Raw genomic sequence first — 72,089 nt, forward strand, 5'->3', positions numbered from 1 at the left:
CAAATACATATGTATTTAATATTTTAACCAATAATTGTATTAAAATCATGTCCATGAAAGAGGATATGCACATGATACCCTATCGGATGAGCACATAGTTCAAAAATACATAATCCGTACTCTCGGATCTAATATTTACCTGATTACCTAATCCATATTCCTAGATCTAAAACAAACCTCTTGATATAATCCATACTCCCGGATCTATAACAAGTTTATCTCTTTACCTTTTTATCTCATGATCCAACTCATCTTTTATGACATACGAACAATCTCATCTACCCATGTTCTACCAAATATATTTGTAGATACAAAATACATATATACAGTTTAACTCATTAATACCTATATAATTTATCCATTCCATAAACATCTTATATAAACAACAATATATACACACATAGCATGTATTTCATAGCAAATACTTAATATTTATGTGTTAGAAGAAATTAACCACACACTTATTCAAAACATATACTTAATACATTCAAACAATACTTGTATTAAAATCGTGATTATGAAAGGGACTATACACTCACTTGATAAGATGATTATCGGACAACGCTACGACTCTCCAAGTAGAAATTCTTCGGTGAAACCGGGATATCTTCACACACCGGGTTTCTCGCGAGCAGAGTTTCGGCTCGGAAACTCTTTTCTTCTCGGGATCTTCGGAGCTTCGGGACTTGCTTCAGGTCTCGGGATGATAACTTGCATGTAAAACGAGGTAATACGGGAGAGAGGAAAGAAATTGAGCAACCAAACTTGGTTGGCCTCGCTTTCTATTTATAGAACGCTGAAATCCTATGCTCACATCGTGAGCTCGATATATGTCATCACGTTCGTCATGGCCACTTGCCCTGGAAAACATCCACCATCTGCTCACATCGTGAGCTCTGACACAGACTTGGGGTTAGCACCCTGAACTTCAGCAATTCATATCTCTCTCATACGAGCTCCGTTTTCGACATTATCTATATGCACGCGTAGGTGAGATTATGCTCGACAACTCTCGTTTAGACCCCATCGGCTAATCTTGACTTTATTTTTATTATATTATTTTTAGTAGGCCGGTACAGGAAAACTCCATTAGAAATTCATAACCTCTTCATCTGACGTCCGTTTTCGCCTATCTTTTCACCATTGCACCACTAATGAGATCTTCGATTCTCGTTTAGATTGTTTCGGCTAGAAATCACTTGATCTCATAATCGAACTTCGGGCTGCATACTACTAAGCTGGAACTTAGAAAAATCATAATTTCCTCATACAAAGTCAGATTTGGACGTTCTTTTTATGTACGCTCTAGGTTTAACATATTCTACGCCTTTTGTTTAGATTACTAGGGCTAAATATCGCTCTATCATAAATTCACATTTTACGTTACTCAGCGTCATAACTTCTTCGTTATAACTCGGATTTCGGCATTCTTTATATATCCGGAATCCTTGTAACATATACTACAACTTAGTTAAGATTATTCATTCTAAATAATATTCTATCAAAAAGTCATTTTGGATGCTTATCGTCTCTAAATTGACTAGCCTCATCTATGGGGGTTACATTCTATCTCATGTTTCTGTTCATGCAAGAAACAACAAAGTTTGCTTTGCAACATGTTTTGATCCAAATATTTTGAATGATCTTCGGGAAAAATAAGGGAAATTGTTAAAACTAAAACCTACTCCAGCTGATATAACTTACAAGTAACATCATTTCCTTTTATAAATCTTGAATTTTCATCTTATATTTCAACAAATTACTCTCTTTGTGTTTGGATGATCTTAGGTGCTATTTTTTTTCATAAAAAAAACTTATTCAAACCACTTATGGCTGCGCGGTGCAGCACACGCACAACACTTTTGTAATACCCCAAAAATACGAGCCAAAAATTTCATTTTGAAAACATATATTTAGCAAAACATTCGAATTAAAACGTTTACTGATCATAACATTTTATAACGATATCGCATGTCTGGAAAACATTTCATAAAACATAATAATGTCATAGTACAAATCCCCAGGAAGATCTCATGATGCGGAATACGAAGCATGTGTGTGATGCGCCGCTACCGCGCCAGCTCTTTCCCCTTCGAAGAAGAGGTACCTGAAACCAAAACTGAAAACTGTAAGCACAAAGCTTAGTGAGTTCCCCCATCATACTGCATACCATACAATCACATATCATACATATTGCCAGGCATTTCTGGGGCGCCCGACCTACCCGGTACGGCCATACTAGGGTGACGACCTACCCGTGTCGAGCCATTCTGGGGTGCTGACTACCCATGTCAAGCCATTCTAGGGTGCTGACTACCCTTCGGTCCTGACGATCGAACCTCGGGGACTATTTCACCCCCTACTGCTACTATCACATATATCATAACATAACATATTATCAGACATATCTGGGGTGCCTGAACTACCCTTCGGTCCTAGCAACCGAACTCGGGGACTAGTCCCCTCCTACTACCTCTATCGCATATAACGTAAAAATCCATCATGCAAACATATCATCATATACTGTCAGACGTATCTGGGGTGTCTGACTACCCTTCGGTCCTAACAACCGAACTCTACTACTTATCACATACAACATATCATGCTAGCATATAACATATAAGGTAGTAGCAAACCTAGATGATATCACATGGACAATCATCTATCATACGTCTCTTACTGGTGGGCCGGCATTGTGCCCTTAGACCCACCACTACTGGAAGGTAACTCACCTCGTAGTAGCTGCTGATCTGTGTGGGAATGGTCTGTCTGCTGCTGCTGCTCCAGAAATCCTCCGGCTATAATTCCCACCAAACACTTAGTCAAATACTGCTAACCACCCTCAGGGTAAATTGTCCATTTACCCTTAACAAGTCATGAGTCAAGTCACAGTCAACTGCCAGTTGACCAGACTCGCCGAGTTGGCTTGCAAACTCGCCGAGTCCCTTTCTCTATACCTAAGTCCAATAGTCCTTCATCCTACTCGCCGAGTTATATAAACAACTCACCGAGTTCGCCTTCATCTTTAGAACACTCTATGTTGTGACTCGCTGAGTTGTATGAACAACTCGTCGAGTTGTTCTTGAGACAAGAAGATTGCCATCAACTCACCGAGTCATGGCACTGACTCGCCGAGTGACTTTATGAGTGAGTCTGTCTTCCAACCCATTGAGTCATACCCTATGACTCACTACTCGAACTCGCAAACACAAAAGGGAACAACCCTGGGACTCGCGACACGACTCGCCGAGTCCGATGAACGACTCGCCGAGTCTGCCTCATGCAAAAACTATACACGCGATTTTGCTTGAATCCAGTCCATGCCATTCATAGATCTAGGTTCCTAGGGCCTGGTTTACACGTAAAGTTTCCAACTTTACGTGTAGATAATCACCAATGAAGGTTTTAGGGCTCAAAGTGCACCAAAAGGGGTAGATCTAGGACTTTCATGCAATATGACTCCATAAAGGCAGTAGATCCAAGCTTTAGGGACTAAATCATGCCTAATCCTAAAGGCTAACAACTTATTACAACCCACAAAGCACAAACAAGCTTGGAGAATGGCTCAAGAAGGAATTTCATGAAGCTATTAGGGACTACAAGCTTGAAAACAGAGGGGAAACGAGCTATACCTCAAGGAAAACGTTGAGATGTCACAAAAATGCTTGGCCTCCTTCTCCTCTTCTTGATCTACTCTTCTTTCTCCTCAAAAACTTCAAGAACACACCCAAAACACTTGAATCTCACAAGGAAAAGGGCAAAAACGATGTATGGGGCTCTGAGGGTGAATGGTGGCGAGCTTGGGGCGGAAATGAGGGTTTAAATAGGGTGCAAACCCTTGAAATTCAGGGTTTCATCAAACAGCGGTGACTCGACGAGTCCAGAATATGGACTCGCCGAGTCGCCAACTTAAACGTGCCCACGGACCGCATCCCTACTCGGCGAGTCGGACCTACAACTCGCCGAGTCCAAGGCTAAAATGACAAATACTTAGATAAATTTTACGTACCAGGAACCAGGTGCTACAAATCTCCCCTACTTATTTTAGACTTCGTCCTCGAAGTCTGTCGCTCGATCCTGAAACAGCTCGGGGTACTGCTCCATCATTTCTTCCACCAGCTCCCAAGTCCATTCCGAACCCTTGTGGTGCTGCCATTGCACTTTCACTAGCTCCACCATCTTGTTCCTTAGATCCTTCGACTTCCGGTCGAGGATTGCGAATGGGCGCTCAATGTAATTCAGGTTGTCATCAACCTGTATATCCTTTAATGGCACCACCGCTGAATTATCCACGAGACACTTCCGCAGCTGGGAGACATGGAAGGTGTTGTGGATCTGGCTGAGCTCAGCTGGCAGATCCAGCCTATATGCCACCTTGCCCACCCAGGCTACAATCCTGAACGGTCCAATGAATCTCGGTGCCAACTTGCCCCGCTTCCTGAATCGAATGACGCCTTTCCAAGGCGACACCTTCAGGAGAACCATATCCCTGACCTGGAACTCCAGGTCTGATCGATGCTTGTCGGCGTAACGTTTCTGCTGCCTCTGCGCAGTCTGAAGCCTGCTCCAAACCAGTTGGATTCTCTTGGTCGTCTTGAGCACCACCTCGGTGCTCCCCATGACCATCTGGCCAACTTCACCCCAACATATTGTGGTCCTGCACCTCCGACCGTTCAACATCTCGAATGGGGGATGGTTAATACTCGCGTGGTAGCTGTTGTTGTACGAGAACTCAGCCAAGGGAAGATAGGTATCCCAGCTACCACCGAAATCTAACATGCATGCCCGCAACATATCCTCCAAATTCTGGATGGTCCGCTCACTCTGACCATCCATCTGCGGGTGAAAGGCCGTGCTAAAATGCAGACGAGTGCCCAACTCATCATGAAACCTCTTCCAAAACCTGGAAGTGAAGCGCACATCTCGATCTGATATCACTGACACTGGCACCCCGTGCCGCGTCACTATCTCCCTGATATAGATATCGGCCAACTTTTCGGCCGAGATACTCTCCGGAATCGGAATAAAATAGGCGCTCTTGATCAACCGATCCACGATGAACCAAATCGAATCTACTTCTCACGTCGTTCGTGGAAGCTTTGTGATAAAATCCATCGTAATATCCTCCCATTTCCACAATAGGATATCCAACGGCTGCATCTTTCCGTGTGGTCTCTGATGCTTGGCCTTGACCTTCCTGCAGGTCAAACACCGCTCGACGTACCATGCCACATCCCGCTTCATGCAGGGCCACCAATAGTCCAGGCGAAGATCCAGATACATCTTAGTCGCCCCTGGATGAATAGAGAATCGGGATTTGTGAGCCTCCTCCATCAAGATCTGGCGTACGCCTCCATGATAAGACACCCACACCCTACGGTGTAGTGTCAATAACCCCCGTCTATCATAATCGAAGGAGGTGACTTGTCCCACTATACGCTCTCTCTTCCGATGCTCCTCCTTCATAGCCACCTATTGAGCCTCCCGAATCTGCTCCAACAGGGGAGTCACCACAGTCATCCTCATGCAAACATCCCTGATCGGTGCCGCCTTGCGGCTAAGTGCATCGGACACCACATTGGCCTTCCCCGGGTGGTAAATGATCTCGCAATCATAATCCTTCACCACGTCCAACCACCGACGCTGCCTCATGTTCAGATTCGGCTGATCCATGAGGTACCTCAAACTCTTGTGGTCTGTGTAAATGGTACAACGAACCCCGTAAAGGTAATGCCTCCATATCTTGAGAACGAATACCACCGCCCCCAACTCTAAATCGTGTGTCGGGTAGTTCGCCTCATGAGGCTTCAGTTTCCTCGAGGCATAAGCAATGACATGCCCCCTCTACATCAACACTGTGCCTAAGCCTACGAAATCATATTACTTAATTAGTATTGATCAAGAATTAATTTGGAATTTAATTATGTGATTAAAAGACAGTAATTAAATATATGGGGATTGATTGTGTAAATCATTCATTCTTATATATGTGGGCTTTTGATCCATAGTTCTTCATGTTGGGCTAAACCCATGGAGTAACCCATGGATACTCCATGGAGGTTTTAACCCATGGAGCATGAAGAATATGTAAAGACATGAGTTACATGGTATAACCATAATAGCCACAATATATAAAGACCCCATAGCTCAAGAAATCGGCCCTAAGGATTCATATGAGAGGGCTAGCCGATTTTGAGCATAAGAACTTTTCTCTAAACTTATTCCAAGTTCTTTTTGGTGTCGTATGAACCATTTGAGGTGTCACACTTGGGGCACCTGACTCTAAAGCTCCATGGAATCAAGCTACAACAAAGAGTTATGTTATCCTAACTAGCATCTTCTATTGTTTATGTTAAAATGCATGCTAGTTATAGATTTAATGTCTTGGAAACCATTTGCATGTATAATTAGTGAAAACATACATCCAAGGTATTTATGGTTGTATGTGCACCATATAGATGTTGTAGTATACTAAAACCCATCAGGTTGTGGGTGGTCGTGGTGATGGTGAAGGGTGGTACGGGTGACATGTGAGGTGGTGGATGGTGGTTATAGTGGGTGATGGGTGTCACACCTCGCTAAAGCGGAAATACAGGGTGTGACAGTACAAAGGGTTTCATAGCAAAAGACAAAGACAACACCAACCATAGTATTAAAAAGCATTACAAATTTACAATGGGTTTGAACAACTATTAAAAGAAATTACAATGTAAATTGAAATACAACACATGCGCATACTCCTAAAACTGATGTGTCCCTAAGTGCCACTTACTTGATGATTACTGAAAAAACATGTAAAATGAGTGTCAACTATAAAAATAGTTGGTGAGTACTCACATGTGTATAACATAATATAGTTTGAAATCATGATAATCAGAATATTGATAACAGTTTCCATAAACAATGTTCATTTTTAAAATAAGTAAATAAGTTTTCATGAATAGAAGTCCGTTGCTAAAGCGAGTAATAAAGTTTCCATAGATAGAAATATATTGCAAAATTGAGTAAATAAGTTTGCATAAATAAAGTTCGTTGTCATCATGAGAGATAAAGTATATTGCCCAAATGAGATGCAACATTCATATTCTCATGGGAAATAGAGTTTTCATAAATAGAAATATATTGCAAAAATGAGTAAATAAGTTTGCATAAACAAAGTTCATTGTCATCATGAGAGATAAAGTATGTTGCTCAAATAAGATGCAACGTTTATATTCTCATGGGAAATAAAGTTTGTTGCTAAAATGAGATACAAGGTTCGTTGTCATCATGAGAGATAAAGTATGTTGCCCAAATGAGATGCAACATTCATATTCTCATGGGAAATAATTGTTTTTGCTAAAATGAGATACAAGGTTCGTTGTCATCATGAGAGATATGTATGTTGCCCAAATGAGATGCAACATTCATATTTTAATGGGAAATAAAGTTTGTTGCTAAAATGAGATACAAGGTTTGTATGTGTGTAATGATTATACCATGAGTTAACAACCCAAGCCTAATGACCGAGGGTGCGCTAATCTATGTCTATCGCTAACATAGGGAAATATGGTCAAATGCACTCAAGCGAATCGTGCGAGCGAGGAGTTATCTACCTTCTAATAGCGCTATCCATAATGACCATGGGCTTAAATGAGTTAATGAGTTGTGTGAACTGATTCTAGGGACTTAAACGCGATATGGCTTCATGAATTAACAATAACATATACATACATAACAACATATAGCAACCAACTTTGATACAAGTCAAATAAAATAAACGAATAATACACAGTTTTTCGGACATGCTTTTCCACCCCAAAACATAAAAACCGAAAATAAGGGGAGTCGTGAATACTCACAATGCATTGAGATGATACAAATGATTCCTTGATCTAAGTCTCTGTTGTATAAGGTGTCTAAGTCCATAACTTATTTGGTATATACTTGACCCGACCCGGCATGGTCCATTTGGGTTGCATTTCATCCAAACTATTTATGGATAATTTTATGAGAGTTATACACATATGATTATTAATAGATTATAAGTTATAATATATTAATATGAAGTCATGTTATTTAATTAGTCTTAGTCTTAAATTAATTATGAATTAATTTAGAGATTAAAAGGAAGACTAATTAAATTGTGGGCTATTGTTTATATGGTGTGGGCTAACACTCATTAGTTAATGGGCTAGGCTTATATGGAAGTCCATGGATAATCCATGGAGCTTTTAACCCATGGATCCTTGGAAAAGGAAAGGTCATGGATTATTAGGGTTTCACCCTAATCATGTACACTATATAAGCATGCTTTTGTTGCATGAAATAGACACTAGTATGTGTGTTTGTGTGTGGCTGAAATTATAGTTTGTATACACTCTCTCAAAGTTTTCCAAGAGTTTGCGGTGATTTGTGATTCCATTTGAGGCATTCACACTATTGGTGCTTAGCCCTCAAACTCCTTAGGAATCAAACTCATCATCAAAAGGTATGTAATCTCATCTAATTCTTTTATGTTTAAAAGTACACCATGCCATGTTAGATAGGTTATGAACCTTGGAAAAATTATTATTTTTCACGTATTTAGACAAACATAGATCCAAGGTTTATTAGGGTTGCATGCACACTTAGGAAGTGTTAGATTGCTCAAAACCCAACAGTGGTATCAGAGCCTAGGCTTGCTTGTTTGATACTTGATGCAGAATAGTGAAAAAAGTCGAAATTTTTGCTGTCTGCATGATGGACTCGCCGAGTCCATGGGGGGACTCGCCGAGTCCAAGGCAAAATTCATCCTACTCGCCGAGTAGGTTCGTGCACTCGGCGAGTAGAAGGTTCAGAATGCAGATTTTCGACTTTTGCTGCTGGAAATGGACTAGAAACTTTACCCCAAACTGTTTTGATGTTTTAAAACTTATTTTAGTTGGTGTAATGGTTGTTCTAATCCATTTAAAATAACATATATCAAAATGTCATGCTTTGTATGTGTTCATATAATTTATGAAACTTTGATAATCATGTTCATGTTCTTATGAATTTAGAAGATGATAGGAATTATTTGCTGAATTGTTTAGGATTAATTCTTGATCATTTATGTGTTTTAATGGAGTCCATAATTTTTCCTCAAGTTATGGATATCCAAAGGTCACTTTTCTTTAACACACATTAAAAACACATAAGTTACATAAAATGAAGAGTCTTCGTTTTATGAACCTTTAATTCATAAGTTATGAAATGAAAAGTTTTCAAGAGTTACAAAACTTTCCCTCAAGTTTTGGAATTTGGAAAAGTTTCACACACTTTAATAAACCTTAATTCCAACACTTAGAATTTTAAAAGTTAAAATTCAACACTTATACTATTTATAACATTAATGGTTAATTATGTGTGTGTGTGTGTATATATATATATATATATATATATATATGTATGTATAAGAACAAGTCCTTTTACCGTTAGTAGGCCTCATTCACGAAGCCGGTCTATAAGGTGGGTATAAGGTTGTTGCCTATAAAATGGCAACTTAATGGGTGTCCACTCTTACCCACCGCTTGCTTGACTGGTGGAGGGTCGTTAGCCCAATGGGTAAGACAAGGACTTATAAATTATCATTAAGTATGATGAATATTATAAAGTAACTAAATATTTTTTTATTTATTCCCAATCTTAGTTACTTTAGGAAAAATGTGAATTTGGTGCTAGCCCATGGAATTCACACTTTGTACCTTACCAAGTCGTTGGTGGAGCGTGTGTGGTTAACCGGCACACTAACTTGGACTAGTAAGGATCACAAAGGGTGACTTAGTGTTTTTCATAGATCAATGGAGTGTGTGTGGTTAACTGGCACATTGATTAGGTGATAATATTAAGGGTACCAAGTGAATTGGTATGGTTATTCACACCTTGTTTCGTGATCCTCGGCGTCCCAGTCATAAAATTTGAGAGGGCACACTCGATATTGAAACATGCCATTGAAAAGTTCAATGAATCTCAAAAGATCTAGGAATTTCAAATCCAATTAAAACCTAATAAATTATTTCGTTTTTCATGGTGGAAATTGGTGAATCGTCATTCGCCTACCTTCAAATATTTTATAGCTTAGATTACGACATCCCTCTTCCAAATTATAAAATATTGTGTTGGTTCGTAGCTTTAATATTTCATATTGGGTGTTGTATTAAGGACTTTGAATCAACTAACTTGATTTTCTCCTATTATAGATGTCTGGTTCAGACAACTATGATCTTCCCAAATCTCTTGAAGATGGTGTCCCTCAACATCATGCTTCACTTCCTCCACCTCCTCCAATTATTCTCCCTCACCTACGAGTTCTTGAAAAGTTTAAAGTCACTCAATCCCTATTGGCAAGCATAGTCTATGTGTGCTCACATCTTGGAGATAAAGTCACATATTGACAAGCCGGGAGAGTTGGGTGTCAAAGTCTCGTGAAAGTTGGATGTTCAATCACTTTCTTAGTAACATAGTGAGTCTCTTTGGGACTACTATGAGACAGACTATGACATGACCCTTAATGATGTTATCTATTTGCTTGGTGTTGTGGAATCAGTAATAATTTGGAACACCAGTAAAGCAAATTTGATTAAAAGAACAACTTCCCAAGTCTTAAATGGACATTGACAATGGTAGCATTGGATATCTAGAAAAGCATTTCTCATCCCAATGGAAAGGGATAGGCCATAGTCAACTCGGTTTACCAAATGGTAAAGAGAAAGTCTAAGTCTTAGATAGTCTCATGTGCCATTACCAAAGGGTCTATATGTTTTATTGCCAAAGGGAGGGACACTGATTGCGAAGCTGCCATATTTACCTGAAAGATCATAAGATTGATCAAGTCAAAAAGTTTGACTCTACTTCAGTTAAAGTCCACTGACTAACTCTATTAAGTTCCTATTTGGAGATTCTTATTACATAATGCGAATGGGTCACATGTTGATGTTTTTAAGAATCAAAGAAAAGATAGGAAGCTTAAAGTAAGTATATGTTGATTCTGATTGCGAAGGTGGGTTTCAATCGCATGGTTTGGTAATCAGAATTTTGAGCTGTTGCTTAAGAGTTATAATATATTGCTTACGAATAGATAACAACAAGGTTTTCATGTGGATTGTAAGGATAAGTTTTTCCGCAAAGTTTTAAAATAAAAGAAAAAAGGGTTTTAATTTTATTTATTTTAAAAGTATCCTTACAATGGCATCTGTGGAAAATTGTTTCATTTGATTCTTTCATTTGTGGATTTGATTCTTTCATTTGTGGTAGTGTTTGAATTTACCAAATGAAGAAAGTTTTTCATCACCCAAGTTTCAATTGGACAGAAACTTGGAATCATACAAGTTGTATTGTATGATGAATGAAAATTTTCATCTTTGAAAATTAAGACTAATTCTTTGATCACATGTATATGTGAGTCAATTGAAGGACTAAGGAATTAGGTACACTGGGTGTGCGCTGGTCAAGGTCCACCACAAAGATTGATTTGTCATGATTTACTAAAGATTAGTAAATATGATTATACTTATAAGGTTAAGTATAATTCTGTAACATTGGAAAGGATACAATGTATGACAAAACAAATGAGAAGAATCAACTTAGGCAGAAAGATAAAAGTTTCTCAAATCTGAAAGGATGGGAGAGTACTTTAGTATCGTATTTCATGATCATCTTAATGATTATGAAACCATATCACAAATTCATACTCTAAGGACGTCTTAGTGCATTGTTATGGCTAAGAAGAGAGGTCATGAATTGTTTTTAACAGCCCGAATTATTAGGTATCTTTTATTCGCATATTTTTGGTGTTTTGTGAGGGGACTCGGCGAGTTGGAGCTCGAACTCGCCGAGTAGGGTCGCGGTTCTGGACGCGGGTTCACACCTGGACTAGGCGAGTCCGCGCTGTTTGATGAAACCCTAATTTTCCGGTCCTAAGCTTTATTTAAAGGACCTTATGGCCCTTCATTGCGGCCACCTTGATCCTTGAGAGCACCAAAGTAGCTAAGGGTTCCTGTGAGTGTGATAAGAGGCTATTGTTCACCAAATTTGTGTGTTTTTGCAAGAAAGGAAGGGGGAAAGTCAAGCTAGAAGAGTTTGGAGCTTGGATCTACTTCCATTTCGCCAAGGGAAGCTTCTTGAGGTATCTTTCAGAGCTTGTTTCCGTGTTTATGTTGATATGGTCAAATCTAGGGTTTCTTCTTGCCTTATTTTCTTTGTAATTGAAGTGTGAGAGGTCCCATGGAGATATGGTACCTAGATCTGGACCTTAGCAGGTCCAGAAAGTCCCAAATGCTATGATTTATGTCCTTCCTTTTGGGTTGGAGGCTAGGGTTGCTATATTAGTGGTCATTTCTCCAAAAGAACCTTGTAAGTGTTGCATGGTGGCCAAGACTGTGACTTTACGTGATAAATGAGCTTAGGAGGGCCAAATCTATGAGTTTATGGAGCGGATCTGACCTCAGAAGCAAGTTTGAGTCGATGCATGGCATGGACTCGCCGAGTCTGAAGAACAGACTCGACGAGTAGCATGAAGATTGTCCTTAACCACTTAGTGAGTAGTCCTGCCGAGTTATGGTTGACTCAGTGAGTCACAGAGAGTTAGAGAGGGATTGACAGGTGGACTGAGTCGTGCTGGAACTCGCCGAGTTGTCCTTGCGACTCGGCGAGTTGAGTCGCGGCGGCCCTACGATTCATGACCAAGTGGAACTCGTCGAGTCAGGGGAGTACTCGACGTGTCAAAGGGAAATCCTTGCGAATTGGTGAAAATGCTTAGACTCGCCGAGTCGCTCTAGTGCACTCGCCGAGTCCGGTCAAATTGACCATTGACTATTGACCAGAGTTGACCAGTGTTGACTTGATAGGGATAGTCAACCTTAGTGGTAAAAGTATTAATTAGAGATATATTATGTTATAGGAGGATTATAGCTCGGGGGTTCGAGCACGAGTGATTTCCAGGGTTCGCGAGTTATCGAGATATACGAGGTGACTCTTCTCACTATACTGTACCCTGAAGGGTTTGACTGTGTGACCGGAAGGTCGAATATGAAATGAGATATATGCATTATGTTTGATAAGTTAATCGTTATATGTGCCATGTATAATATGCTTGATATGGGCCGGAAGGCATTGTGTTATGGGCCGGAAGGCGAATATGTTATGGGCCGGAAGGCGTTGTGATGTGGACCGTAAGGTTGACATGGGTAGGACCGAAAGGTTCACCCAGTCGGGATGGAAGTCCCCTGAGACACATGGACCGGAAGGTTAGGGCCTGGAAAGGCGTATGTGCGTAGGCTGTATTTTGGGTAACTCACTAAGCATTTATCCTTACAGTTGTTGTGTTATGTGTTTCAGGTACTAGCGAGGACCGTGGGAAGGCACCGGCGTGATCGTACACACACTCGGGGAAAACTATTTTTGTGATCTTTGTTATGTAATCGGTCGTGACAATATTGTTTACATTGGAATCTAAATTATTACTCGATGTTTTTGATGTTTGTAAAAATGAAAAATTGTTGTTACATTGTTGGATTGGTTAAGATCAAGAAGATGAGTCATACTTCGTTCCAAAACAATTCTTAGAGTCATACTCCAAGATTGTAACCTTGAGTGACATAAAGGAAGATTTATTAAAACTAGTCAAATGTAAGAGTAAAATGTTTTCTACTCTTGACATTTTAGATTGGTAAGTTGTGATGTCTTGGATGAGACACAGACCAACTAAGACCAATTGTGTAAAGTGTTAGTCTTGATAAGAATCCGCACTATCCCTTGAATATTTGTTTTGTCAAGGAATGGTTCTTGACTGGGGAAACTTATATGTCAAGGGGACAGTGGGAGCCTTAAAGATCCTGAAAGAGTTTCAATATTTAATCAAGAGTAAAACCTGTAATTTATCACTAGCACACGACTTAAGGTTTGCAACCTATCGTGTTGACATAATTCTTATTTGTGTACCTACTTCAAATAAGTTGAATTTGCATGTGAGTTATCAGAGTTCAACTTGGAAGCATTGGTGGGCCTTGTGCTACCAAGGTGACAAGAAACTAAGATTGAACAAGTTTAATCCATGTAAGGCTGAATTTGTCACTAACCTTATCTTGTGATTATGGTTTTGAAAAATTCACATGGATAGGAACTCATACACTATAAAATCTAAGTGTCATAAGGTTTCTCTCCAATTCATGAAAATGATGGTGAGGAAACGCTTTCATTACGTAGATTTTACATAGATATCAATTGTGTTATTTGCATTTTCAAAAGTCGTTAGTGGAGCGCGTGTGGTTCACCGGCACACTAACATGGACTTGTTAGAAATGGCAACGGTCTAAACAATTAAGACTATGATTACAGCATCCTTTTTCATAGTTCTGAAAATTGTTTAGACACACATGTGAGCTATCTAAGAAAGGGTGTATGAATCTAAATTTCAGAAATCCAGCAGATTTTTGGAAATATATCAGAGCTAGTGGGAGCATAAGTGTTATGCTGATAATAATCATGTTAGTGGGAGCATGATTATTACGTTTAGTGTTGCAAGTTAGCAATGTTAATTATAGAAAACAAAGTTTCAATTCGTGAAGTTGCAGGGGTTGAAAAGTTGTTTTGCTATAATTAAGGGAGAGGAAATTATACTTCATTTCAATTCTAAAGCTTAGATTGAGATTTTAATCATCTTTAGTAAAGAATATATATATATATATATATATATATATATATATATATATATATATATATATATATATATATATATATATATATATATAGGGTAAAGTGAATATACCTAACAACCTTATATAAGCTTAGGTACCTAACCTCATCAAACTAGGTCATTTTGCATTAAATTTTCATTGCAATCATGAAAGGTTCTTAAACTTTATCCATAAACTTTATTTACTTCAAAAAAAAATTGGAAATTCATGATTATATTTCTCCTACATCATTTCATTTGTAGCGGTAGGATATGAAGCCTATCAGGCGGTATTCGATACAAATACGTGATGTAAAAGAAAGATATTGGTGAAAGTCCAAAGATTTTGGAAGTAATAAAGTTATGAGGTTGAAGTTTAAGAACCTTAGGCAATTACAATGTAAATATGATACAAACCGATGTGGTATTATGGAGTTAGGTACTTAAGCTTATATAAGGTTGTTAGGTATATTCACTTTTCCCATATATATATATATATATATATATATATATATATATATATATATATATATATATATATATATATATATATATATATATATATATATATATATATATATGAATTTTATGTTGGAATGGTTCAACCTTGAAGAAATTCTATATATATTGCGTTTTCAAAATTCGATTATGATTACAACATCCCTCTTCATAGTTAAATTTTGAAAACATGGCAAATAAAAAATATTGTAGCAAAAGACTGGTCTAGTATCATGTCTTTATGTCAAACATCATGAATCGTGTCCCATATGCTTCGGATATAGGATCGATTGCATGTGCTATAATATTCATCTTTTCTAAATTTTCCAAATGCTTAAGGCATTGAGAAGGGAAAAGTTTAGAATTGGATATGACTAAAGTGATTAAGCAATTGTCGAGGACAATCTGAGATTTTCCAAAGATTGGTCGCTCAGGGACATTTGGAAGTATAGTGTTAATTTTGGCAGGACCATATTGACATATTCTGAAAAGAAATAACTCTTGTTCGGAAGTGATACTCAAAATGGGACTATGGAAATGTCTCCATAGGTGGAAGTTATTCAATCTATGTAAGATTAGAAAACCTTAATGCAAGAAGGATGCTCAAAGCAATGTACTTTGAATATGAGACTTCCGTTCCATAGAAGTTGACCTTCTTTGGAATACTTAGTAATGACTGGTGACAAGGTTTTGGTGAATTTGTGCATAATCATTACAAGAGGAACATTGCATAATAGTTTAAAATCTAACCGTTTTTTTGGTAAATGATAGGAATCGGGGATTCTCACATTTACAATAAGGATTTGGGATTGTGAAATGAGTATCATTGGAATCATGTTCAATTGATCTACGTCACAATGTAAGGATCATAGGCAAATATAGTGTGCATACTTGGAGTATGGCATAACTATTGTTTACAAAAACAAAGTGTACATGCCAGGAGCATGGGACGACTGTTGTTTTTATTCAAGTCTTAAGTTGATTGTTTGAAACATTATACAATGAATAATGTGTAATCAATATGGTGATAAATAAAAGGTGGTTCTATTTATATTCGAAAGGGTTCTGAGACCATATTAGATTCGATTATTATTGTGTTTCACTTTGCATGTTTTGACTTCCAAAATAGCTAGGTTATTCTTTCCGAATGACTAAGTTATTTAAACACTCCACATTCGTTCATATGTTGGAAGTAGGTATGAATCAAGACTGTCATGAATCGAGTTTGTAGATGGCTAAATGGGTTTAGTCATAGCAATGGTTGCTACAACATTCATGAATGCTCATAAGTTATGAGTATTGGAATAAACCCACGCTCACTTGTATCACTTCATGGAATTTATCTCGAGTGATCGTGAGACGGTAATATCATCTAAATCTTCAAACCTAGAGATATGAGTTGTTACCTATGAGTTGGTTGTGCATTGATTGCACATAAACTCATCAATAACTTGATGTTATAAAACGTGCCTTTGTGTACAATTCAACAAGTAGTAGAACAAGCATATGAGTCGAAGTTTATCTGTTCCTTCTAGAAATAGAAGCGATATCTGGGCCCCTCGATGATTTTGTTGTGACCTATGTACCGGCCGGTCAGAACTAAATTGATGTGTTCGATTAAGTTCTTTGTCAAAAAAATCAAAAATCGGGAAACAAACTGCTGGACAATAAGTATGACATTGTTCCATGTAATTGTCCGGCTGATATCATGAGAACAGAGGATTATATGATCACTTATCTAAAATGGCGCATCATAGTTCAACAGAGTTTTCGAGTGCTACGATTGCTTGTTGGTTCATGAAGTAACATACGCAAATATAGTTATTAGACTTATCCAAGTGGGAGTCTGTTGGATAAGGGGTCTAAGTCCATAACTTATTTGGTATATACTTGACCCGACCCGACATGGTCCATTTGGGTTGCATTTCATCCAAACTATTTATGGATAATTTTATGAGAGTTATACACATATGATTATTAATATATTATAAGTTATAATATATTAATATGAAGTCATGTTATTTAATATTATGAATTAATTTAGAGACTAAAAGGAAGACTAATTAAATTGTGGGCTATTGTTTATATGGTGTGGGCTAACACTCATTAGTTAATGGGCTAGGCTTATATGGAAGTTCATGGATGATCCATAGAGCTTTTAACCCATGGATCCTTGGAAAAGGAAAGGTCATGGGTTATTAGGGTTTCACCCTAATCATGTACACTATATAAGCATGTTTTTGTTGCATGAAATAGACACTAGTATGTGTGTTTGTGTGTGGCCGAAATTATAGTGTGTATACACTCTCTCAAAGTTTTCCAAGAGTTTGTGGTGATTTGTGATTCCATTTGAGGCATTCACACTATTGGTGCTTAGCCCTCAAACTCCTTAGGAATCAAACTCATCATCAAAAGCTATGTAATCTCATCTAATTCTTTTATGTTTAAAAGTACCCCATGCCATGTTAGATAGGTTATGAACCTTGGAAAAATTATTATTTTGCATGTATTTAGACAAACATAGATCCAAGGTTTATTAGGGTTCCATGCATACTTAGGAAGTGTTAGATTGCTCAAAACCCAACAGTTTCTAGTTGTACCACTACCAAATCCTACAATAATGGTATACGCTAGTGAGTCTCTAATCGAAATCTAATGCTAATATACTAACTTCTACATATAGAGAAATGCCAAATTTTTGTTCTAATATTGGTTTTATATTAAATGGGTATCAATTTTTTCTAAAATGGTGACATTCTATAACTCATGTGATTAAGATAATTTTGGATATTATTTTCCAGATTTTTCTAATATTAATTGAGGGTATTTCAATACATTTAAAGGTGTTTTAAACTCCTAAAAATACAAGATATTATCAAACAGTTTCCAAAAATTCTCAAACTTTGCATTTTCAATCTAAATACAGTAGAGGTCTTTCAGAAATTTTCCCTTGAATTTTTGATGTGACTAACTATTTTTCCAAAATTTTAAGCCTTCATAACAATATAAATTCATGAAAAATAGTATCCGGATGATAACAATTCCCAAATTTTTTATAATACTGCTATTAAGCATTCTTAAGCTGGGAAAATACAAAAATGAGTTTCTAAACAGTTTAACCCGATGTTATTATTTTGTGCATTTATTCTAACAAAAATGGAAACAAATAAAAGACCGTGTCCAAAAGTGCCCAAACCTTTTGTAAAACTGTTATTATACATATACAAACTGTGAAAAATATAAAAGATATTTTTCAAATCGTTTTGCTATTTTTCTTTGTTTTATTCTCTTGAATAATCATTAATTGGTGAATAATTATCAAACAGTTAAAGTAAATTACCAAAATTTTTGTAAACTTTATTTACAGTGTACATAATCTGGTAAAACTACCAATGGTGATTTTTATATACTGTAATCTGTTTTTGTAGATTTAAGTGTATTTATCTTAGAAAATAGAAGAAAAATAGCATACTGAATAGAAAAACTATCCAAATATTTATTTAGATTTCTAAGATATTATAAGGTCTTCTAGTAAGTTTTCATAAATTTTGGATGAGTAGAACTATTTTTCCCTTTATTTGTCCATTATACATACAAAAATCGAGGAAAAAAAGGTATGCATTATGAAAATTTCTTAAAATATTTTTCTAAGTATACCACATGAGTTAGGATCTGCAAAAAATCTTAGATAGCCTTTTCACATTCCTTAAAGTGGTTTTATGATTTATTTTAATTAAAAAAAAAATTCAAAACCATACCAAAAAGTAACCAAAATCGATGAAACTCACTGAAATGTCATCATTTACTTTAGGGGTCATCCACGAATTTCTCTAGGATTTATAGACCACATAAAGTATTTTATATGAATCATTGTCCGATTTTCTTGCAATAATTATCATAATTCTAGAAAAATGAATTAGTTTCTGCAAATTTACAAATCATCTTATTTTCTTGGTTGGATTATGGGAAAAATTTCATTTGAATAGAAAAGAAGTTTTAGGTATTTATTTGAGAATAAATCCTTCATGAACATATTTGAAAACTTTTAACAACAAACTTTGGTCATCAAGCATCTAAGCTTGAAGATCATCACATGCATGTTGTTTTGAAGGCCATTCATGAGTTTGGAATGGTCAAAAATCATTTTGGAATGAAAACTTAGGGTGCATGTGGTGATTTTCCTCCCAAAACTTGTAGAAAAGTGCATTATGCTGATTTTGACTAATGTTTTGGTCCTTGAATTTCACCCTTTACAACATGCATGTTGTTTTTGGGTGAAATCCTACCACCATCATCATCAAAACCGTGAGTGTGAGCAAGTGTTCATGATTTTACCATAGAATGGAGTAGAAGAAGGAGAAAAAGAAAGAAAATAGCAAAAGTTGAAGGAAAAGTGAGGGATACTGAATGATTTTCGAGTTTTACCTTTAAGAACACTCCTAGATGATGAAGATTTATAGTTTAGGTGTGTTCTTCGACTCATTTTTTGGAATAAAATTTGTGGTTGATGGAGAGAGCAAGAGAGAATAGAGACAAAATGAAGTGGAGGTGTTGGAAAAATGAAAGAGAATGAGGGAGATGGAGTGTAAGGTTTGTGTAAATGTTTTGGGAAGGAAAATATTAAAGGATGAGAGAGGGTGGCTGAAGTTTGAGGGTATAATGCCCTCCCTCTCTTTTAATTTTATAGAAATTTCAATTTTTTTTATAAAAGTTTTAAAGTTTTTATAAAATATACACCCTAACCAAGTTTCTGTTCATGAAACCTTGATTCTTGACTTATAAATTAAGGGTAAATGTTAATAACTAAAATTTTATTTTCCTGAATTTGATTATTTTAAAGTGATATCATAAGGTTCATAACAAATTTTATGGAGTTTTAGGTGTTAAAGTTTATAAATTTGACTTTTTAGGGCTTTTAGGGTTTTTTGGATTTTGCTAAATTTTAGATATCAAGATAGATTGAATTTTGGAGTCATAAAATTATTTTTGAGTCTTATAACTCTTTTATAGTTATAAATAATGTTTGTAATTCCTTTTGGTCGGTTTATTGCCATTTATATGTAGTGGTTTCAAGATTCAAGTGAAATGGATGAAGAAATGGAGGAACCAAGTATACTAGTCATAGTTTTTAACTTTAACTTAAGTTCATACGAGACTCGGACCTAATTTATACCACTAGATCAAATGATGATGTATGCATATGATTCATGAAATGGTTTTCAAGTTAAGGAATGAGCCGAAGTTGAATATTTGTTAAGGTTAAGTAGTGGTAATACATGGCGTGACATTACAAAGGGTTTCATAGAAAAAGATGAAGACAACACCAACCATAGTATTAAAAAGCATTACAAATTTACAATGGGTTTGAACAACTTTTAAAAGAAATTACAATGTGAATTGAAATACAAAACATGCGCATGCTCCTAAAAGTGATGTGTCCCTAAGTGCCACTTACTCAATGATTCCTGAAAAAGCATGTAAACGAGTGTCAACTATAAAAATAGTTGGTGAGTACTCACATGTTTATCACATAATATAGTTTGAAATCATGATAATCAAAATATTGATAATAGTTTTCATAAACAATGTTCATTTTTAAAATAAGTAAATAAGTTTTCATGAATAGAAGTTCGTTGCTAAAGCGAGTAATAAAGTTTATTTAGATAAAAATATATTGCAAAAATGAGTAAATAAGTTTGCATAAATAAAGTTCGTTGTCGCAAGGAACAAAGCGAGACTTGTGGTGAAAGGATATTGTCAGGAAGAAGGGATCGACTATGAAGAAACTTTCATTCCAGTAGCAAGGTTTAAATCATTTCGAATCTTCTTGGCATATGCAGCATACAAAAACTTTAGGTATTTCAGATGGATGTTAAATGTGCTTTCCTGAACAGAGAATTAGAAGAAACTATATACATTGAGCAACCACCAGGTTTCATGAATGAAAAGCATCCCAACCATTGCTACATTTTGGACAAAGTCGTCTATGGTCTGAAGCAAGCTCCAAGAGCCTGGTATGAAACATTAACTTGTTTTTTAAAATGTCTGTTGGGTACTTGGTGTTGCGTCTTGGGCTCGCTTCCTAGCCTATCTTTTATGCGGTATGGGCCTGTCCATCCGTATCTTATTTTCTAGGGTTTGTGTATTAATAGATGTTTGCATGCATATTTTACGTAACTGAAAGATCAGGGTTTTTACGGTGTATTTGTAGAAGATATCTTTTTGTAACCCTAGAATCCTCTACAACGGAAGTTCTTCATCGAGCTCTGCTGAGGATTGAAAGTTCTAATCATTCAACACATTCAAATCCATTCTTGAGTATTGCTTTACATTGCTTTACATTCTTTATATACCTGTTTCAAAGATCTAATCGATCTAAGAGATTTTTATCTTATCAATTGATATCAGAGCAGGAGGCTGTGTAATTCATACACATCTCTTCTGTGAAAGAAGTTGTTAGGGTTTATTCCGCATTAACTAATATTTATTGAGCCGTCACCCCATAATTGATGTATCTCATTACTTGTTCGTTTTGCCCTAATATTATATATTACAAGTCTGATCTTTCAAACAGGTTATTTGATCAAGCATGGACGAGTCGCCATCTAATCCCATTAATATCTCGAACAACATTGGATCAACAATGAAGATACCCATCCTTTACACCCAAGATTATGAAGTCTGGGCACATCACTTTGAAGATTATGTTATAGGATCTGAGGACAATGGATACCTCATCTGGGAAGCAATTGTATCGGGACCCTTTGCTCATTCTGCCACTTCAAGGATTATTAAAACTCAAAAGGAGTATAATGATCTTTTGAAAGATGTTAAAGATGTTGCCCAAGACGAAAAAGATAAATTTCAGTGCAATATTAAAGCATTGAGATTAATCAGATTCGCTCTTCAATCTGACACTTTCAGGCTGGTGAGTTCATGCACTACTGCCAAAGAAATATGGGACAGGCTTCGCGAATTGTATTCTACGGATGAAGATCTTGAACACTCCATTCAAACCTTACTCTTATCCGAGTTTGGTGAATTCAAGCAGGGAGTCGAAGAAACTGTGACTCAAACGTTCGATCGTTTCAATCATCTTCTTAGCAAGATGATTAAACATGATATTGAAAGGAAGTTAATTGAGCAGAAAGTCACGTTTTTGAACGGCCTCAGATCTGAGTGGAGAGCTGTAGTGTCCACAGTTAAAGCGCATGAGCAATTCAAATCTTATTCTCTAGCGAAACTGGTGGGATTCTGAAATCTCAAGAAAAGATCGTACTACAGGAGAAAAATGTAGTTTCAAGCCTGGGTTCCTTGGCCCTACTATCCAAAAGTAAAGCGGTGTTGGAAGATGAAGACCTCAACATAGAAGACTATGATCTTACTTCTGAAGACTATGCTATGATGGTGTCAAACCCCAAGAGGTTCATCAAGAAAAGATTTCCCACCAATAAGAACCGCAATTGGCAGGGAAGTTATAGCTCTGAAAAGGTCAAAGACGAACCAAAAGCAAAAGAATCAAAGAAGGAGCCGAAAGCTGAAGGAGATTCGGGAGTGAGCTGCTATTACTATGGAGGAAAGAATCACTATGCTAAAGATTGTGTCCTTAAGAAAATGGCAGAAAAGGATGAGGAAAAAGATGAAGAAGCGTTGTTGCTGAAAAAGCTGGATGAGATCAGGAAGAAGAAATCTACTGCTAACCCGTCTATGAATGCTTTAATTGTGCAGGGTTCGATAGCAAATGATGAATTCGGAGGAGTGGAGGTTTGGTCAACCGACTCCGAGGATGATGAAGTAAGGAGGCCTTCTCATGGAAAAGCTTATGTGGTGAAAGAGAAGGATAACAGTGGAAGATGTTTGATGGTGTCCGATGTATCTCAGATGAGGGGATACAACACAGATGGTGGGAACAAAGACACGAAGGAGCAACAGGACATGTGCTTTACAGCAAAACCGCTCAGCGTGCAATTCAACGAGCTTGATGAACTGATCAAGAAGGTACAATCCGTTTTTGTTTCATTTAAAGTCCCACAATGCTCATATGAAAAAGAATTAAAAAATGTTAATTCAAGAATTTCTCATCTAGACAGCAGCTTAACTCAAACTCGACTCACCAATTCTAACCTAACTGACCAAATAAATAGGGTGTCGTCGAAGAGTGAGGAACGGAGGATGTGGATCGAACTGAAGGAGTCGGAGTTAATCAAAACCAAGGACGAAAACATTTATTTGCAAAGAGACAATTTAAAACTTTTGAAACAGCGAAATGTTTTTTGTTTGAATGCTAAGCGTCTTTACAATAATATCACTCAACTTCATTTGAACTGTGAAATAGGGCAGAAAATTCATCGTATGATCTTGCCTTTTCTTGAGTTTAAGGAGGATGAAATCGACGCTCAAGCATACAATTGTGAAAGTGTGGTTTCATCTGAGGATGTTAATCCGACGTATATGTATGGTCTAAACAAATTTGAATCTTTCATTAAGTCCAAAGACCATAAGGACATGCTGAAAAACCTTTTGGATGAAAATGACAAATTGAATCTAAGGACCGAAACCATACAAAAATTTGACTCATTGAATGTCAATTTGAGCTCAGAAAATAAAATTGATGTTGAAAATGCATCTGAGCTTAATGAGGATAATGACATGAGTGAAATTTCTGTAGAGGATGAAGTTGACTGTTCTGAGTTTGTCAAGAGTGAACCTGAAATCCACAAAAATCTCATCTCAGAAAATTTTGTGGAGTTCGCTCGCTTGTCCCAACAAAAGTCCCCGAAACTTGAAGAAAAAGTTGTTGTTTACCAAAAGGTAAGGACAACACCAAATCAGGTGTATAAGGTCACGGGTGTAACCGAACATCAGACAACCGAACTCACAGCCATTGTAAACGAAGACAATGTTGATGGTTGTGATGAGTTCTTCTGGTCTGCTCCTATCGACAATGCTGATGAAACTGTTGGTCTATCAGAGCAAACATCCTGGAAAACAAAAGGAAGATATATTCCTGAGCCACTGAACAAGCCTGATAACTTTAACGTACCGAGTACTAGTGGTACAAAAGATGTTCCTTAAGAAAAAGCATATTTAAGTGAATCATCATCGGTTCAAAATGGACCTGTTGACACCAGTCAAAAACAAAAGGCGAACATCCATCATCAGCCGAAACAGATGAGAAATCAAAAACGACAAAGGAATCAGAGATACAAGAAGAATCTTTCTGAAAGAAAACAGTTTTGGGAATCTCAAAATGCCTATTTCTCATATCGTGACAGAAATTTAAAGTCACAGAAAAATACTGTTGGATCTCAAGAGAGAAATAACAACCGAAAGCAGAAGTTCGGTTCAGAGAACTGTATCGACCAAAAGCAGAAGTTCGATTCTGAGAACAGTATCAACTGAAAGCAGAATTTCAGTTCAGAGAACAGTATCAACCGAAAGCAGGAGTTCGGTTCCGAGAGCAAAAGAGACCAAAATTCTAGGTTCGGTCCCACTGATAATTAAAACCGAAAGAGTCACCTAGAATATCAAGTCAAGAAATCATCTCCGTCTAAATTCTCTCATTCTAACTCTTCTAATTCTTCTAATCATTCTTCTTCTTCTCCACCCCATTCTAAATCCAATTCTGATCGAACTCAAAAACCTAAATCTTCAACTGACCTGAAAGGGAAATCAAAGGTTTCGTCAGTTAAATCCGAGACCAAACCAAAAGCATCAAATCCCACTAAGATTTAGGTTTTCACCATCAAAAAGAAAGATGAGACAACTTTAATAAAAAGAACATATTTTGTTGACATCTCTCTTACTACTCCTGTTCCTGTGAAAGGCTCACGTGGACCCAAGAAACTTTGGGTTCCTAAATCTGTTTAATTTGTGCAGGTTATCAGTGACGAGCAGTTCGACGAAGAATGGTATATTGACAGTGGCTGCTCACGTCACATGACAGGGGGAAAGAAGAGCTAAGGGAATTCAGATCTCTTTCAAACGGTGGAAATGTCAAGTTCGGGAACAACTCCTTCAGAACCATAAAAGGCTATGGAATGATTACAAATGGTGATTTCACGATCAGGAAGGTTGCATATGTAGAAGAACTACAACATAATCTCATCAGTGTATCTCAGCTTGTTGGAGCTACTGGTCTCAAGGTCTCGTTCGATGATGAGGGTTCGGAAATTATTGAGAAGCAAACAAACAAAGTTATTCTCAAATCAGATCGCAAAGGTGAAATGTTTCCCCTAAATCTCAAACCAATCAAAGGGAATCCAACAATCTGCTTGTTATCAAAAGCACAATCTGACGAAAGCTGGTTGTGGCACCGAAGGCTTTCTCATCTCAACTTTAAGGATATCAACAAACTTGTCACTGGAGGTCATGTTCGTCGTCTTCCATTGCCCAACTATAATAGAGAACATTTGTGTGCGGCATGTGAAATGGGGAAGCAGAGTCATCAAAGTCATCCATCAATCATAAACATAAAAGTTGTTAAACCACTAGAGTTACTTCACATTGACTTGTGTGGTCCATCATCAATTGAAAGTATCGGCGGTAGCAAGTACATTCTTGTTATTGTTGATGACTTTTCGCGTTTTACATGGGTGTTCTTTCTGAAGCTTAAATCTGAAGCGACTCACAAGCTAAAGATGTTCATCAAGCAGGTGGAAGTACAACTGAAGAAAGTCGTTCGGAACATCAGGAGTGACAATGGCCTGGAGTTCAAAAATAAAGAATTCGAAGAATTCCTGGCGGAAAGAGGAACTAGTCACAACTTCTCAGCTCCCTACACACCTCAACAAAACGGTATAGTTGAGAGGCGGAACCGATCCTTGTGTGAAGCAGCTCGAACCATGCTAAGTTTTGCTTCTTTACCTATATATTTTTTGGCTGATGCTGTATCTGCAGCTTGTTTTACACAGAACAGGTCATATCTCAATAAGCGATTCACGCTCACTCCTTATGAGATCATCAACAATAGGAAGCCGAATGTTAAATTCTTCCATGTGTTCGGTTCCCGATGCTTCATCTTCAATTCTAAAGAGCATCGCAACAAATTTGATGTCAAAGCCGATGAAGGGATTTTTCTGGGCTATTCTCTCACTTCAAAAGCGTACAGGGTATTAAACAAACGTTCAAGGAAAATAGAAGAGACGTATTACGTGACCTTTGATGATAGCTATGTCAAAAAGTCAACAGCAAACGTAAACTCAACTGGTGAAATCTTTCCTCAAACAGGTCAAGTCACAGCATCAATTGCAAATCTCTTTGAGAAGTTTGTCGAGTTATTTGATGAACCAGAGAAGGCTATTAACTCGGAAGCCAGCGCAACAGACAACAAGGTGGATCATCTGAAGCAACTAGTAGAAGATGCTACAAGGCGAATGAATGAAGGAGTGCCCAGTTCCAGTGCTTCAGTCGAGGGGGAGCACACCGATACTGCAGCACCCAAAGGTATTGTAGCACCCGAAGGCACTGTAGCACCCGAACGCTCCACAACACCAGAAGGCACAACAGCACCCGAAGGTACTGTAGCACCTGAAGGTACTGTAGCACCCGAACGCTCCACAACACCAGAAGGCATCTTTATCAACCAGGAAGCATACACCAAAACTCTTATTGCCAAATTTGGTATGATGGGAGATACAAAGGTCAAGGTTCCAATGGCATTCGGAACCAAACTCACCCCTTCACTGGAGAAACCAGCAGTTGACATTACGCTATACCGCCAGATGATTGGGTCATTAATGTATCTTACTGCTAGCAGGCCTAACATCATGTTTTCAGTATGTTATTGTGCTAGGTTTCAGGCAAACCCACGAGAACCTCATATGCTTGCAGTGAAGAACATACTTAGGTATCTGAAGCGAACTACCTCTCTCGGTCTTTGGTATCCATCCAACTCAGGCTTCTTCGTTCAAGCCTTCTCTGATGCATACCTTGGAGGATGTGGTTTAGACAGGAAAAGCACCACAGGGGGTTGCCAATTCCTTGATGGGAAATTGGTCAGCTAGCAGTCAAAGAAGCAAACCTGCGTTTCCCTTTCTACAGCCGAAGCAGAGTACAACGCAGCCGCCTCCTGCACATCTCAAGTCATATGGATCCAAAGCCAACTCAGGGATTATGGACTTAACATGAAAAAGATCCCACTATATTGCGACTCAGAAAGTGCAATTAGGATCTGTCATAACCCAGTGCAACACTCTAAGACCAAGCATATAGGACTGAGGTATCACTTCATTAAGGATCATGTGGAGGATGGTAATGTCGAAATTCACTTTGTTCGAACCACCGATCAACTGGAAGATATCTTCACCAAATCCCTACCTGAAGCCAGTTTCAATAAAATCCTTCATGGTCTAGGAATGATGGAATCTGAATCGGTACCAAAGACTTCATCCCAAAGTTAAAAAGTAAGGAGCAAAATGAACCGAAATGAACCGAGCGTTCGGTCCATTTCGGGTTCGGTTCACATGGGAACCGAAATGAACCGAACGTTCGGTCTATTTTGGGTTTGGTCCCATAACACATATTTTCGCTCAATCTCAAAAAGGTGTTGTCTATGGTTGTACACTTTTGTAAAGCTGTTTTCCAAAAATTCAAAAAAAAAAATTTTAACCGAAATGAACCGAGCGTTCGGTCCATTTCGGGTTCGGTTAATTTTTTTTGTTACTTATTTTGTTTGGTTTTTCTCTTTTCTCAATCTTAAAATCTCCAAAAATATTTTTGTCTCATTCTTGTTTAACTATACTTGGGATAGGTTTGGTTCTCATTCCTTAAATTAACTAGTTAAGTGTCCCTAGCAGCATGCTGCTGCATGTTGTCCAAAGCCTCAACTGATTTTGAATAAAAGCCTTAATGACTAGGTATATACAAACCTTGTCTTCCCAATAAGGCTGCTCCATTTATTCTAATCCTGAGCTACCTTACTCTTTTCTCATATGGGTTGAGATTTTACTGCTTGGTCACTATTTTCAGCAGAGGTACTATCGCTTTTCTTCACCACCTTACTCTTCTCCATCATATTTTGGTCCCATATCGTAACCCTTGAGACTCTCAGAATTAACCACTGAGGTTTATGGTTACAAAATATCTGTCTTTATGATCTAAGCCACGTGTCACTACGTGCTTAGTGAAACCCAAAATTCAATACCTATCATGAATTGACGGTCAACATGAAATCTCTCTTTGGTTGTGCGATTCTTATGCATTTGTTATTTACCATAACATTTCTTCCCTTAGAATCCAGTTTAATTTTTTTTTGAGATTTCACCATCATATATTTTTCCAAGTCACTATATCTGTTATCCATCCTACTTGTTCAACACACCACATCGGTCTCACAAGTACTTCATTTAGTCTCGGTCTTATGTCAAGGTCAGGGTTTCTAAATTGAAGCGAAAGCCACCCTTTTATGCCTAACAAAAAGATGCCTTTCAACATTTCTTAGAAAGTGATTGATCGTAATTCAACGGGAATCCATACAAACACTTTAAGGTCTCTCTTGACCTTGAAGAAAGTGATTCGTTCCCGGGATCAACTGTTTTGTGTCTATTTTGACATCACTACTTCCCATATATATCTCGCTTTATTTCCTTATCTTTCACACTCTATGCACGAAAATCTTTGATTTTCCAAACTTCTCATTCGGTAACCTTATAATCTTATGTTTGGATGACAGCTATTAAACAGATAAGATGCTGACTCAGCCGATAGAGTAACGGCCTCAATAGTGAGGTGACGGGCATGCGTGCAAAACGGAACAGTTCTTCTCTCTCATGCGAATCATCGGGGGTGCCAACCGTCGTGCTTCAGTCAAATCCGAAACCATTTTATTGTATCAAGAAGATTTGGGGATGATCTTTCTCTCTCCTCTACCCACGGTATAAAAGAAACACATCTGCGTCATTCCCAATTTACCACATTCAAAACTCAAACGAGCAAAACCGGACGATTTCTCATCTACTGTTCATCATCTTCTACCTTCAACCATGGCGGATTCTTCATCAGTTCAGGAAACCTCCTCCCGCACAAATATTCTTCCAATCCGTGCTCAACAAAGCCTGGTGATTGATCTCAACCCTAAAGCTTACGAGAATTACATGTACCCCATGGTGGAGTGCCTCAAATACTCTCCGTTGGTGCTTGCTCTTTCCAAAGTCGAGCTTGTGCCAATGGAATGCCTTTCCCAGGTCTTCTCCACAGCCCATTATGACAGATCAGTGGATCGCATCTACTTTGATCTTCTTTCACACAAGACCTCCATCTCTAAGCAAAGATTCTGTTGGCTCCTAGGCTTTGAAGCCGATGAATCGAGGGTTAATCCCGACACCATTACCGTCGGGCAATTATTTTCGATGTTCTACAATATGGGTTACACGGAGGTTCTCACAACGGTCACAAGATTTAAGAAATCGTGTCTCCCTCCTCCATGGAATGGTTTCTTCACCATTCTATTCAAAGGGCTCTCTGAGCATAGTTCTGGTTTTGATGGGGCCAGCAAACTGTTTATGACCATTCTCTATGGTCTATATCACGGCCTTAACCTCGACTATGGCTCGGTTCTATGGCAGCAACTCATTCAGAGCCTAGCCTCCTCCTCTCGCCACACTGAGGTATCCTACACCAGGTTCTGGACGCTCATCACCAAGTGGGCCATGGATAAACTTCATGTTCCTACTATTGCAGGTTCCCTTCTCTCCAACATCAGCGTCTTCCACACCACCAAAATCATTGTCACCGATCCGACAAAATTTTCTTTTGTCGGATCTATTCCGGACTCTATGTCCGCTGGGGTGTCAAAGGAGAGCATCATCATGAAATCCTACAAGTACTTTCGTCCTTCGGGCCCAAGGGAACTTTCTGCTGAAATGGTTCAGTCCATTAATGATGCAGATAAACCTGCTGCTAGAGGAAAGAAACCCGAGCAAGGGAAGATAAAGAAAGAAGCAAAGGGGGCAAAGGGTCCTTCTCCTAAGAAGCGAAAACCCTCAAAACCAGATCTTTCCCCACCAGCGAAGAAGAAGAGAGTCCAACCCAAGAGAAAACTTATTCTCTCTTCTTCCTCTAGCGACTCGGAAGAGAACCACTCTAACTCAGATGAGTCAGCTAGAGGCGAAACTTCGCCTCACTCACCTGATCATGAGGTACATATTTCATCAAAACCTCCTTCCCCTTCTCCTATACCCACCTCTTCCATTCCCATCATAACCTCCTCTATTTCCATTCCCCCCATAACTACTTCTCTTCAAACCACAACAACCACCCTTCCCCCACCACTTTTTACAGAAGCCACTACCACTACCACCCGTGAGGTTCTAACCAACGTATCTGATACGGGGGTTTCTACTTCACAACCCGAACCTACACCTGCACCCGAACACACTATCACTACCGAACCACTCATTGCACCCTTATCTCCCACTCCATCTGCTGAAACCGAAACCTTTCTGAGAGGGGAGGATACCGTTTTTGACTCCATCTACTACAGCCCCTATCAACTTCAGAGTGATGATGATGATGATGATGCTCCGGTCACCAAAAAGCACATCAAGGAACTCCACGAGAAGATTGACAATCTTGTGGCTTCTTCCTCCTCCTTAACATCTCACTTTTCAGAGGCTGCTATTCAAAGTATGGTGGAGTCACTCTCCAAAGCACATGAAGCCTCTATCAGCACAGCTGCTGCTGCCATTGATAAATCCACGAAGGCTAGTGTTGTAGCGACCGAAAAAGTCGAAAAACTATTTCAAGACGCCGTATTTACAGGCGGCATCAGAGACGAACACTAAGAAGATCCGTACCATTGTGGAGAAGCTGGTCCATTCCTTCGAAACGGAAAAAGATCAATTTGCCAACTTCCGCCAAAAACTCAAAGAAGACAACCAATCATTTCAGTCTTCGGTTGCGGATTGTCTTCTCTCATTCCAAGCCACTCTTGCCGCCGAATCTACAACAAAGGAAGAGCTTGCCCAAAAGTCTTCCGAGCTTACCTTGGCAACTCATCAGCTCTCCCAAACCGAGAAGGAGATCGATTTTCTTCGGTCTGAGAAAGCTGTGGTCAAGAGTTGTGTTTCAGATGTCCACAGAGCTCTGTCTAACATCATTGAAGCCCATGATCCGATCCTCAACTATTCGGTGAGGTGTAGTCTTGCAGAGAAGCTCGCTCCTGCTCTTGCCCTACTTAGCCGAATTGAAGGCATTCCTGAGCAGGAGGACCATCCGAAACAAGGGGGAGAAAAGAAGAAGTCCACAGCTCAACAGAAACCCCTTCCAAGTTCCATACCTCAATCTATTCCATTTTCATCACTTGTCCCTCCGAAAGCACCCAAACCAACATCTGGTCCTTCATCTGGTTTGAGTGCTCAAGCCAAAGCCAAACAAATTGCCGACGACAGTGATGAAAGTGATGATCAAGAACCGATTGTCAGCTTGGTCAGGAAGCAGACCAGAGAGAGAGAGAGAGCTGGATGAAAATGCTCGAATAGTCACGGAAGCCGAGGCCAAGGAGAGGAAGATAAAGGAGGCTCATGATCTCCTTGAAAGCAGGAAAACTTTATTTCCTCCTTGGACCCTCGAAGTGCTCATCAAAGAAGCCATTGAGTCTCCTTGCACTCTGTGGCTAGAACCGGTCATCTCCCTAGACCGTGTCAACTCAGTCGATTCCCAATTCGACATGCCCCTGACCCGAAAGGCCTTCATCTTCCATGCGTTCGCTCATATAGCTGAAGTTCCCCATCCTCACCCGAAGGTGGATATGGAGCTTATAGACTATTACCTGAGGACTGATCAACCTCAGTACCAAACTTGGAGCGCACAGAAGATAACCAACGTTCGGGTACTCAAGCCTGTTCGTGAAGGTAACTTTGTCAATGTCAGATTCAAGGTCTTGAGGGGATCTGAAAAATCTGAGCATTCCATCTCTCTGGCTGATCTTCCCAACCTCAACCCTCATGATTGGATCGTTCTGCACAACATTCTTCTTGTCAATGAAGCTGAATATGGTCTGATCATAGACCATTTCAAGAGAATGTTAGTTTGCTATATTTTGGAGGTGGCTAAGCTTGATCAAGAGGTTGCTAATATCTTGAGGAAGAAGCCCATCATCACTCCAGTCGGTTCTGCTAGCGATATAAACCGAATGAAGATGGGGAAGATTGACCCAAAACAGAACTCTGTCATGTTCACTAGAGCAGAAGGTCAGAAATGCCTGTTTGCTTTGGCTGACAAATATCTCTACACCACTACTTGTCTGGAGCATGTTCTGGGTATAATCAATCGTTGCAAGCAGAACACGGATAGTGATAAAAAGTACTTCAATGATATGATAAACTGGTACATTCACTTCCGTCAAACACTTCTTGCTATCATCCCCTGCCTGTTCAAGACAGTCAAGAAAGCCAGTGCTGTGGGGGCAAGCAAGCTGGAGTGAGGTCTCGCCCCAATTGACGCAAAGGGGGAGATTGTTGGGTACTTGGTGTTGCGTATTGGGCTCGCTTCCTAGCCCATCTTTTATGCGGTATGTGCCTGTCCATCCGTATCTTATTTTCTAGGGTTTGTGTATTAATAGATGTTTGCATGCATCTTTTACGTAACTGAAAGATCAGGGTTTTTACGGTGTAATTGTAGAAGATATCTTTTTGTAACCCTAGAATCCTCTACAGCGGAAGTTCTTCATCGAGCTCTGCTGAGGATTGAAAGTTCTAATCATTCAACACATTCAAATCCATTCTTGAGTATTGCTTTACATTGCTTTACATTCTTTATATACCTGTTTCAAAGATCTAATCGATCTAAGAGATTTTTATGTTATCAATGTCCAAGTTTAAACAAGGTTCGGTTGACCCAACCTTCTTTCGCAAGAAAGAGGGTGACCATTTAATGATCGTCCAAATTTATATCGATGACATCATCTTTGGTTCTACGAATCCTAGCCTAACAGCTGAATTCCTGAAGTTGATGGAGACTAAATTTGAGATGAGTTCAATGGGTCCAATTAACTTTTTCCTTGGATTGAACATAAGACAGGGACGTGAAGGCTTTTCTTTTATCAATCAAGAGGGTTATACAAAGACCTCGCTGGCAAAGTTTGGAATGATGGGTGAGTCAAGAGTGAAGGTTCCAATGGCTTTCATAATGAAACTAACTCCATCTCTGGAAAAACCAACTGCTGATATGACTCTCTATCGACAAATGATAGGCTCATTGATGTATCTAACAACTAGTAGACAAGATATCATGTTTGCCATTTGTTATTGTGCCAGGTTTCAAGTAAATCCATGCGAACCTCGTATGTTGGCAGTCAAGAACTCCTTTCGATACCTGAAGCGAACCTTATCTCTCGGCATACGGTATCCAGTGAAATCAGGATTCTTTATTCAAGCATTTCCAGATGCTGATCTTGGAGGATGTGGTCTAGATAGGAAAAGCACTACTAGAGGATGTCAATTTCTCGATGGAAAACTAGTCAGCTGGCAATCCAAGAAACAAACGTGTGTATCCTTATCCACAATCGAAGCTGAATATATAGCTGCTGCATCATGTGCTTCACAATTCATATCGATTCAAAGTCATTTAAGAGACTATGGCCTAAACATGAAGCGAATCCCACTCTACTGTGACTCAGAAAGCGCAATCCATATATGTCACAACCCAGTGCAACACTCAAAGACGAAACACATCACACTGAGGTACCACTTCATTAAGGATCATGTGGAAAATGGTAACGTCGAAATACACTTTGTCCTTTCAACTGATCAATTGGCAGACATATTCACAAAAGCATTGCCTGAAGCAACTTTTAACAAAATACTCCAAGGCTTAGGAATGATGGAAGTCGAATCAGTACAGAAATCTCTTTCGGTTCCATAAATTGAATCATTACCGAAACTACTTTTGCTTTTGCTCATTAAAATTTAACAAACGAAATAAAGCGAGTGCTCGGTCTATTTTGGTTGCGAATTTTTCGGGAACCGAATTGTACCGAACGCTCGGTCTATTTCGCTTCATAAACCAAAAGGCGAACTTTCGATTGTAACATCTGTATCCTTTTGTATATTATGTATACTTATTTGTTTCGCTTATTTTTTTTGTTTTTCTTTATTTTTCTAAAATCCAAAAAGATTTTTTCTTTATGTTTTTAATTTATTTTTCAGAAAAAACCTAAAATTCAAAAATATTTTCCTTTTGTTTAAGAAAATCAAAAACACAAAATAATTTTTGTCTATTTCTTTTTATTTTTCTATCTCTTGTCAATAATCGAGATGTTCGTTTGCTGCTGGTCTCACTAATGAATCATGGGGAAAGGGATAAACTTTTAAACTATAAACTAGTTAAGTGTCCTTAGAAGCATGCTGCAACATGTTGTCCAAATCATCGACGACTCTATAGTGAAGCCTTACTGATTTGATATATACAAATCGTTTCTTCCCAATTAGGCTGCTAAATTCACTTAAGTCATGAGTTACCTTACTCTTCTCTCATTGAGTTAAGAGTTATGTAGAAGTGAATAATCGAGTACTGGAATGAAATCAGAGTAAAGAAGTAATAACAACACGAGATCTAAATATAATATGGTTTTAGCTCGATTTATTTTCAATAGCACGAAGAGTGTTACAAACAAAGAACATGGAAAAACTTATATCTAAACTCTAAGTATAACTCCTATTTATAGGAGTATTGAAAGTACAAAAAATACTAAGGGCTAAACTTTCGACTTCGCAACAACTGTGCCTTAGTAAATACATAACGAAACTAGCTATAAACTAGCTAAGTGTCCTTAGAAGCATGCTGCAACATGTTTTCCAAATCATCGACGACTCTATAGTGAAGCCTTACTGATTCGATATATACAAATCATTTCTTCCCAATTAGGCTACTAAATTCACTTAAGTCATGAGTTACCTTACCTCTCTCTCATTGAGTTAAGAGTTATGTAGAAGTGAATAATCGAGTATTGGAATGAAATCAGAGTAAACAAGTAATAAGAACACGAGATCTAAATATAATATGGCTTCAACTCACATTACTTGCAATAACACGAAGAGTGTTACAAAAAAAGAACATGGAAAAACTCATATCTAAACTCTAAGTATAACTCCTATTTACAGGAGTATTGAAAGTACAAAAAATACTAAGGGATAAACTTTCGACTTCGCAACAATTGTACCTCCGTAAATACATAACTAAACTAGCTATACACATTCGACATATTGCAACATTTTCGATCTAAAAATCCCCCCCTTTGTAATAATGTCGAACTCTCAGTTGATGAGAATCTGTGCGGCAAAATACATCATTCTACGAATCTCAGAATACTACGTCATAACCTTCTTTAACTTAGCTTTATCTCCTTCGTTATTCTTCTTGCAGTTATTCATACGAACAATGAAATTTGTATACTGAGCAGTGGTATATCTCTCAACCTCAGAAGCTTGGAATAAAAATCTTTTGGCTTTTCCTTTCTTGACTTTTCCCAAAAAGACCATTCCTATTGTCTTCAAACAAATCTCCCCATCAGCAAACTTCTTCAGTTCTACTTGAGATTTCACAGCTTCCATATCAACCTTCACTTCCTTCCCCATTGCAGTAGATAATTCGATATCGGTCAAAGCTAGAAAATCATAGTAATTGTCTATGAAGATTTTGTTGTGACCCAGACCAAGTCTTAAAACTTCTTGGCTTGTACCTTGAAGCTTCGAAGAATCCATATCTTTTAAGATCAATGCAACTTAAATAAGGTCATTTAAGTTCATTAGTGGAAAATCAGCTACTGAAAAATCACAAGCAACGTTGTTTTACCTTACAACATGATAACGAAAGTTCTGAATTGAATTTTCGAACATCACATATTTTGTCACACTTATCACCCGAACAATCTTGATAAGGGACCAGACTTCATCTTGTTGTTTCGCAATGATTGCATGAAACCTAAGTTTCATATGAAGAAAATCATATTTGTTTGGGAATTTTTCGATTATCTTGTATTGAGCAGTGATGAACATCATTTCGTTAACAGGGAAATCTAGTTGATTCATATTTCTTGGTTACATTTTGAAACCAAAATTGAAACCATGCAGTTGATTCTATACGTTCAATGTTGTGTAAACTGTTTACTATCATTTTGGTCTCCCTTTAGCTATTTTATCTTCTAAACTAATGAAAACTATATACGAAAATTCTTTTGGACAGAGTATTGCTGACACTCAACAGTTCTGTGTGGTCAACCCATACAATTTGTCGGGGAAATTAAGAAAAAGATAATTTCTAGAAATATATAAATAATAATGTCTCAATATTGGTCAATAAAACCCAAAATAGATTTACAAGATGGTTCAATATGTATTCCAAACCATGGAATTGATTTCTGATTAAAAAATTAAATAAGAATGAAATTTCTTAATAATTTGTCATGTGGAATATGAAGCGTGCTACTTTAAACCCTACACCTCTAATTTTTAATAGAATTCAGGGTAGACTGATAAGAAATGAGAATTTTGAGAATGACCAAACCCAGAAGGTTTATAAAAAAAGAGTAACTTAAAGCTTGATTTTTCATACCTGATGGATATGGCTGTGGAGACGTGAAGTTATAAAGTTCGATGACATTTCTGGTAATGGTTTACTGTTCGACTCACCCTCAGTCTTTCGGTTCGTCTTTCCCCTTCCCTCTCAATTTCTAGTAGCGTTGGGTCGCCAACGAAGCAAATCCAAATCGAGTGATTAGGGGATAAAATCAAACCTAAAGATGCAAATCCGAGGAGCCGCAATGCCAAATCAAAATAGAGTGAGGACTAGGGCACAAAATCAAGTTGGGGTTCAGAGATAGCAGTAAGCATCTAAATTGCTGAGAGGCGGTGCTTTATGGTTCGAGAGCGACAGAGATTTCTGAAGCAGAGGACCAAATTTTGGAATATAATTACTTCCATTCATTCGTAACAAAGATGTATTCCTTCAACCGATTTAGGGCTCGAAATGGTGTCAAAGGTGAGTGGCTAAAGAACGGTAGCTGACTTTAAAAGCAAGGCAAGTCCAAAAAAAATTCCGCTGGTGATTGGAACATAGAGGCGGTGGAATTTTATCCAAAGCTTCCAAAGGTATTGGAGTCGGTGATGGACCGCCTTGCACAAGAAACCAGGCTTTAACCCAGTCAATGAACGAAATTCGACAATTTATTAAACTTATGTGGCAAGATGAAAAAACAAATTAAACAAATGGGCCAATTTTCTAAAAAAGTAAAACTGCTGGTTATTGGAACATATAGGCGGTGGAATTTTATCCAAAGCTTCCAAAGGTATTTGAGTTGGTGATGGACTGCCTCACACACGAAACCAGGCTTTGACCTAGTCAATGAACGAAATTCGACAACTTATTAAACTTTTGTGGCAAGATGAAAAAACAAATAAAACAAATCGGCCAATATTTCTAAAAAGTAAAAAATATGTGGCAAAAGTCAAAAGTTACAAACATCACTGTTAAAACATACCATGCGCTTTAATATATAACTAGTTGATGATCCCGGTTCCCACGAGACGGTTTTTTGTTGGTATTTTTTTTATAGGTGAGTATGTATATATATTTTTTATAAAATCATGCTTTTTTTTATATATATATTTTTTCTATAAAAACGTGTTGGAATAATTTTTTATATAATATGTGTTTGTATACATTTTATAAAAACGTGTCTGAATAATTTTGTATATAATACGTGTTTGTATATATTTTATAAAATCGTGTTTGTATACATTTTATAAAATGTATACAAACACGTATTATATAAAAAATTATTCAAATACGTTTTTATAAAAAAATGTAAACAAACACGATTTATTAAAAAAAATATAGATAAAATAGGTGTTTGTATACATTTTTTTTGTAAAATATGTTTTTGTATACATTTTTTTATAAAAACGGATTTGTATATATTTATATACTTAATAAATACATATTTTTATAACTAGATATTTCATATACAAAGAACTTTTTAAAAAAAAGTTTTTATATAGAAACTATAAGATTTTTATGTGAAAATACGTTTTTTTTTGTATAAATATGATTTTATAAAGAAAAAACATATTAGAAACAATTCTTTGAGAAAAAAGATTGTAAAAAAAACTAAAGTTATGATGAATTCATAATAAATTATAAAATTTGGGCAAAAAAAGGTTAAGTTTGGACCAAATTTGTAATAAAATTTAAAATCTGGGTCAAAAGTGTAAATTTTGGACCAAATTTGTAATAAGTTTTGAAATATGGGCCAAAAATGTAATTTTTGAAAGTTGGATAACCTGTTGGCCGAGTCAAAGGGTTAAATTGAATACAATTACCGGTATTTGAGACTTAATTGAATAAAAAAATATATATGGACTAAATGAATTATGAAACCAATATATAGGGACTTTATTACAGTTTTCCCTAACAAATAACGTACCCTAAATCCAAGCAACAAAGCAAAAACCATTGTCGGCGACGGAAATCAAGAGCCGAAGCGGTTTGACGACAACTCAGTGGAAAAGTGAAAGCATAATATTTGGAAACGAAGAAATTAAAGAGTAGGCCAAAGAATTTGGAGAAAGATATCAAAAGGCGGTGCAAGAGTTCGATTGGACGCCAGAGACGGTGCAAAGATACAAAGACGAAAAGTATCGATGTACACAAACTATGAGTAAAATCTGAATTCCATAAAATGTCCTGTAAAGTAATGTGGCCAAACTCTAAACTTTAAAAAGTGCAAGGCAAAATTTTGAAGTACGCAAAAGAGCAAAAGACACTGTTCACAAAAGCTAGGATTTTTAATATATAAACTCGAAAAGGGTACGCGGCACTATCGTTTTTGGACTAAATTACAAATCCTTCAAAATATTGTGGCTAACAATGAAATTCAAAAACTTTGGTGGCCAATTTCTTATATATGAAACTTCACTGTTCATAAGTCCTTTGGATTTAATTATATATATATATATATATATATATATATATAATATAATGTATATAATATATAATGGTGGTATGCGAGTTAGCGTGTCACAGTCCCGCAATCCCTTTATAATTTCGTTTCCTCCGAACCCTAACTTTATTTTTTATCGATAACACACACTTCCCCGCGCTCCCTATCCGTCCGATCCATCCGCAACAATGAATAACTGTTGGCGTAACACATCATCTCTTATCATTATCATGTCTATTTCGATATCGATACGCTCTGTTTCGGTCTTGCTTTTCATTTATGTCGTTAGGGTTTTTTCTGATAAAAATTTGGACTCTATTTTGGCTTGGATAATAAGGCGAATATTCAATTTTATCTACCTTTGATGATATTCATTGTTTTTTATTGTTTCCCATGGTTTCATGCTTTGTTTGTTTGTTTATTTATTATTTTCAATTCTATGATCTGTGCTGATTTTTTTTTTCGTTCGTGTTGTAAGGTAATTGGAATGTTATATTCAATTCTATTATCATTGCAGAGGTTGTTTCGGTATGTGTTTCATCATGGTTGTTTGATACTGTGTTCTCTGCCTGTAGAGATGTGTGCTTCTAATTGTGAGGACGTGTAAGTGCTGGTCTAGGTTTAAGTTGTCATGTATTTTTAATGTTGTTAATAGGAAGACTGGTAGCAATTAATATGCAGGCTAGAACTATGTTTTTGGGTAGTCTATGTGCTACATGTATCTGAATTGGATTGAATAGTTTTTCTGTTTATGTATTTACCTATTGTCTGTCTTCTTTGAAATGCGGCAATACATTGGAAATTCTAAAATTGCATCCAGGGGTGTTGTTTGCAACATTCATCTTGCTATATTGTTTTAAATATTGTGATTGTGTATGTTTGTTTGCGTATGCACCGGGTAGGCTTGGCAATTGGGTTGGGTTTGGGTTGACGGGTGGTGGGTTGACGGGTCAGAAAACATAAACTCAATCCAATCCATATAATATATGGGTTGACGGGTTGGTGGGTTGGAAACCTCAACCCAACCCAACCCAACCCATATAACCCGTTTAAGCATATGGATTCGCGGGTTTACAACTTAATGGGTGCGATCCAACCCATATAACCCGTTTAATAAATAAACAACACATTTTAAAAAAAGAGGTTTTTTCAACATAAATTCATAAAATGATTAATGTAATTAACATCAAAAAAAAGTTTTCAACATAAATTCATGAAATCAATAACACCCAAATAAAAATGAAAAATGAAAACATTCATAGAAAGTGGATGTGTTCTTCGTTCGTGACTCGTGAAAATAACGTCACGTATTTTTTCTTTTTCTGATTAACGAACCGCAAATACAGATTAGTCACATACGAATGCGGAAGGAATACAATGATACGGAATATTACGAATACGGATGGAAATCAAATTTCATTAATAATTAAATATTTCATTTTTTTGAAATGTAATATATATATATATACACACACACACACACACACACGGGTTGGTGGATTGACTTGCGAACCCAAACAGATAACCCAACTCAACCCATGAAATAAACGAGTTGGCGGGTCAAAAATCTCAACCCAAACCCGTCTATTTTCGGGTTCGGTCAGTGTCAAGTTACGAGTTAGGTCACTGGGGTGTAAGGTTTACATTTATCAAGACTTTATCTGCATTTAAAAGTATTATGTGAAAAATGGTTGGTTGTTATCACATTCACATCCTTTGATTTTAACACTCGTTTTCTGTCTTTTTTCACCTTATATATGTTATACATTTTTCTAATTCGTATAATTTTATTTCTTATTTACAAACATTTGTATTGTTTTTAGAGTAAATTACACGAATCGTCCCTATGGTTTTGGGTAATTTGCACGTTTGGTCCCTAACTTATTTTTTTAACTCGGAAGGTCTTTACTGTTTGTTTTTGTTACGCGTTTGGTCCCTATTGTTTGTTTTTGTTACACGTTTGGTCCTTGTTTTATCCAAAACGACTATTATTTAAATAGGAAAAAATGATAGGGCGGGTAAGGTAAGGTGAGAGGGGTGCGGTTGGGGGTCTGTTTATTTAAATAGATTAAAAAATCAAGGGTACAATAGTTTTTTTATGTATGACAGGGACCAAGCGCGTAACAAAAACAAACAATAGGGACCTTCCGAGTTAAAAATATAAATTAGGGACCAAATGCGCAAATTACCCTAAACCATAGGGACCATTTGTGTAATTTACTCTAAAGTAAATAAAGTAAGTGAATCATGTTTGGCTATCGAAACAAGTTTGGAATAGTATTAAAGTGACTAATATAATATTTAAAGTACAATATAATATTTCAAAGTCAAAGTAGGTTGCTTTAATATAAAAAGTTGCATAATGCGACTTTAGGTAATGAAATACCTAAAGAATGTTGTAGAATTCTTATAGAACCCTTTAACGATGGAAAATGTCAATGATGGTATGTGATATGTATGATGCAAGAAGTGGATTTGCAAAGATAGTGGGTTAGAGACTAGATGCTACCTAGTCTAAAGATAGTGGGTTAGAGACTAGATGCTACCTAGTCTCACACGTGAGTACATATGATTATTTAAAGTGGATACATGTCATGAAAAGATATTGTGGATATGTGAAATTACGTATGTTCAAAACCCAATTGCATTTATGAAATTGGTAATTGAAATTGTGAATTATTACAGTTATGTTATAAAGATAAAAAGGAGTTTTAAAAATGATAGCATAACGTGTATTAAATATTATTGTTATATGAATATACTTAGATGTAAATGAAATATGTTAATGGATAAAGTCTAAATACTTACTCAACGCAAGGATGGTGGTTATTACTCATATGAAAAGACCTTAAGGAGAATCCCAAGTCATAACTTAACATTCCATTTTGATTTTGTTTTAACATGTTCATTCTTCAAACCTTCTTCCATGTGATTCGGGTGGATGATACATAAGTATAATGTCATACTACATTATGAATAACTATTAGAGTGGTTAAAACCACCCATCAAGACACACAATAAATGAGAAAATAACTAAATTAACACTAGTAATACCAAAAGATCAAAACCATAACCTAATAGAAACTTATTGTTGGATTAATAGATGATGATACCAAACTCTTATTGTTGGATTAATAAAAACTTCATCTTTTAAATAACCAACTATTAATTAAAACACCTGCCACTTTTAAATAACAAAATAGAAAACATCTCCCATCAAGAGGAATCTATTTACAAACTATCATATCAATTCCCAGCAATATCAACAATAGCAATATATGCATCAACAAACTACAAACTACAAAAGATCATCCCAGCAACACGCAAAAACATCATCCACCAAGAAAGTTTCCTGTTAAATATTCAGCATAAAATTTATGATTTAAAATTTGACCAAAAAAAACTCATCATTTCGGACACAAAACCACACTACTACTACTGTGGCATAATAGAAAAATAATATCACATCATGTTAGGGTGTTAAAAGATGAAGAAATATAACAAAGTAAAATTAAAATATCAAACCAACACATAAATATTAAGATATAATTGTATCTCAATTAAAATTATCCAAACTAACCTTTCTTTTCAAATTTATATCCGGTTAAACGAACAATGACATTTCTAGCCTTGTGGAAGAGTTGAAAGTTTTGGTCAAATGAAATCAATAGCTCTTGTGGCGGGTTCTTCGGATGAATGTGTGCAAGAACACACTTTTCTTTACCAACCATGGCTGCTTGCAAACGAAAATACTTCTTCATTTCCTTTTTGGTTTTGCTACAGAGTAGAGTCTATATATGAAGAGTCCAATATCCACATGAAAACATAAACATAAAAAACATGCAACAGGAACAAAAGAAAACGATGAGCATCATTAATGTATATGAAAGTGAAGATTTGCGTTATCAAAGACAAAAAAGATGCAAATTTGCATAGGAAAAGAAAAACCCGAATGGCATAAATGAAAAGGAAATCAAAAAAAGAAAACCTAACGATCATAAATTAAAAGGACGAGTGAAATAGAGCAGGAGATTAGTTACCCCAAAACGTGAGCTTTAGATGATCCATTCCTGGATTGTGAGAGAGCAGCAGAGAGAATTGTGAGAGAAAAAGAACAGTTCTGAAACCTTAAGAACTAATTACGTTTTACCTTCAAAAGTCTTTTTTGTAAAAGGACTTTTTTGGATTAGCTTTTGAGGGAAAATTTATCAGTTTGATCAATATTTCATCCACATTTCATCAATTTCACTAACTTCTAATCCATAATTCATCAATTTCACAAATCTATACCTGTTAACACAATATCTCATCAATTTTCATCAACACAGTACAATCCATACACTCTCAAATACACTATCAAAGGTATGATAATCAATATTTCATAACATCACAGGTATGATAATCAAAGGAACAAATCAGATACAGTGGAAGGGAAACCAAAGGAAAATCGACAGGTAGAAATAATCGAAGGAACAAATCAAATACAGCGGAACAAATGACAGAGGCGTTTTCTTTGCTAATGAGAAACGAAAAACGACACAAAAAGGAAAACCAAATCGGAGGTGAAACTTACCTGATCGGAGATCGAGGAAGGAGACGCCGGCAACGGGAAGAATGCAGATGGCCTTGGTGAACGATCGACACACACAGTGAGCGTGAGCGGAGAGAACGACTGATGAACGTGAATACGTGATTAACGAGTGAATTGATTAGGGTAGTTCAGGGCTCTTTGTTTCGATTCATTTATAGTTCAGGGTCTAGGGCCTCTTTGTTTCGATTCATTTAACCCGTCTTTGTTGTTTGAGCTTTTAAGGTATTTTTTAAATTTTATTTACAAAAACCTTGTAGTTTCTAATTTAATGTATAGAAAATCTATTTTTCGCAAATAGAAAAAAATATATCCTTCGTCTAATTTTTCACGAAAAAAAAAAAAATGTCCTTCGTCTAATTCATTGTTTGCTAACCACTATATTGTGTCCACAACCACATGTCACTGTTCTTTTTACTAAAGTTATTTATATTAGTAGATCATAATGAGTAACATTTTATTTTTTTTATTTTTAGTTTTCTATAGGATCAACTGGTCAAGCTAAAGGACGTTACACATACTTCATGTGTCTAACAGTTTTCTATTCATTGTTCTTTTTACTAAATTTATTTATATTAGTAAATTATAATGAGTAACATTTTATTTTTACCGATCATTTCATGTGTCTAACTTACATTCTATAGTTTGGTTCACTACTTTGATGTCAGGCATCTTTTAGGATCAACTGGTCAAGCTAAAGGAGATATGTTTACACCCCATGTGCTTGTAAAACAAGCAGCATCAATGTCAAAAGCTACTGCACACAACTTAAAATCATTTAATCGAGCGAAAGTAATTTTAAAGGTGGTTACCTAAAAAGGAAAAGATGTGCAAGTTGTTGATTTTGAGAAAAAATCTTGCACATGGGGTGTAAACATATCTCCTTTAGCTTGACCAGTTGATCCTAAAAGACATCTGACATCAAAGTAGTGAACCAATCTATAGAATGTAAGTTAGACACGTGAAGTGATTGGTAAAAAACGAGCTCCTTTAAGTACATTGTTGAAAATCTCTGACATGTTTGTAGTGGGCGATCCATAACGCTTTCCACAATCATGTGCAAGTGTCCGTCTACAAAGGGCATCGAAAAAGTTATGACATTTGTCATCCGTAGACATGCCGGTCCCAACTGTAGCTAACAACCAAGGTGCGGGATTGTCAGTCCCGTATAGATCTATACACAAATTCACGTTCTCCCTTCTGGAGACTCTGGTTATAAAACATGACTTAGCAAGGGTTTTGCTATGTACCATGAAGTAGTATCTCACATTCTAATATTAACTTGTTTACGTATAGTATAGTATAGTATAGTATAGTATAGTATAGTATAGTATAGTATAGTATATATATATATATATATATATATATATATATATATATATATATATATATGTTTTCTTGTTCTTGTAAATGAGTAATGTACTTTGTAATGGAAAGTAATGGTGTTTATGTTTTGATTCATGTAATGTTCCTTTGACCTAGAAAATAGTGTGAATTGATCTCTAAACTATACATATTATAGTTTACTAGTATGTTTGTTTGTACTGTAAATGATTCGGAGAAACGACCCATTTGCTCAGCATATACAAATGAGTTATGTATGTTATTGAAATGAGATTTTAATACTCATGTATATATTTAGCATGTATAATTATGATTTAACTGACAATCGGACTGGTGATCCTACCCTAAGCCCACAACCAAACAAGTAATAGGAGTTAAGGTAATAATAATAGTCCTAAGTCTGTTAAATCCTAATTATATATAAATATACAAATGAATATGATTTTTATAAAACAACAATCTAATTAGTTTTTGAAAATGGTTTTAGCAATATTTATATAAGCATATGATTTCTTTGATTATTTGCATTTGTATTTAAGTGTTAACACAATTACTATGTGTTTTGCTTGTATTCTCCCCCTAAAAACATTGGAAAAACGGTAAAATGTACAGGTATGAACCCACCTTATGTGAGTGATGCGATTGAAGGCTCGATATAGGAAGTTATTTCCACAAGTTAGATCCCATAACAAAATCATAATTCACGCAATATATATGTGTATAATTAGTGAATATAATGGCAAGTATGTTAAGGAAATAGCCTAATATGTAAGATTCACTTACAAAATAAAAGTGTTAGAAGCAAATCGTGAGGATGATGAGAGTTATCGATTAGCCTTGAGTTTTCGCCCACTTGATGATTCAAGTGGTGTTCTTGGTGTTCTTGTTGAAACCAAGATGATCCATGCATTTTTGGTTGAAAATCAACCAAATGGATGATGATTGTTTGAAGGTATGAAGAACACTAGGTGTAATTAGCAAGATCCTAAGGTGAATAAGATGATTTTCGCAAGATCATAAGGAGATACAAATGATGTTCGGATGATAGTTGAGAGAAAATGGTGGGTTTTCTATTGATGTTCTTGAGAGAAAAAGAAGTGTTTTCAGTTGGAAGGGGAAGAAGTGAGTATATGTTTTCGTTCCTAGCTATATATAGCAAGATATAAAGTGATGTGACACATGCATGGGTTTGCGAGTCGAGTGGATAGGACTGAGGGTTCTCAGACGTAAACAGTTTGCGGTCCGAGGCAAGTGGCCATGCGTGGGTTTCCGGCCGAAAAGGGTCTTCCGCCGAATAAGGTTTTCGGTCCGAAGTTGGATAAAATTCGAGCATTCTCAGATTTTGAGTGTTTTTACTTCTAATTTTCACAACACTTTTAATAAAAGGTTCAAACACATAGAGATTATTAATCTACCTTAATACGTTAAATCAAAACAACAAATTTGACTTTTATTGGACATTTTTTACTTAGGTTGACTTTACAGATTCGAAAATAATGGGTTGCCACATATGGGTTTTTCAGAATGTGCATAGACTATAAGGAGTTAAACAAGCTCACCATCAAGAATCGATATCATCTCTCTTGGATTGGTGATTTATTCGACCAGTTTCAAAGAGCCAATTACTTTTCCAAGATAGATCTAAGGTCCGGATATCACCAACTATGAGTCCGGGAAGAAGATATCCCCAAAATTGCCTTCCAAACCCGTTATGGACATTATGAATTCGTGGTTATGCCCTTCGGTCTAACGAATGCGCTTGCAGCATTTATGGACCTCATGAACCGAGTCTACTGACCGTTACTTGATAACTTTGTAATTGTTTCCATCGATGACATACTTGTTTATTCTTGGAGTAAGGAAGAGCACGACCAGCATCTACGGCAGGTCTTGGAAACTCTAAGGGCGGAGAAGGTGTACGCAAAATTCTCTAAATGCGAGTTCTGGATTCGCAGAGTGGGTTTCTTGGGACATGTAGTCAGTGAATAAGGGATACAGTGATGGGTTTTAGCCATAAGAACATCCTATGTGCTCATACAAACCCTAATGCTTGGATCTAGGTTTCTCTATTGTACATGCAATTCATCCAAGACTATAAACCCTAGATCTAGTATATTATAATCAGTATAACATATGAATTAGGGTTTAGATCATACCTTGATTGTTATGTAGCAATAGCAATCACAATTCCTTCTTGTAATGACTTTAGAAAGCTTAGAGTCACAAATGTCACTCCTTTAATGGTTCAAAAACACCAAGAGCAAGAGGATGAAGAACAAGGAGAGTGGAGGCTACCCAAAATCGTCCAAAACCCTAGAGGATCTCAACACCCCATTTTTGGGGCTTAAGGGTGCTATATATACATGTAGGCTATTAGGGTTTTAAACTAGGAAACCCTAATTTGACTGCTTAAGCCCTAAGCAGCCCATGGATTCCTTTGGTATATCTCTTGGACGATTTCTAATGGGCTTCCCCATAGAATTATTCCAACTTATATATTATTAAGTAATCCATAGCCCAAATGCAATTATCTTATAATTACAGTTCCAGTCCCTTAAGTTTAATTAATCTCTTTTAGCCACAAAATTAATTATCAATTAATTCTTGACTAATATTAATTAAACAATATGATTTCTCTTTTAATATATTATTCTCATAATATATTAATAAATCATATTTAATCCTTTCTCTCCATAATTCATCCTATCAAGTTGCTTTGGTGAAGGCAACCCAAAAGGACCATGCACCATCGGGTCAAGTACATACCAAAATAGTTATGGACTTAGACACTAATCCAACATACATGTAGACCCTTCCAAGATCAAAACTATTGAGGATTGGGCAACCCCGAGAACACCAACGGAAATTAGGCAATTCTTGGGCCTTGCTGGTTATTACAGAAGGTTCATTCAGAATTTCTCTAAGATCGCCAAACCCCTCACCACCTTAACCCAAAAAGGCATACCCTTTAACTGGGATACGAAACAAGAAGCTGCCTTTCAAACCCTGAAGCAAGCCCTCTGCAGTGCTCCGATGTTGTCTTTGCCAGAGGGAACGGAAGATTTCGTAGTGTATCGTGACGCTTCCAACCAAGGGTTAGACTGTGTACTTACGCAACGTGGAAAAGTAATAGCTTACGCATCTAGACAACTAAAGAACCACGAGGTAAACTATACCACCCATGATCTCGAGCTGGGAGTTGTAGTCTTTGCTCTAAAAATTTGGAGGCACTACCTATACGGTACAAAGTGCACCATCTTCACAGACCACAAAAAGCCTCCAACATATCCTAAATAAAAAAGAACCGAACATGAGGCAGCGACGATGGATCGAGCTGCTAAACGACTATGAATGTGAGATCAAGTACCATCCGGGCAAGGCTAACGTGGTGGTCGATGCCTTAAGAAGAAAAGAATAATCGGGCCACAGTGTAAAAGCACTAACGATAGCCATCCATGTCACAACTAGCAAATTTCGGTTAGGAAGTTGGACCTTGTACAAGTAAAACTCTTTGTGTGATTTTGTAACATTTCATTTAGCAAAATTCAAACATCAATGATATTAAGTTCATACTTGCGTACATTGTTGTTCAAGTTGAAGCAACCACGTGAAGACCTAAAACTCGATCCAATAAGCCAAATCCAGTCATCTTTGGGCCTTAGCCAAAAAATCCTCAACCCAAAACCTTTATTGGACCAATATTTTCTTATTGGGCTCTATTAGGCCGATAATTCTCCTTTTGGTCTTGTTGGGCCAAAATCCCTCCCTTGGGTTCTAATGGTCCGAAAACCTAAATTAGACTTCATTTTGGGCCGAAAGTTCCTTCATTTAATCTCTTGAGGCTGAAAACCCCTTAATTGGGCCAATACCCTTCCTATAAAATTATTGTGCTGAAAACTCCATGGACCAAGTCAACATTCGAAGCCCATTATTTTTGGGCCAACCTTGGTCCAAATACATCTTCTAATTGGTTATGGTCATAAATAAATAAATAAATATATAAATAAATAGATAAAATAAGAAGTGGTTTATAATTGTGATACCTCGCAATTACACCACATATAAACATGTTAATTACATATCATGTATCCATGCATGAAAACTTTCACCAACATGTAAGAACTCCACCACTTCCCTCTCCTCCTTAAATCCGGCCAAACAACCACCATAACCTCTTCACTTTTCATTTCCAAACTCAAACCCTTAATTTATTCTCTCTCAAACTCAAAGAAACTCCCTCGTTCTTTTCTTTAATTTTTGTGGATGATGTGTGTGTTTTCAAGAAGCTCTCTTCAAGGATCATAACTTGGTAAGTTTACTTCACACTTAAGTTGTTTAACTCCATATTATGCTAAGATCTTTCCCTAAAACCACTTTATTTTCGGGTTTATGATCCTATAACACCAAAACTCCACAAATCTCTTCAAAGGAACTAGCTAAGGTCGAAAACTCACTCCATTCTTCCTCATCAAAACCGATCCATCACCAAGGTGAGCTTCATACCCCCATATCTTTCGTATTTTTCATGTTTTCGGGGAGGATACAAGTCAACTCTCGTTTAACCATTGGATAGTTGCATGTACCGTTGTGTTATGTGTTTAACTTTTAGATCTTTACTTGAATATGAAGTTTATCACTTAGATCTTCATAAAAATCATGAGAAAAGTATGTTTTGTCTTATGACATATGGCTTATGGATTATGGCTTATGACTTATGGCTTATGGCTTTAGAATCAGGGTTTAGGGCATATGGCTTATGACTTATAACTTATGGTTAGCTTAGGTATTTGAGCTTATGGATTATGGCTTATGGCTTTTGAGTTAGGGATTAGGGCTTATGGGGTATGTCTTAGGGCTGTTGGCTTGGGGTTTATGCTTGGAGCTTCATACTTAAGGCTTAGATCATACGACTCCGGGATTATGGCCCTTGACATATATATTAAGGCATAATGTATACTTAGGGTTTATGGGTAATGGCCAAATGCTCGGGGATTAAAAAGTTCATAGTTTTTATTGGAATTCTAAGAACTACTCTCTACATTCCTTCAGTGGCGACCTGGTAGGTTCGTTTTTTGATGGTAGCAATGATGTAAACAATTATATGTAGGAACTAAGGGTTAGTAAAAACTAGGGTGGAACATCGGGAAGTCGTTCCATGTTTTTCCTAAAACGACACAACACAATTGTTTTCTACTTAACCCGAACATGATATTACATGATAACATGTTTTTTCGTTAACACGAACACAACTAAATAAAAATATGAAAAACACAATAACATGACATGCGTTCTGCAACTCCACCATCACCCTAGATAATCGACGATGACGGCTCCTTTTGTACCTAGGACGCCTTTTCCGGTGGCAACACCTTCTTCAGATGTGACACAGTCATAGAAACCCTGTCTGTCCGGGATGCCTTCTCCAGCCACCATGAGTAAAGAAGTCAAACTATTTCTTTTCCTTGAGTTTCGGATTCCTTTTTTGGTTTTGGTCTTGATCTCAATGCTACAAGAGTTTGGAACCCTAGTATGATTCAAGACATCGACCAGTGGTGGTGGACGACACCAATATTCAAACATCTTGACTCATATGGATGCTTTGATATTTCATAAATTAGCCATTCGGTCAAAGAAAGACACTAAAATAACTAAAATGTGTGTACAAAAGGTTTACGAACACAATATTGTATAACATAATTGATTGAAACAATAAAAATCCTACCCAATTGCTACATGATTACGACCATAGTTTTTTATATGATACAACCTCTAAATTTTAAAATGATCATAAGATACAAAAGAACACGACCTTTTGTGACACTTTCAATGAAAAAAAATGTGACTATAAACATATAATTATAGTTTTTTGGTGTAACTCATTTTGTACTGGTGTCTATCAAAATGGTTACCCATGTACCATTTCCATCTAAATTTTAATTAGTTTTTGTTTTTGCAAAAAGTAAGGATCATTGCATGTTGCATGATTTGAATAAATTGATAAGAAAGATTTTTATTAAGTTATATGTTTCCCTATTAGCATTTTGGTTCTCAATGCTCGATTTGTTCTTATTATCTGACGGTTATAGGGATCAACATGATAAATCTTCATATGTGATCTTGATTCTTGAAATTCATATGTTCCGTAACTTCAGCTTCGTTTCCACATTATCATATTTTACATAAAATATAAAATATTCATTGTCAATATTTACCAAGTTCAAATTTCCCAAATTTACATTACCCCATCAAGGTTTAGAAGTACAGAAACATGCCCCGAGGCATATTCCCCTAGCGTCATGAGTCGTAAGGCTCGAGGAGAATACAGTTATAATCCTCTAGGCGGAATAAAAAATAACTATAAAATATTATGAAACTATTAAATATATAATGAAATTATATAAAAAGTCATAATTATATAGAAAATAATTTTATCTAATTTTAAATAACATTGCAATACTGCATGACTAAATAGAAACCATATTAAACTAATAGTAGCAAAGGCAACATTGAACAAAGTTACGATCAATTTAAATTAATCATGTATCAATAGACATTTAGTTTATTTAGGTAAAAAAGTGTTTTTTTTTCTTTTATTTAGGTAAGAATGTTAAAAAGAGATCAACAAAAATATTACCTCGGATACCCTTTTCATTGTTTTATAACAAATATGCTTCAGGACCCATCAATTTGTTTGGTTCACACATTGCACAATGAATTGAGCTCACATTCACAAGAATCTAAAGGGCTCTTGGCCTAAGGGTATTATGTATCGTTGCGAAAATACTATTCATAAATTTTATTTTTAACACTATTAAAATGCTCATTCATTCATTCCAAAATCCATCAAAATGAAATAATGTATGAAATAATCATTATAGTACAAATTATCTCATAAAGTGGAATACTGGAGGATGCGGTGCGATCATGCCGAGCCTTCCCTTTTAAACCAAAAGTACTTGAAACCATAAACACAAAACTAAAAGTACAAAACTTAGTGAGTTTCCCCAAAATACCTCATACAAAACATACATAACAGTCGGAAACTAAAATGACTCTATTTCACCTCCTGAGAATATTTCAACTCCTTCAGTATCTTCAACCAATATTGGGTCTATTTCACCCCCTAAACTCCTTCGGTATCTTTCAACAAATATTGGGTCTATTTCTCCCCTTAAGTCTATTTCAACTCCTTTGGTATCTTTCAACCGGTATTGGGTCTATTTCACCCTTGCAACTAAGAATATAATAACAACAAGAGTCACAAAGGCAACAAGCATATACAGGCATATCAACAAGTGTCACAAAGACAACTATCATCCTAAAAATATAATCCAATGGGTTGGCCTTGGTGTCTTTGACCCACGAGTACAGTGAAAAGACTCACCTCTCGGTCGATACTCAGTTGCTACCGCTCTATCTCTGCTGAAATACAGGTGTTATACCCAACCTAGGCAATCATACAAGGCACATTCTCAATCCACTTCTCAAAAACTAAGAGCTCTCAAGTCAAAAGTCAAAGGTCCAAGATAGAGTCCACGTCATCAACACTCCTCCATGCCGTGTTTTTCCTTGGCCACACCATGGGTACAAAACGGCAAGACAATTGATTGGCCTCTAGTCGGCACGTCGTGTTAACTTAGTGCCATGTCGTGGGGATCAGTCTGAATGGCTTATTCGAGTTAAGCTGCCCTAAAATCATTTCCAGGGCTCAGTAGCCCATATCTACTCCTTCCTAATGTCTTAGAGGATAAAGTTTCCAACTTTTTCCATTAAGACAAGATTTCAAAACCTAGGTTCTATAGGCGTTAAAAGATGTTCAACTCACCCATCAAGTCCTTAATCGTATGAGGTACAAGTCCAAACTTTCCATAAAGTTATGAAGGATCCTATTGCTCTCTAAAAATGTAAACTTTATGGACATGCATGCCCTATGCATGTGCTTCCTCAAACCTAAGTCAAAAGAGGGAAAAGGGGCCCAAATCTCATGCAATATAGCCACATCACAACATAATCTCATATCTATGAGATATAAGGTCCTTGGGACTCCCAAGAGTCATAAAGTTGCAAACTCTATCTCTTTGCTCCACCCAAAATCCAATGAAATAGTTTATTAAGCAAAATAAATCAAGATCTCTAAAGAAACAAATAAAAGAGTGGATCAAGATCCTTACAAATGGTCCAACAAGATGCTTTCATAGGTTGGGGAGTATTGCTTGTTGTCCTCTTGCACCAAATAGTCCTTTACTTCCTTCAAAATCACCCAAAAACTAGCAAATGAGATCCAAAGGCTTAAAGAAGATAAGGGTTAGGGTTTATGAGGGTTGCAGTAGTAAGACATAAATTTATGGTTTATACTTTGCTTTTCTAGGGTTTTATAGTTTTAGGTTTAGGACCAAAATCTCCATGATCTCGGTGGTACTTGGACCGAAATCACCATGTGATTTCGGTGGGCTTAAATGATTTCGGTTTAGTTTATTGGGTTGGGCTTTTGTATTTAGGTCTTAGTGTGTGTGTGTGTATATATATATATATATATATATATATATATATATATATAGTATTGAGTCAGTCGTGTACGGCATTAGAAAAAAAGGCACGTTGGTTAGTGATTCTAAGGAGCATATTTTGTGTATTAGAGAGACAGAGAGAGAACCGAGAGAGCTATTATGAATCTTATGTACCAAACTATTATTCAATAATAGTATGCATTGAAGATTCGTGAATCTTATGTACCAGACTATTAAACATTATCGTGATCAACATGATCTATTAATTAGGGAAGTATGAAGGATATACTCTCAGAAAGGCCCAAAAATCCTTAAAGGAAAAATTAGAGGCCCAAACCAAAGATTTAAAAAGGATTAAGGAAGAATACAGTACTAAATGTGAACACTCTGATTATGCTCAAGAAAAGATTGTTAGTCTAACTGCCGAGCATGACACGTTGAAAATTAGATTTGAAAATCCAGATTATAATTTTAAAAAATTTGATATGTCAAGTAAGAAAGTTGAGAAAATGATTGAAAAAGCAACTTAGATGGAAAGACAAAACGAATATAGGTCTAGGGTATCATAGTATTCCTCCCCCATTCAATGATAACTACACTTTTACTCCTTTGACTGAGGATGAAATAACAAGGGAAGCACATCTACAGTATGGAAAAGCTACTGTAGTTGAGACAGTAAATAATGATAATGTGAACGATTATGTGATTTCTACATCATGTGCAAATAAGGTCACTATGCAAGATTGGCATGAGCAGAAAAAAATATAATTCTAGTTCTGCTGAAAATGATTCAAAAACTTGTGATGAGGTGAATGATTCTAATGTTTCTACTTCATGTGCAGAGAAAGTAATAATGCAATATGAGAGTGAGCAGAACACAATTAATTCTAGTTCTACTGAAAAAATTTCAAAAGCATGTGATGATGACACTTCCGCTGTTGAAAAATTCAAGCCACAAAATTTTGTCAAACAATCTGATAAATTTGCATGTGCTTGTGGTTGTGAAAGTTCTTCGAAAAAAACTTCAATTGGAAAAGGATCAAGTCACAATCTTATTTATATGTAAAGATATACTTGTTTTAACTGTGGGACTCCTGGTCACATTGCTAGAAATTGCCCACATCGTTTATATGTTCCCTACTATGAATAAGGTTCGTAGAACGTGCCAAGGGGGAGATCTTCCAAAAGAAACCCTTCAAGGACACGTTCATGCAATGGTGATTGGAATGCTAAAATGGACAAGAATCAGATTCCCGAGAACAAAAAGGGCATGTCGGACAACGAACCAAATTCAAGATATGGTTCAGTCAAACCAAGATCGGTTAGGTCGAAGTCATCCCGACGATCGGTTTCAAGCTCTAAAATGAGTGTCGAGGCATCCATTCGATCAAACAAGAAATGGGCTAAACATGACTACAGATGGGTTCCAAAACTTCACACTCACAAATCATCAAACAATTCTAACATTTCTTCATCTCCTGTTTCTGATAAACATTATATGTCATGGGAAAGAGTATCTTGTGTAGATAGTAATGGTAGACCCAGCTTCAAAATGGACTAGGTTCCAAAAACCAACTAATCCTGCACTCTTTTTCGGAGCAACTATGGAGGAATATCATTAAACTTTGATATGTTGATAGCGGCTGTTCCAGGAACATGATAGGATACATCTCTCAACTGCACAACATTGAGAACCTTAAGTGAGGGTATGTGTCCTTTGCGGGAAAGGAAGAAAGAAAAGATGACAAATAGGGATCTGTAACATCCTGGAATAGCAAGAGTAGAGTTGAAGGGCTAAAAGTGTAAGTTTTGGAGGGAAACTCGGCGAGTCCACGGATGGACTCGGCGAGTAGGGTCGCGACTTTGGTCGCGTGTCAAGTGGCCTACTCGGCGAGTCCAAAGATGGACTCGGCGAGTAGGTGCTGAGTGGAGAAAACCCTAATTCTCAGGGTAGAGCTCTATATAAAGAACATTATGTTTCCTCCCCAGCCTCTTTGATTCCCCTTGAGCCCCACAAACCCTAATTTCGTGGAGGAACACCATTGTTGGGCAAATTGGAGCTTGGAGAAGTGCTAGTTGAAGAAATCTTGAAGGAGAAAAGGCTTGGATCAAAGGGTTTTGCTTGGATTCGAGTTTCATTGCTGTTGGGGAATTCTTTGAAGGTAATATCTCGTTCTTGAGCTGCTATTATCTAGAATCTTCATTTTTGGGGGTGTTAAGATCACATCTTTTGGTGTTTTGGAGTCTAGAGGTTAGATCTGAGGTTGCTACCTCAGATCTGGAATAGAGAAGGGTTGGAATGCCTGAAAGTCCCTGTGATTGTGTATGTAGTGAAGCTATCTTGTCCCAAACCTTAACCCTAATGTGTATATTGCCTAGATCTTCATGGACTCACGTAAAGTTTGCCACTTTACGTGATGGATGGGTTGTAGGAGGCTAGATCTATGTTTTGGATCAATTGCGTCGCCTGGAATGCTTTTGTATGGATTCAGACCAGTGGTACTCGGCGAGTCACAAGGGTTGACTCGACGAGTTGCTTGAAGATGAGATGGAACTCGACGAGTTGGATGAACAACTCGGCGAGTAGGTTGAAGATAGCCTTAGACTCGGCGAGTCTATTCTTGGACTCGGCGAGTCTTGTCGAAGAGTCCTAATATTTTCTGGTTGAGTCGAGAATCAGTGAGTTGGGTACAAGTGGACTCAGAGTGGTTGGACTCGGCGAGTCTCGGGGTGACTCGGCGAGTCAGGTCGCGGATTGAGGGAAGTTCTGAGCTTGGGGACTCGGCGAGTCATCGGGTTGACCGGCGAGTAGAGTCAGTCAGCGGTTGACATTGACCTTGTCCAAGGGTTGACCAGTTCTCTTCCAGGGGTATTTTGGTAAATAAGGGTATATATTGAGTTGGGTGTTTTGGTGTTCAGTGGAGGAGTTTGTGTCGGAGTTCGGAGCAGCGGGATCTTATCCTTTCAACCGGCAGTTTCGAGGTGAGTTATCCTCACTATATCAACAGGGTCTAAGGCACCAAGGCTGGCCCTTTTATCGGATTGAGATCCGGGTATCTATTGTTATGCTATTGTTTTGATATCTTTGCATCCTGGTAGTTAGGATGGTACTCGTTAGAGACCTGGTTAAGGTCAATATCCTGGTAGATAGGATGATGCTATGCTAGTGACCGGTTAGGTCGGTATCCTGTTAGAGTATGTTGTGTTCTGTGATCTGCTAGATCGGTTTGCCTGAATATGAAATGTTATGTGATTGTATGTTCATGTGCACATAGTTGTTTGGATTGTAGTTGGGTTGAGGCGGGTCCTGCTTTGTGCTGTAGGCCAAGATACCCAGGGCGGACCGGTTATTCCGAAGGCCCAGCGAGTGGTCCGGATAGGCTGAAGGCCCTACGAGGGCAGACCAGACGTGCCGAAGCTCGGAGAGTGGACCAGGCCAACTGAAGGCCCGATGCGGGCGGACCAGTCATACTGCACACTCGAGGGACATGATTGGACCTGGAGGGTGGACCAGGTGGACTGAAGGCCTTGCAAGGCGGACCAGTCCCACAGTAGACCCGATATGCATGGCTGTCCTGTGATTCGTTATGAGATAGAGTGATATGTGTATGGTATACGTGGTTGGTATTTTGGGGGTATCTCACTAAGCTTTCGGGTTTATAGTTGTGGTTTAATGTTTTTTCAGGTTCTTCAGGAGACTGTGACAAGGCGAAGGCGTGATCGTACTGCTCCTCATGATTTTGTAGTAATGTGATTCTGGGAATACACTAAAATGATTTGCATTGAAAACCTTTTTGTAATAATTTAATGAAATCGGGTTGTTTTTGAAAAATTTAAAGTTGTTGGATTTTTCGGTTGTTACAAGTTGGTATCAGAGCCTTGGTTTGAGTGAATTGGAGGAACACTTGTGTGACTCTAGTCTCAAATCGAGGAGGGTTTTTAAAAGAGAATTTAAAATGGTTTTCAAAATAAGTAAAGGAGGACGCGGAGGTACGATCAACCGAAGCTAAAAAGTAACCCCCCCCCCCCCAAGTATCATACATGATATTATTTTTATTGAGCTTTGATAGAACAACATGCTAGAGTTAGGCTAGGGATCTTCAAGATTTCTTGATGTGTTGCTTGATTTATGATGCCTGCTAGCCTAGAGTTTTCTTGTGAGAGATTTCTAGTGTTCCTTTAGTTGTGAGGATAGAGCGTTGTTATGTATGTTTCGCTAGGGTGTTGTGGAAGTACTTCATACAAATATGGGTAGGTGTGGAAGGTAGTATGGGCGCGTACTACTGAAAGCATAGGACCCATACGCGTATCAGGGAAACCATGACCTCTAGGGTTGGGATGAGAGCTGGTTCCCTGGATGGTGGGTCCGGGTCAAGATCAGGAGTGGATCCGGGTCAAGATCAGGAGTAGGAGAGGGAGTTCCGGGTGGGTCCGTACAGCCCGAGGTTGTCAGTCAGATGAGTACGCGCGAGTTGGATGCAAGGATTCGTGAGATCCTGCATGATGAGGTTGCTGCATTGTTTCGGGCTGAGCTGCCGAAGTTGTTTGGGTCGATCAAGACCGCCATGGTGAAGTATTTTGATGAGCGCTATGCGGCTCTCACGGAGATTGCTGCCGCAGCGGCTACAGCGGCTGTAGCAGCGGCAGGGGGAGGAGCTAGTAGAGGTTTTCAGTATCGGGACTTCGATAATACGAAGCCTCCCACCGTTGATGGAGTTCAGGATCCGATCGTTGCTATGAGATGGTTATCAGATGTGGAGGGATGTTTCTTCACGTGTTCATGCGCTGCTGATCAGAGGGTGAGGTGCGCTCTGAACCTGTTAAGGCTCGGGGCAAAGGATTGGTGGAGATTGACCACGGGGTCATACTCGGATGCGCAGAGGGCTGCAATTTCATGGGATCAGTTTAGAGAGATGTTCGGTACTCGTTATGTTCCGCAGGTCGAGAGGGAGAGGTTGGCTCAGGAGTTCCTCGAGCTGAAGCAGGATTCGGAGTCGGTGATGGAAATCACCAGGATGTTTACTGAGAGGGCGATGTTTTGCCCTGAGTTCGCTTCGGAGCAGGCTCAGATGTCCCGATATCTGAGTATGCTAAAGAGAGACATCAGACAGTTTGTGTCCGGGTAGAGGTGCAGGACATTGTTGGAGTTGCAGGAGGCCGCCAGGCGGCGTGAGTTAGAGATTGAGTTGCAGTTGCGTGAATTGAGGCAAGCTCCGGTTCAGTCGGAGCCGGCAACAAAACGGTCTAAGACCGTTGATTCCAGGATGTGAGATCAGGGCAGGCACGTTTTTGGAAAGTGTGGGAGGGGTCACACCGGAGTTTGTCGGTCCGGTGGAACATGCCACAAGTGCGGAAAGGAGGGACACTATGCGAGGGATTGTCGACAGTCAGTGACGGTTCGTGATTTGAGGATATGTTATCATTGTCATCAGGTTAGACACTTGAGGGTCAACTGTCCACAGCTTGCTGCAGGACTGGTGCAGGCTCCAGCACCGGCCACGTTGAGGATCACAGGTGGAGGCCAGGGTGGAGCGGAGCCCCCAAGGGCTTAGCGTCGTGCTTTTCAGCTTGCTGCTGCGGGTATGTTTCTTTCCTGTTGTTTTGATTATTTATGATTATTGTGGAGTATCGTTTATCTGCTAGTCTCGTTGGATGGTTATGGAATTGCGTTTCGGGTTTTCGTGTGGTATTCGTTGTTCCTTGAGGGTTTGGCGAGTTGTGTTCGGGATTTCGTTTTGGTATCCTTTGTTCCCTAAAGGATCGATATGGTTATGGATTAGTGCTTCGAGCTATCGTTGATTATCTTTGTGAGGATTAGTGGCGGATGCGGCGTTGGTTTGAATGTCGGGTAGCCTCTACAGTTTGAGGAATGGATAGTTGAAGATTGGGTTCCTTTCGAGCGGGTTGTTTAGTGTGGAAATATGATTTTTATGAAAGTTGTTAGCGCTGGTGAGAAACAATTTGCGTGTAAGTGTTGGTTTTTCTGCAAGGTTGTTTTGGGAGATCGGTGATGGCGACCGGTGGTTAATTGTCAGTGTCTTAAGTGGGGGAGAACTGGAAATTCTCCGAATGGTCGTTAGGTTTGAGAGGTTGTTTAGCTGCTTGGGGAATTCAGCGGTATTACTATCAGCCGAGAGCATGCTCGTATGGGTGAGTAACAGGCGTGCGGGGCGGAATACAGACCTAGGGCATTTGATTGTGGAGGGCCTGGGAGCAGGCCAGGATCGAGTATGTATGATGGAGATAGATTTCGGAACCCCTAGAGGGCTAGAACGGTATGCACGGGAGGATTTCCAGAAGAGATAGCTCGGAATGATAATGCTAGTTGAGCTGTCCAGATAGACTGAAGGCCGGTAGGCGTACCAGTCAGGCCGAAGGCTCGGAGGACGGTCCAGCCAGACTGAAGGCACTGAGAGCGGTCCAAATTGGCTGAAGGTTCTGAGAGTGGTCCAGATTGGCTGAAGGCCTGGTGAGGCGGTCCAGTCATGCTGAAGACTCTACGAGTATTGTTGGATCGGTTCGAGGTTATGTATTGCGTATGTTGCAGTGTGATTGCATTGGAAGGTCTGGCCCCGGGTAGTGATCTTGATCAGTGAAGATAGTGCATGGGCTTGAGAGTCCCTGCGATGAGAGTCAGAGTAGTTGTGTTGAATGGATATCGGGTGCGCTTTAAAGAGGTGGTGTAGCGTGGGGTGAGCACTATAGTACTTGTCGTGGTGACAAGGCGGGCGAGTGGTTTCCTTGGTAAGGAAAGAGGGAGGAATGAAATTCCGAAGGGGAGTGTAAATTCACGGAAGTGAAAGCGGCAGTGTAGAGTTATGATCGGAGTGGTCTGACAGTGGTCATTGAGCAGCGTGTGCGGCGGCGGTTTGGGATGGCATCATGAGGGGATGCCTGCCGGGGTTGCAGAAGGGATTTCCGAGGCTGTAAAGTCAAAAGGCTCGTAAGGGATGCAGATATTGAGTTTTGGGTTCCCAGTTTGATTTCGGGAAAGGATTTGTGTATCAGCGGTTCATCCTGAGGGATGTTTTGAGGATCGTCAGAGTGATTGATTTCCTAACCCGAGGGTGCTAGAGCTAGTTCAGCATGTGCATGCGATTGCAAGAAGAGAACTCATGGGAGTTGCTCTGAAGAGTGTGTCTTTCTGTCAGCCTGGAATGGATAGAGTTGGACTCGGATCGGGGATCGGGTGGTGCAAAGTTAATTATAGCTCATATGGGTCGAGTAATGGTTGTGCTTTGGAGCAGTAATGGATTATGGGTAATTCTCGGTTGTTGAGTGCGGTTATCGGAGGGTACAGCCGGTGCCCGGCTTAAGACGGTGGTCAGGACACCGTATGGAAAGAGAAAGTGAGTTTGAGATTCGTTGGGTATGCCTTGAGGGACCTGGTCCGGTTAAGGTCAGGTGGCGCGTCGTGGGAAGTATTTTGAAGTTGAGTTGCCGCAGGCTTCGAGGACGAAGCCTAATTTAAGTGGGGGAGAATTGTAACATCCCAGAATAGCAAGAGTAGAGTTGAAGGGCTAAAAGTGTAAGTTTTGGAGGGCAACTCGACGAGTCCATGGATGGACTCGGCGAGTAGGGTCGCGACTTTGGTCGCGTGTCAAGTGGCCTACTCGGCGAGTAGGTGCTGACTGGAGAAAACCCTAATTCTCGGGGTAGAGCTCTATATAAAGAACATTATGTTTCCTCCCCAGCCTCTTTGATTCCCCTTGAGCCCCAGAAACCCTAATTTCGTGGAGGAACACCATTGGTGGGCAAATTGGAGCTTGGAGAAGTGCTAGTTGAAGAAATCTTGAAGGAGAAAAGGCTTGGATCAAAGGGTTTTGCTTGGATTCGAGTTTCATTGCTGTTGGGGCATTCTTTGAAGGTAATATCTTGTTCTTGAGCTGCTATTATCTAGAATCTTCATTTTTGGGGGTGTTGAGATCACATCTATTGGTGTTTTGGAGTCTAGAGGTTAGATCTGAGGTTGCTACGTCAGATCTGGAATAGAGAACGGTTGGAATCCCCGAAAGTCCCTGTGATTGTGTATGTAGTGAAGCTATCTTGTCCCAAACCTTATCCCTAATGTGTATAATGCCTAGATCTTCATGGACTCACGTAAAGTTTGCCACTTTACGTGATGGATGGGTTGTAGGAGGCTAGATCTATGTTTTGGATCAATTGCATGGCCTGGAATGCTTCTGTATGGATTCAGACCGGTGGTACTTGGCGAGTCACAAGGGTGGACTCGACGAGTTGCTTGAAGATGGGCTGGAACTCGACGAGTTGGATGAACAGCTCGGCGAGTAGGTTGAAGATAGCCTTAGACTCGGCGAGTCTTGTCGAAGAGTCCCAATATTTTCTGGTTGAGTCGAGAATCGGTGAGTCAAGGGATGACTCGGTGAGTTGGGTGCGAGTGAACTCAGAGTGGTTGGACTCGACGAGTCTCGGGGTGACTCGGCGAGTCAGGTCGCGGATTGAGGGAAGTTCTGAGCTTGGGGACTCGGCGAGTCATCGGGTTGACTCGGCGAGTAGAGTCAGTCAGGGTTGACTTTGACCTTGTCCAAGGGTTGACCAGTTGTCTTCCAGGGGTATTTTGGTAAATAAGGGTATATATTGAGTTGAGTGTTTTGGTGTTCAGTGGAGGAGTTCGTGTCGGAGTTCGGAGCAGCGGGATCTTATCCTTTCAACCGGCAGTTTCGAGGTGAGTTATCCTCACTATATCAACAGGGTCTAAGGCACCAAGGCCGGCCCTTTTATCGGATTGAGATCCGGGTATCTATTGTTATGCTATTGTTTTGATATGTTTGCATTCTGGTAGTTAGGATGGTACTCGTTAGAGACCTGGTTAAGGTCAATATCCTGGTAGATAGGATGATGCTATGCTAGTGACCGGTTAGGTCGGTATCCTGTTAGAGTATGTTGTGTTATGTGATCTGCTAGATCGGTTTGCCTGAATATGAAATGTTATGTGATTGTATGTTCATGTGCACATAGTTGTTTGGATTGTAGTTGGGTTGAGGCAGGTCCTGCTTTGTGCTGTAGGCCAAGATACCCAGGGCGGACCGGTTATTCCGAAGGCCCAGCGAGCGGTCCGGATAGGCTGAAGGCCCTACGAGGGCAGACCAGACGTGCCGAGGCTCGGAGAGTGGACCAGGCCAACTGAAGGCCCGATGCGGGCGGGCCAGTCATACTGCACACTCGAGGGACATGATTGGACCTGGAGGGTGGACCAGGTGGACTGAAGGCCTTGCAAGGCGGACCAGTCCCACAGTAGACCCGATATGCATGGCTGTCCTGTGATTCGTTATGAGATAGAGTGATATGTGTATGGTATACGTGGTTGGTATTTTGGGGGTATCTCACTAAGCTTTCGGGCTTACAGTTGTGGTTTAATGTTTTTTCAGGTTCTTCAGGAGACTGTGGCAAGGCGAAGGCGTGATCGTACCGCTCCTCATGATTTTGTAGTAATGTGATTCTGGGAATACACTAAAATGATTTGCATTGAAAACCTTTTTGTAATAATTTAATGAAATCGGGTTGTTTTTGAAAAATTTAAAGTTGTTGGATTTTTCGGTTGTTACAGGATCGTACTTAATGGTGTGAAGAATTTTTGCATCTGTTAAACTTCGTTCCGAAATTGAATCACTGTTGAGGCTGAATACATTGCTGCTTCTACGTGTTATTCTCAGGTCACCTGGATGCATCTTCAATTGCTGAATTACGTTTTGAATTTTCTCGATACTCCTTAGTTTTTCTTCAAATGATTCATTTCAAAGACTATTTTTTTTGTTTAAAATTGCGCACTTATTTTACTTTTCGTCTTCCCTATGCACAAATTTAGGGGAGAAATCAAAAATACAAAAAAAAGTTATATAATCAAAAATTCCAAAAATATGTTTTCTTTCGTATATGTTCTTGGGAAGTGATATGAGTTTAGTGTTAAACGGAAATATGAAATGCGTGTAATGCACTGAAGCTAAATGTTTAGATTCTATGTTGAATGTGCTGGTAGGCACGAAGGTTTAAAAATGAAAGGACTAGACACTGTTGACAATGAAAGGACTTGACAATGTAAATTCATCTAGACTTAGATAGTTACATTTGGACTGACCATACGACGCTTGGATAGATTGATTAGTGAGATAAACAAGGAAGCCTGCGAGATACATTAAAGTTACTCATCATCTAGAACTGTGGATCAACACTTCTTCGACGTACGGACTTATGTCCTTAATTCTGGTGTTGATAGGGTGACTGGGGGGTTCTGATAATGTAGTATGTGTGAAATTGTTTTTCTTTCTTGTCCTCTATGTTATTCATATGTTATCCCTCTGCGTGATTGGAAGAGATCCGACCTAGGATACAACATATGCATCTCTATATCCATCTTCTCTCTCTAATAATTGAGCACTCACCTAAAGTAAAGAGCTCTTTGGAATTCCCTGATTAGTAGGGTATGTCGTGAAGTGGGGAACACGTTCTAGTGTACTTAAAATTGAATTGGCTCATGACTTAGGTTGACTATAGATTACACTGCTGAATTTAAGTAGACAACAATATCATTGGCCGTCGTCAGCAAAATGGTCTATTTGTGAATATAGTTGCAATATCTTGTGACTTATAATCTGTCCAACTTGCAAATATCCTCTGTGTTTAAGTGCAACAAAATATTGGTGCTTGACGAGAGCTACTCACGCAGGTGTGTGCTAATAAACGATATTAAATTGTTTGACAACTTATGATCCTAAAAGTTTTAAATTTAGTTATTAAAATGTGTTTATTTTATTTTACTTTATTTTTGTTTTTGTTAAATTTGTTTATATTTTCCTCTATGCACAAATTTAAGGGGGAGAATTAAAACCAAAGGAAAATCACTAAATAAAAAAAAAAATCCAAAAATATGTTTCTTTCTGTTTATTTCTTTTTGAGAAAAATCAAAAACCCAAAAATATTGTTTTTTAGCGTATTTTAAATTTATTTTTATTCTTAGTTGTTCTATTGTGTGCTAAGTTTATTTTTATTTTATTTTTATCTCAAAATTTCTTTTGTCTTGAAATGCGAATTCAAAAGAAGAAGAGACTCAAGGAGACTGTATTGGAATTTTTCTGTGCAAAGAGAAGAAGCTTGAAAAGGAATTGACAGTCATTACACTTCACACTACATTCACAAGGAATTGAAGGCATGAAACTATACAAATTGTCAATTAGGCAATATCCTTCTAAGAATTGTCGTATTTAAGGAATTGAAAGTCTGAAACTGTACAGATTGTCAAAATTGATCTTTTTAGTTATCTTTACCTAAGAACTGTCATGGCACCAGGGCGATTCACCTAACCGAGAAATAGATATTGCTGAACATCCCGCCCAGGGTCTTGACAATCTCTTTGTCATGCAAAACTGAGGAGACTTAAATGTTTTCTCGGATACATTCTTTGCTGGTAGGGAACTAATGGTATTGGCACTAAGGCGATGCACCTCGCAAGGCACGATTATCGCTGAACGTCCTGCCAAAGGGCCTTGACCTCGTGTCATGCTAAACTGTGAGAATATGTCCTAAGATATTTTTGTCACAGGATGGTTTTATGTGTTATTCCTAGTTAACTCTCACTAGAACTAGAATGGTACACTCAGCTGAGATTCAGAAACCGTTAGATGTCTTGCCAAGGGCCAAGTTAACTTGTTAACTTGAAAAAATGTATTGAGATCTTTGATCTAGGATATGCAGGGGCTAACATCAAAATAGCCATGAGTAGTTCTCCGATACGCAATAAATCGCAGTGCATTCCTCCATGTTCACAAAGATACTGTGAGTAGCCTCCATCTGAGCCAAGGTTGGGTCCTTGAACAATTGTGGTGAGAAGGGTCTTTATGACTCTGTGATCCATATGGACTTTTTAGTCATGGTTACTTTTAAGACGCATCTATGATCGAAGAAGAATATTCATTAAAATGAACAAGAAGTGAAGATTAACTTTCAACACTCAATCTTTCAATCCCAGAAGCAAGGTTGAGCTATTTTTTAAATCATGTGTCGAATTGCATTGAAGTCTCCTCAATCAGCTTGTTGTTACCTATGAACCTGCTGAAGTGATCCAAAAGAATTGGTTTCTCTGTATTTTTTCTATGAAGTATTTCAAAGCTTGAAGTGCTGATTTTCAAGAACCTATACAAGAAGCCTCTATACCTAATGTGAATTCAAAGTCAAATTTTGAAGGAAGTGCAACTACTAATGATGAAGTATTTCATGTAGAAGATTCATATGTACATCTTGTAGTCAAGTCATGCAAAGATCGAGGAAAAGGCTGAAAGTCAAGATAAAGGAAGACTGAAAGAAAAGAAAGTTATAAACCAAGGGGGAGATTGTTAGGACATAAATTTTTGGTTTATACTTTGCTTTTGTAGGGTTTTATAGTTTTCGGTTTAGGACTGAAATCTCTATGATCTCGGTGGTACTTGAACCGAAATCACCATGTGATTTCGGTTTAGGTTATTGGGTTGGGCTTTTGTATTTAGATCTTAGTGTATATATATATATATATATAGAAGTAGGTTCATACAAAAATATAAATATATATATATATATATATATATATATATATAGATCTTAGTGTGTGTATATATATATATATATATATATATATATATGTATATATATATATATATATTGAGTTAGCCGTGTATGGCGTTAGAAAAAAGACACACTGGTTAGTGATTCCAAGGAGCATATTTCGTGTATTAGAGAGACAGAGAGAGAACCGAGAGAGCTATTGTGAATCTTATGTACCAAACTATTGTTCAATAATAATGTGCATTAAAGATTCGTGTTTATCTTCTTCCTCAATATTTCCATTTCTTGTTATTCACTAGATTGGGATTTCGCACCAACTCTAGTGATTTCGATTGATACTATATATTGGGTTTTACATTGAAAGTGCTGGAGGGTGAGGATGAACAAGCCCTAGCCTCCTCAGTTCTTTAAATAGGACGCATAGACGGAAAATTAGGGTTTCATTAAAATCAGCTACCACTTTGTGGCACATATGGCTACACCGTGGCGGGTGTTTTAAATCCCGCGATCATTAAAACATTTTCCACGCCATGGTGAGGCTTTACCACACCATGGCCACCCAGAATGAAGACTTATATTATGATGGGTTACATCATACCTGAAACAGTTGTTACACATTAGGCGTTTGAAAATGTATCATTCACCTAAGGGGTTGAGGGTTCAAGTGTCCTTTATATATATATATATATATATATATATATATATATATATATATATATATATGGCTATGTTCATGTGTTTCTTATATTTATTGTGTGATAAAATCAAATAATTATTTAATTAAATAAAGATATATATGACATAAATGCCCTACAAAGTTTCTAGGGTTGGTCGATTCAATTTGTAAAAGTTTTTGGCGGGCTTTATGGGTCCTTAAACTATGATACGACCTACTCTTTTAATCTTTGTTATCCTATAATAGACCGTTCACCATACGACAGTGACCATTTAGACCAAAAAAACTCACATTGTGCCTATATATAGATAAAAAATAAGTTCATGGATCAAATGCTAATGCCACAAGATTGAAGAAACAAACTACTTAATTTCACTTAATTAGATGAAGAAACAAGTCTGTTGATTTTAGGATCTTTCAAAACTCCTGCTCCAATAACTCATTATATTTCTGAAACTGAGGGTTTCTTCTCATTTTCTCATTTTTAGGTTTCTTCTTCTCCAAAATCACTTCGATCTTGTGGCATAAGCATTTAATCCTCAAACTTATTTTCTTTTGGCATTATAGGGCACAATGTGAGTTTTTTTTTTGGTGTAAATGGTCACTATCTCATGGTGAACTTGTTATTACAGGTTGACGGGGACTAAAAGAGTAGGTCGTATCCTAGTGTAGGGATCCCTAAAGCCCAAAAAAAAACTATAGCGAATTGAATCGACCAACTATAGAAACTTTGTAGGGCATTTGTGTCATTTCCCATTGTATAAAGATGTTAATTGATATCCATAATTACAATTCTCCTTTTATGGAAACGAATTAAATTCATCATTAATGTCAGCAATAACATTCTTTCAGAATGAGTTCACGTCTAGGTTTCATGTATGAATTCGTGTTTTGTTTATGGTCTAACTCACTTAATATACAACAAAGTTACATGGAATATGAAGAATGAGAGTGTATTCTACTAGAATACACTCTCATTCTTTTCGAATATGCTCTCATTCTTCTAAAATAAACTTTCATTATGCTATAATAAGCTCTCGTTCTCCATGTTCGAGACAACTTTGTTGTATTTTGAGTGAGTGGAACATGAAACAAAATATGAAATGATACATAAAAACCTAGATGTGAATCATTTTGAAATAATATTATTGTTGATATTAATAATAAATTTATATTTTTTTTATAAAAAGGATTTATAATAATGGATATCATTAATTATACATATAATTATAGAAATCATTTAATATCTAGCTATCTTTAGTTGAATAAATAATAATTTTATTTTTACTAAGTTTTGGTGTATTCTTGCACACAATAGATGTGAGAAATATTTGAATCTCTCTCTCCCTCCCTCTCTCTCTCTCTCTCTCTCTCTCTATATATATATATATATATATATATATATATATATATATATATATATATATAAGGCATATATTGTTTGGTTGACCCGGTTTGGCTTTGTACCTTTCCACAACTCATAAGGGCTTGTAGGAATCACACGACTAGTGATCCTATTATGAACACAGCAAGTAGTCGATAGTGCTTCCCCCCATAGATTGTTTGGTTGACCCGATTGGTTCAACATACAGTTGACCATCTCACAAAGGGTTCGGTTCTTTCTTTCAGCCAAACCATTCTGTTGGGGAGTATACGGTGAAGTTATCTCATGTTTGATTCCATTCTCTTCACAGAATGTGTCAAAATCATGGTTGAAATATTCCGCGCTTCTGTCCGAGCGAAGAATTTTGATGTGTCTTTCACGTTGATTTTCGACCTCAGTCTTATACCACTTAAATGCATCAAAAGCTTCATCTTTTGATCTCAACAAACAAACATGTAGATATTGACTGAAGTCATCACAAAATGTGATAAAATACCCTTTTCCTCCTCGAGTAAGGATTCCATTCAATTCACATATATCATAATGAATCAACTCAGGCAATGATGTGTTTCTCTTAACTGATGGAAATGGTTTCTTAGTGAACTTTGATTTCACACATTTTTCAAAATCTTTTCTGTCATATTTTATCATTCCTTTAGTTTGCATTTTTCAATGTTTTTAACATTAGTATGAGCCAAACGTTTGTGCCATAAAGAAATTAAACAAACAAAATAACAAGAAAAATTCACTTCATTCACATTAGCAACCAATCCACTAACTACATCCTTATCAACACTTGACACACTTGACACACTTGCAACACTAGAACAACCACTCTCAACACAAGGACCACTCACACTACCCTCATCACTAAGGCACAAACGATACATCCCTGAACAATTATTTGCCCTCCCAACATATCTTCCGCCTTTAGTGATCACAAATTTGCCTCTCTCAAGCACCATCTTGAACCCACCCTTTTCAAACCTGTCTGTAGAAACCAACCCTTTCGAGATAGTAGGAACATGAAGAACATCTCGAAGAGTTACCCATTCACCACGTGAACTTCACACGAACCTCTTCCTTGAACTTCAGCTTTGTGGCCATCAGCACAGACAACTACCATCCCATAAGGCATTGGGCAATAAGTATGGAAGCTCTCTCATTTCCCACAAACATGCACGGTGGCTCCAGTGTCAACTAACCATCCTCAAGCATTGATTGCTCGGGTAAGGGAGGATATCATAAAAATCTCTCCAAGGTTCAAACTCGCCACCATGTCAATCACCTGCTTGACTACATGTGCTACCGGTCCTGATTTGTGATCCTTGCATTATCTCGCATAGTGCCTAATCTCTCCGCAGACGTGGCAAGGTCCGAGCCTCTTCAATTTTGAGTTAGGATTCTGCTGTCCCAATTTCTTGAAGCTTTTTTTCTTGGGTCCCAAGTTCTTCTTGTTGTGTCCCCCAGACTTTCCTTTGTGACTCGAACCCCCAGCTGACATGTGATGCACACTCGATCCAAATTTACTACACTTGTCCCTGATGCAAGTTTCCTCTTCAATGCGGAGGTGTTTCATCAGATCATCCAAGGAGTAGTCCTCAGATTTATGCATCATTTTCTTACAGAAATCTTTCCACGAGGGTGGTAGTTTTGCGATGATCGCACCAACCTGAAAGAGTTCTGGAATAGAGATGGAGAGTGCGTTCAACTTGTTGACCATGACTTGGAGCTCATGCACTTGCTCCATGATTGATTTTTCATTAGCCATTTGAAAATCTAGGTACTTAGACACAAGGTACTTGTAAGTACGTTCCTCATGTGCCTTGTACTCTAGTTCCAGTGCATTCCATAACACTCTTAGATCTTTGACCGGTGAGTAAATATAATAGAGCTGATCAGATAGGAAGTTCTTGATGTGAACCACGCATAGTTCATCGGACTCTTTACATAGAGTCCTTTGCTTTTCCAGTTCTATGATGACCGTTGGGTCCATATTTTTCACCGCCTCAGGAATTGGATTAGTAGGAATTGGTGGCATTTTTGGGTCCAACACAAAGGCAAGCTTCAAGACATGAAGCATGAACTTGCCCTTCTCGGCCCAACGGGTGTTGTTCTGACCATCGAATTGGTCAAGTTTGGGAAACTCTTGGTTCATGAAGTGGAGGCTAGCAGTAGTGTCCATTCGTCTGTTGATTTATCACAAATAAAAACCTTTAAGAATGTTGAAATCAAACTAACAGACACGCAAGGAAACCAACAAATAATATTGAGAATTATATGTCGATTACTTGCATATAATTGATCCAATTATTATTATTATATTTACCAAGTTTTGTATAAAACGAGATTAATCATTCTCAATTTGATCTGATTATAAGAAAAGTAGAAGAAGACTATCCTATTGTTGGACGAAATTAAATGCAAGACTGAAAGTAAAACCGACCTGTTGATGGCTGATCTTGAACTTTGGATAACTGCAGGGATCGGAATCCTATCCTTTAAAGGTTTTTACTTCGCTTCTACTGGCTGTAAGCAACAGAGTAAAACCCCAGGATTTAATGCAGATCTATCGATTTTCCAATAGCACTAGAGATCGATAAACACAAAGCGAATACTCGGAAATCGGAAGAAAAAATGCAGAGAGTGGGAGAGAGCTCTTAATTTCGCGAGTATGTCAAATGGCTCTTAGGGAGCAGTATTTATAGGTATCAAAACCCTAGAATTCATGAAACGGGCCCCTATAGGTCGGCCCCAGAAACCGTAGGGCGACAAGTTGCTCACCAAGCAAGCCGTTTCCTGATCCTTCTAGAATGCCCCGATGACTTATCCTTCACGAAGTCAACGTCGGTCATCCAGTTGACCGGATTGGTCAAACCAGCTTGACTCGAACTCGTCAAAAATAAAAGTTCCTTAGCTCCCAGCGACCAATGCATCATGCGAAGTGCCAAGTTCGCCTAAATCGCGCCATTTCGCCCACTCGCGGTGTCGGCTAGTGCTAGGCTAGGCTAGGTGTGCGCGTGGCCTTGGCCCATTCCTCTGATGCACTAAAGCCTTTGAAGGCCTATCAAGGGAATAAGCTTATATACCCACAAAAGTTTCTTCCCCCCACCAATATGGGATACAAAGGAAATTGCCAACTTGCAATTCCTTTATATATATAAAGTTCCAATGATCCTCCACCAAGTTGGAAAGTTTCCTTTCACTCAAACAGATGATGTCACTTGGGTGTCACATAGATTAAACCCTAGTTTAGTGAGAAAAAATAAGAAGAGACCGACTCAATGGTATCCTTATAGGTTTAAACCATGAACCTTAATGACCTCTCCGATTTACCCCCACACATAACAAGTCATATTTGTGTTCTCCCTAAGTGCTAATCTGGCAATGCGCAATAAACCCTTTTCATGAAGTTTTCAACATCTTCGTTGCTTAGATGTATCTAAAAATTTGTTAAGAATCATAAATCAACCTTGTTCTCGGCAACGACGTACTATCATACCTCACATGGATCTATCAATAATGATAGTACCTTCTATCACTAGTGACTTCGTTGTTACCCTTTAAACTTGAGAATTAGGAGCACTAATGTCAAGTTGGGTTTCCATCACTGAGCGATTCTATTGTGGTTTTAGACCAATGACTCTTTTGGTAGATGTAACCAAATCTCTCATCAGAGGTTTGGTAAAAGGATCTGCCAAGTTCCAACATGTCTTGACATAGATAACCTTGATAGTACCACTTTCAATTAGTTGTCTCACAAAATTGTGTCGCAGATCACATGTCTCGACTTCCCATTATATATTGTATTGTATACTTTAGACAGTGTGGCCTCACTGTCACAGTACATGGGTATTGAAGGCATTGGAATATCCGACAAATGGGTATCCATAAGTTGATCTCGAATCCACTCTGCCTCTTTGTCCACTGCTGC

General features: G+C 38.0%; 1 protein-coding gene and 2 long non-coding RNA genes across 4 annotated transcripts in view; all 3 read right to left on the minus strand.

Annotated features, from left to right (window-relative positions):
- Positions 1–35,157: 35,157 nt before the first annotated feature.
- On the minus strand, positions 35,158–37,479 carry LOC145003937 (uncharacterized). Its single transcript, XR_013662209.1, has 2 exons — positions 35,960–37,479; positions 35,158–35,870 (listed from the first exon to the last, which is right to left on the minus strand). It is a non-coding gene; the product is annotated as an uncharacterized LOC145003937 (long non-coding RNA).
- Positions 37,480–42,269: 4,790 nt separating this feature from the next.
- Positions 42,270–43,867, minus strand: LOC145003921 (uncharacterized). Of its 2 annotated transcripts, XR_013662197.1 has the most exons (5): positions 43,678–43,866; positions 43,255–43,394; positions 43,145–43,174; positions 42,685–42,895; positions 42,270–42,456 (listed from the first exon to the last, which is right to left on the minus strand). It is a non-coding gene; the product is annotated as an uncharacterized LOC145003921 (long non-coding RNA). The 2 variants fall into 2 exon arrangements; XR_013662196.1 differs by having other exon boundaries at positions 43,145–43,394; positions 43,678–43,867.
- A 25,621-nt stretch (positions 43,868–69,488) lies between these two features.
- The window catches only part of LOC145007080 (uncharacterized), a 2,625-nt gene continuing 24 nt past the window's right edge, over positions 69,489–72,089 (minus strand). Inside the window, exons 1-2 of the mRNA XM_078966079.1 lie at positions 72,004–72,089; positions 69,489–70,344 (exon numbers count right to left, since the gene is read on the minus strand). The exon at positions 72,004–72,089 is cut by the window's right edge and continues 24 nt beyond it. Of these exons, the coding sequence (XP_078822205.1) occupies positions 69,489–70,344; positions 72,004–72,089 (942 nt within the window). The remainder of the gene's footprint in view (positions 70,345–72,003) is intronic.

Source organism: Lactuca saligna, chromosome 7, assembly GCF_052625555.1.
Source record: "Lactuca saligna cultivar CGN05327 chromosome 7, ASM5262555v1, whole genome shotgun sequence".
NCBI classification, from domain to species: Eukaryota; Viridiplantae; Streptophyta; class Magnoliopsida; order Asterales; family Asteraceae; genus Lactuca; species Lactuca saligna.